General features: G+C 33.9%; 3 protein-coding genes and 1 pseudogene across 4 annotated transcripts; 2 read left to right on the forward strand and 2 right to left on the reverse strand.

The window, feature by feature from the left end:
- Positions 1–24,635: 24,635 nt before the first annotated feature.
- Positions 24,636–26,534, reverse strand: LOC146883574 (uncharacterized; annotated as a pseudogene).
- A 2,022-nt stretch (positions 26,535–28,556) lies between these two features.
- Positions 28,557–33,140, forward strand: LOC114162777 (C2 calcium/lipid-binding and GRAM domain containing protein). 2 transcript variants are annotated; one of them, XM_028046752.2, is made up of 9 exons: positions 28,557–29,261; positions 29,419–30,606; positions 30,705–30,887; positions 30,988–31,271; positions 31,433–31,549; positions 31,668–31,930; positions 32,010–32,178; positions 32,292–32,564; positions 32,655–33,140. In XM_028046752.2, exons 1-9 carry the CDS (start codon positions 28,847–28,849, stop codon positions 32,862–32,864), a joined length of 3,102 nt encoding a protein of 1,033 aa, XP_027902553.1. In that variant the 5' UTR covers positions 28,557–28,846; the 3' UTR covers positions 32,865–33,140. The 2 variants fall into 2 exon arrangements, with proteins under 2 accessions (XP_027902553.1, XP_027902554.1); XM_028046753.2 differs by having other exon boundaries at positions 28,558–29,147.
- Positions 33,141–38,511: 5,371 nt separating this feature from the next.
- Positions 38,512–41,624, forward strand: LOC114163832 (plant intracellular Ras-group-related LRR protein 9-like). Its single transcript, XM_028048185.2, has 3 exons — positions 38,512–39,471; positions 40,033–40,199; positions 40,622–41,624. Exons 1-3 carry the CDS (start codon positions 38,755–38,757, stop codon positions 41,274–41,276), a joined length of 1,539 nt encoding a protein of 512 aa, XP_027903986.1. The 5' UTR covers positions 38,512–38,754; the 3' UTR covers positions 41,277–41,624.
- Positions 41,625–42,464: 840 nt separating this feature from the next.
- LOC114196047 (UDP-glycosyltransferase 87A1-like) lies at positions 42,465–44,501 on the reverse strand. The gene is made up of 2 exons (XM_028086544.2): positions 43,856–44,501; positions 42,465–43,476 (listed from the first exon to the last, which is right to left on the reverse strand). Exons 1-2 carry the CDS (start codon positions 44,349–44,351, stop codon positions 42,581–42,583), a joined length of 1,392 nt encoding a protein of 463 aa, XP_027942345.1. The 5' UTR covers positions 44,352–44,501; the 3' UTR covers positions 42,465–42,580.
- Between the last annotated feature and the right edge of the window lie 27,588 nt (positions 44,502–72,089).

Below are 72,089 nucleotides of genomic sequence, written 5' to 3' on the forward strand. Positions count from 1 at the left end.
ATTTTTTTGATGAGTCAAAAATTTTGTAATCTGGCTTGACCCATCACGGGTTAGTGTGTTGGATCACTTACAATTTTTTTTTAATTTATTTTATATATTTATTGCATTATAATGAGAGTGAATTAACTCAATTTATTTGTTATAATAATGGAATCAAAGTCATCATTTAATTCTCGAACTATTATTATAAAGATAGTAGTTAAAAATTAAAGTATCAACGTATATAACTTCGCAAACAAATAAATCAAACATTCAAACTATTCAAATATTATAGAACAACATTCTAATATTTAAAAATATGAAATTATGAACCTATGTAATTAGAAGTAGTAAATAATTAAAAAAATTGTAAAAATTTGTTGGTGGATTAAGTGACCCACCTTCAATCCGGCTTGAACATGTTTTCCGTGGATTAAGTGAGTCGGGTTCAGTTCAACCCACTTTCAAAAAAAGTGAAATTTTTTCAATCCAACCCAATTCGAACCTATGGTGAGTTGGGTTGGCTAACAGGTTAGAACCCATTTTCACATCTCTAATTTTTAGGAATTTTTTCTCTAGAGTAAGTTGCTTCACATTATAGAGTTATACGAAGATACCCATAGCCTTCATTAAGGATTTAGGTCTTCCTCCAACTACTACATCTCCCTCAAATCTCTTTGGGAGAAGTAAGACAACTTTTACCTTTTCCCCTCCAAAACTTATTATTAACAAGATATCATTATATGCTTTTTGAAGGGTCTCAATGAACGTTTCTTAGTGGTATACTCTTAAATCTTGCTTTTTGATTATATATTTCTTCTATGTATCTTGTTTTCTCCATATTAGTTCGACAAGAATGTTAATTTTTGTTAATCGTCGAGGGAGCCAATTCATTTGTCAATGTTGTTGTTCTTCCTTTTATGGCAAAGACCTTGATAGAGTTCTCCTTCCAAATGGAGTTTCCAAACACAACTCCAACTACAAACGCACTAGTCACATCAGTAATGCATGCTATGACAAACATGGTTAACCTATTGGGCATCCTTTCTACCTCAAAAGTCCTTACTTCAAAAACATTGATAGTTACAATGACATGGTACTTCCTTTTGTTAATAATGTTGTCCAATAAGCATCTTTTGAGAATTCACATGTAACAATAGAGGCGGACCCAAATGAATCATGGTTTATGTAATATCCTAGTTGGATATTATTAATTAAAATGAAATAAAATAGAAATAAACACATTATAACTTATCTTCCCAAAACACGGGAAAATTTAAAACCTTTATTAACTCGTTCAGATATAAAATTCAAATTCCAATACCAATACTACAATTCAAAAACCAATAAAACATTGTTCTCAAATACATAAGAGTAAAAATCAGTAAATGCTATAAAAATAATTCTCCCAAGTTAGCCCATCTCCGGCTTTATGCCTCACCAGCACCACTTGTAACATCATCTGCTACGTTGTAATGCATTACACGATCATTGCCAAACACAAGCAGATAGGGTGAGCTAACGGATAAACACATAGACAATTCAAAATATAAATATGAATACACTTATCAAAGGAACTCCATCCTTTGATTCCATACCACATGGCCACCACCATGTTATCTATGTTCTACGGCTTTAGATGAATACCTCAAGATGTCCTTGCTGCAACACCTACAAGCCACAACTTGTAGAAGACGTGCGGGAAACCTGCTACAGACCACACTCCATAATGCCAAGTGGAGTTCTGAATACGAAGTATAGTTCGTAATATCCCTAGACTACCAAACTTGTCGGTTAAATACCGAGGAGGACAATCTTTCTGGAGCCATCCGTACAAGCCACAACTGGCACACTTACACCGGCAACACTTGCCAATTCGAGCCACAACTAAAGGATTTTTCGTGTTCATCCGCCATCTTGAGCCATAACTCAAGAGATGTCATTCTGAGCCACAACTCAAGGAATACCACGTGTTTACCCTCTATCCCGAGCCACAACTCAAGGGATACCATTCCGAGCCATAACTCAAAAAACACTCCAGGAAGTCGATCTTTAAGGTATCACCAAAGCATTGTAGACATATATATCCAAAGCAAAAAGGCATGTTGCCTCAGATTCGCCAGACAAAAATGAGATGAAAACCGCCTGGCAGAAGCGTCATGTCGCCAAGCGCCCCTAGAGTCGTTGTCCTTGCAAGTATCGCCTGATGGAATGTACCCATCACCAAGCGTTGAGCGCTCCAAAACCCTTCTACTTTGTAGCTCTCGCCTAGCGGTTCAACCTCACCCCCAGGTGTTACACCAGTACAGTGAATTTACTGGTTTCAGTCCCTGTAGAACGCTTCCACCCATTACTCCATTATGGCAATCACATCTTACTCTCTAAGTTGGTTGATACTACCATATACTATGGTCCATACTTTAAAATCAACAACCTCATTACCTAAATAGTGACAATGCTCTCATAGTTTTTCCATTAAGAGTTATTCTCACACTTTGACCTTTTCACAAGTAAAACCCAACCATAGAAACACCTCATCCATTGATAACATGTATCTCAAGCACAGTTTCCATCTCAATACACAAATTACAATCAGTACTTTTTATGAATCAACCTACTGCATTTCTAGCCTCAACCATCCATAATTCACCAAAAATCCAACCATACATTTCATAAGGTATCCACAGAGAGAATACCCAATTCTTATATCCCAACTGCAATTAAATTATGCACCATGACTGGTATCTCAACCTCTAATAAAATATTTCTCACATCATAACTCTCCATATTCCAATTTACTTCTAAAATTAGAACTTATGTATAATTTATGTATTTTCCTTCCTCAACACCAAGGTACTCGTGATCTATCATTGTCCTATTCTCTCTAGAACACGCCATTGATTTCCCCCTATGCCTCTAACGTCTAGAAACAAAACTACCACTCTGACATGCAGTGTCGCCTGGCGGCAGATTACGTCCTGCCAGGCGGCACATCAGTTTTTGGGAAACCCAAATTCTGTTGCACCTGTTACAGAAACCCCAAAATCCCAGAATGCCTTCTTCTGCCTAATTCCGCAATCCAATCATGTAATCATACATTTAGAAGCTCTAATTATCAAATGAAAGGTAAGCTTAACAATTCTTTCCGAAATTCATACATTAATTAATTTCATAACATAAAACCCCCAAATTTCCAAACCTTAAAACGACGTTCCTATAATTTTCTCAAAACAACCTCCATTAACAGTGTAATTCACAATTTCTAGTATCCATCAATCAACCCATGAATAAAACTCGATTCTTTCTCGATCAGAATCAACCCAAAAACCCCAAAACATCAAAATTGAGTCGAATAACTCGCGTCGCTTGGCGGGTGTTCATCACCCCTGGGCGGTTATACAGAAACCCAAAAACTAGGTTGGAAAGCTTGTGTCGCCTGGCGACCTGTTCCTACCGCCAGGCGGTTCCTCTCAAAAACCCATAATTTACACAACAAAGGCATGAGTCGCTTGGCGGCTTTGAAGGTCCCCCAGACAGTTTCTGGAAATTTTCAAAAACATGAACTCACGCATATTGGCACAATTTAACATATTAAAATATACATGCAATGATATAAAAAAGCAATACAAATAAAAAAAATGCAAGGTCCAGCTCCCCTAACATGAATTCCTTGCTTAAAATTGAGTATGTGATATTTCCTCCTTGATAAACAATGGTTTCCCTTATCTCTCCCACAGTTTAGCTCTTTCATTTCACTCACTAAACACTATTTTTCTCTAGAATTTCACTCCTCACAATGCTCTCCAATGTCCAGTCTCAAAAACTTTTCTTCTCTCCCTCAATTGGCCTCTTAAACGCGTCTTAATTAAGTTTAATGGCCATAAAACGAAAATTCCCATTAACTAAGTATAATTATCATTCAATGGTTGTTTTAGGGTAATTCTTCCAACCTTCTTGGCTACCCTCTTATGGCTAGGGTTTGTCTGACCATTCGCATTCATGCCAAAAAGAATTTTGGCAAGAAGGAACCTTAATTCATGTCTACTAAGGTTCAAACACACAACCACACAAATGTCAAATCAATTCACAACGATTCAACCAATTCATGTTTCGTGATAATTTCTTATAAATTTTTGATCATATTATCACTCATCATGATCAATCATATTACTAAAATAATAAACAATGAAAATAATTACACAATTGACATACATAGGACTTAAAACCAAGTCCTTTCAACATGGCCAAGTACTCTCAACCACTTGAGCTAGTACTTTTCCACATCATACAATTACCATAAAGGCTCCCACTAACCGTATTTATTTATTAATTAATTTTCTCAGATCTTACCGTTTACTCTCATCCGGCCCAAGCAAGCTAACATTTTTCTAATCAAACAAAAGAACCCCTTTATGGAATTCTTAGTATTTTCTTTGTTACTTTCACCTTAACTCAAGTAAACACACTTTCTCACCGTCATCACTACTTGTTCCATGCATCATGAGTTTGGAGCAACAAATCATATTACTTTTGTAAAAATAAGGCATGTTAATATACATATATCTAATGATGTCGTTATTAAAGTTTATTTGTTGGTATTGTCAAATTCCCCCAAATTGCATTATCCATCATGTGTTCTATGTCCCAAAATTTATTATATATATATATATATATATATATATATATATATATATATATATATATATATATATATATATATATCAAAAATTAATTTCTTCTCTTAAATACCCATTTAACTTTTTTTACAATTCTTGTCAAATATAGAAAATGGAAACTATCAAATGATTAGTTGAGCTAAGTTGACAAAAGAAATTTACGATTTAGAAAACAAGAGGGAAAGATACAACTCCATTTCATCTGTCAACAACATTATTGCCTCATTTGTCTTCTCTACCAACCTATGACATTTTAGGTTAGGTCGCATTTCTAAAACAACATCTCAATGAGTTACGAAATCAATTTCCTTTTATTTCAAACATGTTAATGGAAATAACAATATTCTTCCTCTAGAAAAACAACTAAAATTGTCTTCTTCTCCCAACGTTATTAAAGCTTCTACATCCTTTTATTTGTTTAGAGTCCTTTTTCCACTATTTCTATTCACGGTTACAAATATACTTTAAACATTATTGATACTTATAGTAGACTCACTTGAGTTGTTTTATTAACATCTAAAACCAAGATCAAAACACATGTTCAAATATTCGTTGTCTTTGCTAAAAATCAATTTGACACAAAAATAAGTTCATTTATTCAAATAATGGTCTAACACTTTTACTTAAAGATTTATTATTTTCTAAATAAATTATTCATCAAACTAGTTGTTTTTACAATCCCTAACAAAATGGTAGAGTTGAACAAAAAACATTTAACATATTTTTAATGTTATTTGTACACTTAGTTTTAATCTAATATCCCTAAACATTTTCGATCACATGCTATTAAACATGTTGTCTATTCAATTAACTATGTTCCTCTCCTATTATTCCAAACATGTGCCTTTATGAACTTTGTAACATCCCGACTGGATATTACGGATTTAAATAATAAAATAATGAAGTAAATAATAAAAATTCATTTATTATAACTGATATTCCCAAAACACGGGAAAATTAAAAACTTTTATTACTTTCACAATAAACCAAAATTCATAAGTATAAATAAGATTGTAATTATCCAAAAGTCCAGAATATTCATAATTACAAATTATTTGAAAGCATAAAAACTTCATAAAAGTTCTGATAAAATCTTCTCCCAAAACTAGCCCCGCTCCGTCTCTAGGCCTCATCAGATCCACCTGCAATAACATCTGCTCCCGTGTACCGCGTACACAATCATCGCCAAACACAATAAGCAGATAGGGTGAGCTAACAAATTACACATATATATAAATATTGCACAGTTATATATTGATGAAGGATTCTCTTGTTCCTTTTTAAGATTATTGAATATGGTGTGAGTTGATTAAGAAAGCTAAGTGAAATCCCCACTGGACATTAAGATAGCACGTTATCTAGATGTGAAGGTTCCTTTCACAAAGCTCAAAAGAAGAAGATGATGGATTGATTCAAAACAAAAAGGAAATGGAAAGCACATAAACCATAGAAAACCAAGAATAATTCAAAGGAAGAAGAAAATATAAAATGGAAAGGAAAGAAATGGTAAAAAATGTGAGAAACACGCCACTACAAGGCTAGGCTAGAAGCCATGGCAACCTTGAAGATGAGTGGATGTGTGCCGCCACTTGCTATGCAAGATAAGGCTTAAAAGTATTCACTCCCTAGGGAGGAAATTCTCACAAATGGTTGAGACACAAGAGTGTTTTTACTTCAAAATGTTCAACCCTTTTACATGTCTAGGAGCACCCCTTATATAGAAGAGTTTAGGGGTCTCTAAGCAAATAAAAGATACCTAAGGATGTCTTTACAAAAACCTAACCCTAGCTTCTAGAAACTAGGTCAAATAAGGTTACAAAAATGAGAGACAAAAGACCTAACTATGGTGTGTGCAAGGCTAATTTCATTCTAGCACAAAAGGAGACAAAGAATGTGTCTCACATGTCTCCAAAAAGTAGCCAAAGTGTGCTAAAAACAAAGGAGACAAAAGGTACATAGGTACACTTGCTTCATGCCTTTTACTTTATGCTTTATGTCTTTGCTTTACTCTCTCCTCCACATCATTTATGCTCCTCAATCACCATACGCCACCTAGCATTGCTTTTCTACTCTTAATTAACCTACAAAGCAAATAAACATAGATTAGCATGTTGGCTTAAGTCAAGTCAACTATAGTCAACAAGTCAAACCTAGTCAAAGGTCAACAAGTCAACTAAAGTTGATTCAACTAAGTCAACTTTGGAAATAAAAAATAACAACACAAATGAAAGGGATGAAGGATTAGTGAACTTCCTTTCTAAACATGCTTAGTCTTCTTAAGCATGTGCCTCCATCCTTGGTTGGGGTCAATCCTTCATCAAATATATATATCACACAATCACACCAATATTGCTGCAGTAAAATCGCCTGGCGGGGGACACGTATCGCCAGGCGCTGCCCGCTTCCAAACCGCCTGGAAGGTATGATGAGTCGAACCTTGGCTCACATTCAATATTTAAATTTTGGGAATTTAATATTATTTTTGCGCTTAAAGATTGTATTTAGTTGCATACTATATTATTGGGTATTATTGAGTTTAATAATGCAACTGTAATTTAATTTAGGTCCTTAAGAGTGTAAATAATGAATATTTTAATTCATAAATTAAGTCCCAAAATAGGGATTTTAGAGAGAAATAGTTCTGGTACTAAATGTACCCCCAATTCTCATTTTTACACCCCCTTTTTCCAATTGGATTATCTATTTCTGAAAAAAAAAATATTTCTGGAGCTAACTGCACCCCCTGTTTTCAGGTTTACACCCCTTTCTGTAATTTAATTTTTAATTTCTGCTTTGCACCCCTCCCTTTTACTAAGTTGCACCCCTAATGTCACTTAAACTCCAGTCCACCAGATTGCGCCACGTGGCAATCCTCCACTTATTAAATTAACCAATTAAAGCTTTCCACATCCTCAATCTCCCACTCTCTAAAATAACCACTCATAGTTTGCCACATCATCAATCCCCCACTAACTCAAATCACCAATCAAAACCTGCCACCTCATCACTCTCTCTCCTTCACACAACCAAAACCCTTACCCTAATCTCCTTCTCTCTCTCTTCCGCACCAACACCATTCCGTAGCTGTCACCTCTGACCACCGTCGTAGCTTATCGGAACTGCAGCCACTGCCTTCTCCGACGCGTCCTACTGCCACTAAGCTGCACCATTCTCAGCGCCGGTCATTGCGTTAACCACGTTCACCCCCTGCGCCGTCGTCGATGGCATCGCTTCCACAACAGCCAACACGTCGCACTTGTCTTCTCCAATCGCCACGCTGCCGGAACCTCCATTGGTGCACCACTCGAGCTCGTCGGAATAACCTCCAGAAACTCCGACAGCACCTGCATCCGTCGTACCTCCTTCTTCCTCCATTATCACAAAGCCATCACGAGTTCTGCTGAGTTGTGTTCTTCGTTCATCCCCCTGCCACCACCATGGCAGCACCACCCGCTCTCGCGAGCCTGCCTATGTCGAGCCCGCAACTTGCCGAAACCGCGACCAGAACCATCGACAACACCTGCGCCACCATGAACCACCGTTGCGTCTTCTTCCTCACAAACTCACCACCAGCGCGCGCACACCAGAACCGCAGCCCCTCCATCTTCGCATCACGTCGACATCACCATGCCTGCACCATTCTCGCACACGTCCAGACCCACCACTACTGCACCAGGTCTGCTCTCGGAACCACCATTACAACGGCACTCGCGGAATCTGCAGCAGCCACGACCACTCACAGAACCACCACCAAACCCTAATTGCGGAAAGGAAATCTGATTTGGGAGAGAGACTGCTCTGACACATGGCAGCCTCTCGTTGGACAGTCAACGAGTCAGCAGTGGTCAACCAGTCAACTCTGGGCAAAGATTTGGTCAACCATGGTTCAACAGGATATTTTACACTATTTCTAGCAGGTGGTTCCTCAATAAGAACCCTAAATTGCCTAAAAAAGGAAAGAATCGTCTGACGGCAGTTCTTCGCCGACCAAACAATTTCTGGAAATTTTCCAGAATCACCACTTTAATTGGAATACAACAATTCATACAAAATCATACCAAATTCAGCATACCAATCAGAATTAAATTAATCGATGCATAAAATTACCCTATTTAGCATGCCAATCAAATTAAGATTAAAGTTAGCGCGTAAAGCTCCCCTAACCTGAATTCCTTTGCCAAATTTGAAAATTGCAAGCTCTTCCCTTGATCACTAAAAACTTTCCTTGGTTCTTCTCAATTCAACTCCAAAAACCTCGTTTAAACCTTGCTACTAACAAAATTCTCGTTTAAACCTTGCTACTCTAACAAAATTCGTGTCCTATTTTCTGAGTGCAATTTCAGCTTTGCAAAACCCTTCTCCTAACCTAATTTCTTGCCTTTTAAAGGTGCCTTACCAATAGGTAAGTGCAATTTCAGCTTTGCAAAACCCTTCTCCTAACCTAATTTCTTGCCTTTTAAAGGTGCCTTACCAATAGGTAAGTGCAATTTCAGCTTTGCAAAACCCTTCTCCTAACCTAATTTCTTGCCTTTTAAAGGTGCCTTACCAATAGGTAATTACCAAAAACGAAATTTAAGTTTTTAATAAATTGGCATACATAGAACTTGAACCCAAGTCCTCTCACACAATTAAAGTACTCTTAACCACTTAAGCTAATACTTTTTCACATCATTAATTAATGCCTTAAAGGCTCCCACTACCCGCATTTATTAATTAATTATTTATTTAATTATTTAATTTTCACGGGTCTTACAAACTTATCCACAATAAACATTTGATGCCCACTCTCACTAAGGAGTGTTTTTTGTTTTTCAAATGATACTAACAAACATTTCATCTTTTATTTGATTTCAAAAGCTACACTCGTATCATGATATGTTTTCTTTCATGAATTCAATTTTTCTTTTGAACCAAACTCAAGCCCAATTATCACTATTCTTCAAATCACCATTTCTCATCCTCGTGCCAATACACCATCCAATAATTACAATCCATCTTCTAATGCATCCTCCTTACAATCTCAACTACACAAAAAGCAAACTAAAACAAGCCAACACAATCCTTCTTCTTTTTTATATCCTTAATCCCCATCAATCAACTATTTGCTAACACTGTCTGATGCACAATCCCTACCACTACCTCTTTACTATTTTATAGCCTTAACAATCCACCTCTATTCCTTCATAATTTTTTATGTAATTTTTTGTCAACAGCAATAAAACAATCCTCCTCCAAGTGCCAATATCTAATTCAGTTTGTTATCAATTACTGTTGAATCTTTATGTCTCATTGTCATTATTTAATGAGTCTTTCTTCTAGGTAAGAGCCTCATATTTATCATGAAGTAGTTTCTCTACTAGATTGAGGCTATTCACTGAAATTGAAGCCTTAGTCTTAAATAAAACCTGGGACATCATGTACAAGCCTTCTAATGTCACACTCATTGGTTGCAAGTGGCTTTACCTTATCAAATGATGATCAAATAGAATCGTGGTCCACTATAAAGCATGATTGGTTTTGTGAGTTTTGCCCAAATTGAAGGACTAAATTACTTAGAAACTTGTTACCCTATGATGAAAATGGAAACCATTTTCCTTATTATTGTTCTCTCCTCAATTAATTATTGACAACTTCAACAATTAGATGGCAACATTGTGTTCCTTCAAATGGATCTCATTGAAGATGTATATATGATCATTCCCCTTAGGCTACATTCTTATGATTCCTCCAAATGTTCTAAATAGAAAAGTATTTATATGGCCTCAAGCAAGCCAATCCTAAATAATGTGAAAAGTATTTTGATAATTGGCATTATCATGTTTCTATTTTATTTATTTTTATATCTTATTGTTATTTTATTTTTTGATTTTATGTGATATTTTAGATTTTATTCAATAAAAGTATAAAAGATAAATATGTGGATTATATTTTACAAATAAGTGAAAATCTCAGAGATTTGAGAAGATTATCAACAAAATGAATGAAATATTGAATAGTCAAAGATTATCAACAATATCATATATCCACAAAGTTAGTTACTCAAATCATAAGTTAGAATAATTGAAGAATAATTCAAAGATATGGAATCTCCAAAGATTAAAAGATATATATCAAGGATTATCTCTTACAATTTATTCATGTACAAAATCAAGTCCAAATCTTAGGTCCAGTCCAATTATGAAAGTTTATAAATTGAGGGTCTAACATAAGCCAAAAACACACACTTAAAGAGAGAGAAACGTGATATCTCTACACTTGAAGGTAGGAGGGCATATTCCGAAGGCAGAAGCATCCACTTTCAACATGAGTCTTGTATTCAATATGTCTAGGAGTAGCTAACTCCCTCATTCATGGGATTGGGTGTAATGTATTATTAATTCTCTGTGAATTTCATTAATCAATATAATTCTTTCCCATCACTCTTGTGTTATATTCTTGTTTTAACTGCATGATAATTATTGATTGCATATTTATGGGTATCTAATCATTGACACGATATTAGAACCTAGATTAGAATAGACAACTAATTGATTGTGCATCTAAACATAGAGTACATCACTAGTCATTCATAACATCATAATTTTGATCATTAATACGAACTCATAATAAGGAAAGGTCTAAGACATTAGGGTTCTTATAAAAGTTTAGACTTGTCGCTAAGACATTAGGGCTTGTTACATAAGGTGTGAATGTTAGAGTAGGAATTAGAAGAATATTGTTTGGTGTTTTTGCTTTGAATTGGATCATGAAACTCAATCCCAGTGAAGTTTTAATCTGATATTCTTGTTAATCAAGTTCTTCGTTTTCATTGTGCCCATTTCTTTTAGTCTTTACAATTTAATACTGAATTTATTTTATTTTTTTATCTCAACCCAAAATGTTTTGTTATTCTCACCATTTATTAGTAACTAACTAATTAATTTAAACCACATTAGTCCCTATGAGATACGATATCTGAACTTGTCTACTTTATTACTTGTACGATTTGGTACACTTGCCAACATGTAACAGTGGCCTCAAGCAAGCCAATCCTAAATAGTGTGAAAAGATTCCCCTTTTAATTCTTTTTTCATGGTTTCAACTTCTTTTTCATGGTTTCAAGTAAGCTAAAGAGGAATATAGCCCCTTCATTAAAGTCCCTAGTTCTAATTTTACTAATATACTTATTTGTGTTGATGATATTGTGTTGACAAGAAATTCACCCACTAAAATTCCCCACATTATACATTCTCTTCAATTTTCGCATTAAAGATCTTAGACTCTTAAAATGCTTTATGGGCTTAAAAGTGCCTCATTAGTAGTTGGAATTATATCAATGTAAATATTGTCTTCATTTACTCACTATCTTGAATATACACTATCTTGAATACTATTGAGCAATCTAGACTGAGTTCCTAAATAGATCAGAAGGGAGATCTACCTATAGAATATTCTCTAATGTGTATGTTATAGTAAGAGAGTCTCAATCAATGAATAGAAAGTAAAGTGTATATATTAAATATTAAGTGAATACTTCTTGAATTCCATATATATATATATATATATATATATATATATATATATATATATATATATATATATATATATATATATATATATATTCTTATCACGCCCAATAGTCTCATTAGGAGTCGAGGTCAAAAGTAGTTTAAATATTCCTTCTTCCTTCCATCATCTGAAGTGTCTTTTAAGGATAAAACAGTGACAGAGCACAAACTCCAAAGCGAACAATACCTTGGATGCTTATTGATTGACCCTAACAATGACAATTGACGAATTTGGGATCGAAACATTAGTGTCCACCGTGTGACTGATATGAGGTCCTAAGATGAACCATCAGTGCCTTTAAGCCCTCCATTGTGGATGAACAATGTTTTGATCCTAAGTCCACTGAGTAACATCATAAGGGTCAATCACCGTGTATTTGAGGTATTGTCCGCTTTGGGTTTTGTGTTGACTTTGTTGATGGTTCGCCTTAGAACCTTGCTATTAGCCCAAAGGTGGGCGTAAATGTTTCGATGACAATATCGTTAGGATTAATCACCAAGCATTCGAGATATTTTCTGTTTTAGAACACGTGCTCCGTGTCATTTTTGTCCTTAGAAGATACCTCGAAGGGTAGAATAAGAAAGGTGTATTTAAATTGTCTTGGACCTCAACTTCTTAACAATGTGAGACTATTGGGCGTGATAGTAACATCTTGGATAATTAATTAAAGAAATCAAAAGAATCTAGTTAAGAAAAGTAATCATGTTCATAATGAGATCTCGTTAGCTCAAATTAATTGAAGAGACAAGATAAAGCGAATAGTTGCTATTTTCACCACATGATAAAAAGTTCGAAAATACTCTAATCCTCGATCAGAATGTGTGTGGAACGTTTGATAAAAAATAATTCTGGGAAAGTGTGATATTTTTAAAAAGCAAACCAAAGCTGGAAAACAATACTACCCAGTTTCAGATTTTAAAGACTACAAATATCCCATCTTCCAAATGTCCTCTAAAAGTATTATTTTTAAAAAAAATATATTTTTTGAAGTATTAAATTTTTAACATTATGGGACAAGTTAAATTTTCAACTTCAAAATAAGGGTGACAAATGACATTTAAAGGCATAACATTTCCTCTCTTTTGAATAGTTCATGCCATTAATGTTGTAGTCACACAATACTTGAGCATTAAGAAAATTAACCTTCTGAAACTACGTTTTAGAAAAAAAAAATATATTCCAGAAAAAAGAAATTAAAAAATGATGCTAAATTAGTAAGTTTGGATAAATAAAATTTGACTGTTCACCTTTTGCAAAGTGTCTTTCCTCAACAATAGTTTTAAATTATTGTTATTTATATCTCTCAATTTTATAAGTAAATTTATAGAGGTGTAAATAACAATTGTCCATTTCTTATGTGCATAAGTTGGATTCTAAAATCTTGCATAAAATTTGAGTTTACTTTCAGACAAACGGAATAAAGTTAGATTTTATATGATAAATTTATTAATTTATAATAATTATTTTAAAAATTTGGTCTATGTTTCTTAAATTCTTTGATGATATATTTTTAAATTAATATATACTTTAGGCTTTGCTTTGGTTTAGTTTAATATCTTTTGAATATAAATGTTTACTTGTTCAATTTATTTAAAAATATCATTTGTTTTGATTAATTATTTAAGGAATTTTGCATAACAAAAGCATTTTCAGACCCTTATTAAAAATAGTGAATGGACTAATTAAGAGTATAAGAATAACAAAATAGTTACGTCGTCACATATTTTATAACCAACATTAAGTGAGTTAAATATGTTTTTGTCCCTTAACTTTAAGTGAATTTTAGAATTAGTCCATTTCGAAATTTTAGACCAATTTAGTCATTCATCTTTCGAAATACATGGATTTAGTCTTTTTAATCAAATTTTGTTAGGTTTATTTGATGTTTCATATGCATTTCAGGATTGTATTTGAGTTGTTTATAATGTTTGACATATTTTTGCTTTAATGTTAAGTCAAATACTATTACGAGACACGCTTGAAATGTCAAATAAACTTAATAAAATTTAATTAAAAGGACTAAATCCACATATTTCGAAAGATGAAAGACTAAATTGGTCTGAAATACGCTAATTCCAAAATTCACTGAAAGTTAAGGGACCAAAAACATATTTAACCCTAAATAAATTTATTATCAAACTATTTTAAGATAGAAATAATATTTGCTAGACAATTTTTTACCATTGAAAAATCACCTATAAATAAAAAATATATATAATTTATTGAAAATTTATAATGGCAATTAAAGAAAAAAAATACTATTTGATTTTCCAAATAAGTTAATGTTAGACATTACTAACACTACATGAAAATTTTATTAAAAAAATGAAAAATTAAAAAATGAAAGAAAAACATGGAGGACCACACCACATCCATGATAAAATTATATCAGACACATAGTAAAAAAAAATGATGTATTATGAAAAGAAATCACAATTTCCTTCATGAAAATCATTCCATACTTTGAAAATTTTCTTAACATATTAAAAATTTTATCATTAGCCAATTCTCTCACATTCCAAAAGAAGTATTTTTTTTTCAAAGATTTTCTGCTTTAGAGGATTTAGTATTTACTTTCTTTGGTCTACTCTTACCAGGTATTCTTGTAGTTTGAACTGGTTCATCATCCTCTCAAATATTAAAATCTTCTCTATCATCACACATATTAGTCTATTTATAAGCTATTTTTAATTCCTCTAAAAAACGAGTTTCCTTATATGTCAAAGGATTAGGAACTGCCATTAAACTACTATGAGTTGAATACATATCATCCAAGAAATCAGATTCCACTTACACACTACCATCTAGATTCTTAACAAGAAAATATTCATTTACAACACAACTATTATCATGATTACCCACGAGTAGTTGTGACAAAGCAACAAGTTACATCTGCACTATCACAAGCTCCACCACAAGTTACAAATAATTTTATTTTCAATTATCAAATTAACCTTATTTATTTACTTGTTACATTAAAAAAATTAAATACTTCTAAGAAAAATGGTTAAACTATCAAACTAAACTTTTTTCTTTAATAGTTACATTAAAAAAATAAATACTTTTAAGAAAAAGTCAAACGATAGTGTATTAAACAATTGTCAAGTCAACAGTTGTTAAACAAGGTTTAAAAATTACGATAAATTATATATATATATATATATATATATATATATATATATATATATATATATATATATATATATATATATATATATATATATATATAATTAGAATGAAAAACATATGTATTACTTTTTATATTTAATGAGTAATATATAATATGAATAAAACTAATATTAAAGAAGCAATATAGTTAGATTTGCCAGAATCCAATTTTATAGTGGAATAGTGGTGTATACCACTATTTTAAATGGATAAGCAATTTATTTTAAATATTTCTTTGTTTTATTGTTTTAAAAGTAACAAAGTAATAGTTGAAAGGTTTAAAAGAGGAAAAATATGTGTATCAAATGGGAAAATTCTAGTAAATATTATTATAGATATATTACGTCATTGTATTTAAAATAAAACTTAATTTCAATATAACTTAATTTTAAAAATATTTATTTTAAAAATGATCTTTTGATTGAAAAGAAATTGAATGTACAAATTATATTTCAAATTGATATAAATTTAAATAGGAGGTTCATCCCTATTTAACATCAGTGGTTGAACTAGAAACATTCATAAATCTTATTACTAAGTGTGTTTATTACTAAATAAATTATGAATTATTTATGAAATTTATTTTTTTCTCTTTTGATGATGTTTAAATTAAGAAATTACATTAATTTTTAAAGTGTAAAAGATTATATTGTTTGCGACTGATAGTAAATATACATTTTAGGATTTGACTTAACTTGCAATTTTAGAGAAAGTGCTTCAAATTCATGAAAAATTTATAGTAATTTAGACAAGATATTTAAAAATACCTTATCAATCATGAGAGAAAAGAGAAGGGAACATGTCCTAATTCAAAGTTATTTCCACAAAATACAATGATAATGGTACGATGTAATCAATGGTGGATCTTAACCAATATTGTTAGGAGAGTCAAAATAATTCATTCAAGATTTCTATACTTAATTACTGTCAGTAATGCAATAAATTAGAATATATCATTTAGTATAAAGATAACTATTAAAGAAATCACAGTATATAAATGATTGTCATTTAATAAATTTGAATATATCATTTAATATAACGGTAACTATTAAAGAAATCACAATATATAAATGATTGTCATTTCGTCCTTGAAATCCTTGACCACCACCAATAATTGAATCATAACAAAAAATTGTAGATATTTCTATTTCAATGTAAATAATCATATTGTTGACCAAAAAAATTGTCTTCCATGACAGAAGATGATCTTTATGTTGGAAAGGTAGAAACATGTAGACTTAAAATAAGACGAATTAAACGATCAATCAAGAAAAAAATAATTGATTTTACTTTTTTCGGCAAAGATTGACATGGTTGATAAAATCGGTTATGAAAAAACACATACTACAATACTTTTTCTTCTATATTCATAAAAAATTGAATAGACTTGTGAGATAAAAAAATAATGATAATAATTAAACTAATATTTCACTATTAAGTGAGATAAAAAAAATATTGTTGAATAATGGAAGAGAACATAGGAGAAATAAGAGCAAAAATAATAAGTCTTTCTTTTTACAAACAAAAGAAAACAAATGAGAGAGAGATTAATACCATATTTAAAAACTTAAAAGACAATAAAAATAAATAAATAAATAAATATCTTAATAGTTTTTTTTATTCTTTACTATATTTTATTTTATATTTTATGATTTATTAACATTTAATATTGTGCCTTATAAAAGAAAAAAAAGATTCGTAATTTAATTTCTATCCATTTTCAATATACCATATATAATTTAAAAAGTTTTTCTAATTGTTACTGTGCATTCATGAAACTAAATTCACTCAAACATGTATTTGGCCACCACAAGGGTCTCACGCATGTTTAAAAGTAGACCCCTACACCTATAGCAATCTAGGAACAAAATGTAAAAATACAATACAAAACTATGGCACCCATTAGTATTTGTTTTGCTGTGGTGCAAAAAATTGGGGGGCCATGGCTCCCCCCTGTCCCTTCTAAGTACCGCCACTGGAGGTAATTATGTTATGACGATAGAAAATGTTCCTTTAAAAAAAATAGCATGTAAGATAAATTACAATATCCAAATGAAGTATATAGTGACCTAGAGAAAACATTATTTAGTATTCATTTTAAAGGTATATGGTATATTTTGTAATATATTTTTTTAAAAAAACCTAAATTAAATAATATATAATTTAATTACTAAAATTACAACAAAATGTATTAAACTATTCAAAAATTATTTGTATTTGATTTATTAATTTTTCATAAAGAGGACACGAAAAATGTGAAAATGTTAGGAAATTAATATAGTAGATTCAACGAGATGAAGGGAGGAATAGTAAGATTAGAAATTGAGAAGAAAGTGTGAGAGGAGAGAACCACGTATCTTAGAAGCATTCCCGACATCATCAGTGGCATTCCCAACATCATTCGTGACTGTCATATTCTTGGTGGTTCCGGTGACATTGGTGATGACTTTTTCATCTGCAACGTGGAGTCCTTGGCCAACATTATTTCTATTAGAAGAAGTGGGCGTTGAAGTCCCATTATCAAGGTTAGAAGTTTTGATTTTGGCTATGTGTAACAAGATTTGCGTAAGGAATCGAAATAAATTGTTTTGGCTACTTCTACCAGTATTTTTTGTTACGCGTTAATAGATCCTATTCATTATTACAAAGCCATAAATATTATATGTAATTATGCTTTTATTTTTTGAACATGTTTTGTGCCCCTTTGATACGAGCTTCTCATGTAGGGTTTGGATATGTCTCAAACTTTGAAACTTTGGTTGTTGTTGCTGGGAAAAGAGAAATTTTTATTGATGTGCTCTAGCCCTTTTTTTACAACTAGTTTATATAATTAAACTTTTTTCTTGAGTTTTGTTAATAGATTTGTTTAGTAGTATAGATTATGATTTTACATACCTACTTACAAATGATTTTGAAAATTTTCATGTTTCACTTGGTTCTATTTTATTTTAATTTGTTATATGAATTTAAATTGGATTTCTTGATATAATTTAAGCATTCTTATTTAGTTAACAAACTCCAGTATCAAAGGTTTAAGACAATATATTATTTATAATTAACAATGTTTCTGCTATTAATATTAATGTTAATGTTAATGTTAAAGTAAAAGTCCATTGAAAAATTGAAAGGACAATACTATCATTGATTTATGCCATAAATGGATATGAAAAGATTAATTTTTATTCTTAACTTACTTCATGTGTCATGTGTCAATATAATTTCTTAAAAAGTTACACCCACGTAGGCATGTAAAATATGCATATAGTGAGTTTACTATGGGTTAGCAAGAAAAGCCAAAATGGACTAATAAAGTTAATAAATAAACAAAAAAAGGTAGTATACCAAATAGAATTTAAAAACTATGAAATTTGGTTTTGGATATTTTCCAAGTCCTATTTTACAATGATTTAGTTCAGGGAGGTTTAATTGGACTATTAGGGATAAATAGAGAATTAAAAGCTGTAAAACACTTAATAGGTCTTAGAAGCTCTAAAATTTGGTTTGGTATTTGTTTTAAGTCTTGTTTTATTCCATTGTTGACTAGTATAAATCACATGGTGTATTCTTCCATTATGAAAAGTGTTGATTTCATATATATCTTCAATGTACTCCATTTTCCATACAAAATAAACTTAACTAAGAGTTGGTTGAGTTGTTAACTTGGGATAACATGAAGATAATGAGTATTGGATGAAACAAACAACTTATTGTTAATATTTTTCATTTCTCACAACTTAAATTTGTGAAAGAATTGAAAGATAGGAGTTGAGACAAGACATGAATCCTTGAAATTCATATTTTAAAGGGAGAAACTTTGGGAGTTGGGAAGGATGTTTCATGTTCTACTTTGTGTTCCATCAATAATGTAGTTCAGAGTTTGGTTTAAAATGAAATTCTTTTGCGTAGTAGAATGAGTGATAATCATACTAAAATTGAAAAGATACATAGGTAATTAAATTTGAAAAGTAAGTGTTTAAATGTTTAAGAAGTCAACATTTATACATAATTTATTTAAGAAGTTTTGTATATTAGAATGATAATATGTTGTATATTATGCATGAAACATTAATCATATATTTTTATATGCATAAATTGTTATAGAAATATATTAGGAAGGGTTAAATATGTTTTTAATCCCTTAATTTTTAGTGAAAATTGTAATTAGTCTATCTTCGAAACTTTGACCTAATTTAGTCAACAAACTTTAGAACTACGTGAATTTAGTCATTTTAATCAGATTTTGTTAAGTTTATTTATCATTTTAAATGAGTTTCATGATAGTTTCTTAGCTAATGTTGAAGCAAAAATGTGTTAAGCGGTGTAAACAACTTAAATGCTATCATGATATGTGTTTGAAACATTAAATAAATTTAACAAAATTTGGTTAAAATGACTAAATTCGTGCAGTTATAAAGTTAGGGAACTAAACTGAGCCAAAGTTTCAAAGATTGACTAATTCAAATTTTCGCTACAAAAGTTTCAAAGAGGGACTAATTCAAATTTTCGCTACAAGTTGAGGGACTAAAAATATATTTAACCCTATTAGGAATAATGACATATGTTTGTGTGGCAAAACATTATAAGTAAATTTGACCAAATCCATAATGTTTAAACAATTACAAGAATTAGATCTTATTTTTTGTTATACACACACAAACATGTATATTGTTCTTTATCGTATTGCAGATATGATCGAGGTATGTATATAAGGTGATATGCATTGAAAAAGTTAACAAGATGTTAACATATAAACAAAAGAGGCAATTGTGGCAAATAAAGTGTTGTTAAAGAGAAACAAAATGTTGGCAGTGAGATTAATTGTATTTGAGTTGAAAGTGATTGAACTAAATAAGCTTGTAATTATGAAAGATATTCCTTATACAAGTAATGGGGATGAAAAATTGAGGAAGACAACATGTATTGTGAAAATGTTTCAAATGATGGATATATAGAGGTGGATGACCAATCAGTAAGTCAACCATTAAACTTGTACAGTCAAATGAAAAGTTTATTGAGGAACCACATTTAAAGTGTTACAACATGAAGTCTATGAATGACATATGAGTGAAATGAAAGACATGAAGAACAAGAGACCTTGATTGCCATTATTAAGGTAGGCAAATGTGTATTGGTTTTCTAATGTTATATTAATATGTTATAATCATGTTTATGTTTTTGTGTAATTGGTCATTAGTTATGGATTCAAAGTTAGAGATATCGGTAGATATTATGTTGGTTTATGTAGGACATTTTGCATAAAATTTATGTATCATTGAACAGTGTACTAAAATTATGTTCATTGAAGTGTTTATTTTAGCATTTTGTTTGTTCATTTATTTACCGTTATGATACTTGTTAATAAGGTTGGTTTACTGATAATGATTTTCAATATACAACTATGTTACCAATTAAGTAACTTTGAAAGGTAGTTTTAACCATGAAGAAACGAATGAATTTGTATGTTTTAGTCTATGACTTTTTAAATTGTCATGGTATTGTGAGGATGGGTTGTAGGTTTAGTAGAGTGAATGAATGAAAATTTATGTTTGTGTTTTGTTTAACTTTGCATTAAGTTTATGACACTTAAATAAACAAATTTAAATTATGGCAATTAGGATTGACCCCTTCAGGGAAGATGCACAACAAAATGTTTGATCAAATTGGTTGCAAATGTGGTTAAGTGGATTTTACGATTGGTTAATTAACCTTATCAATTTGGAGTCATTATGAATGACATGAATCCCTTATTAATGCATTCATCAATGAGTCATTTAGCCTAAGATGCCCCTTCATGGTTTCTGGTGAGCATAGAAATTGCATGAATGAGGCTAAAATATGAATGTATAAGGTATTTTTGTGGTCGACACATTTGTTGGGGGAAGTTTTATTGTTGTCATGATTGATTTTGAACTTGAAAATTGATTGGTTGAAATGATTGACCAATGTTGTTAAGTATTTTGTGTGGTGGATTAAATGTGTATACTAGTTATAGAATCATTATGAATTTCATCAATTCCCAGGTCATGCCTTTCTCACTTAATAGTCTAATGGAAGACATCCACTGATTGTCTTCATTGCATAATTTGATTCTTCACAACTTTCATCGTCATTGCCAACAACAATGTTTAAACTCTCGGTAAAATGTTATTACATGTGTTTAAAAGTTGGTTAAATGTATGTTAGGTTTGAAAATCATGTTAAGTTACTTAAAAATGACAATTGTCTTAGCATGAATTCTGCTAAAGTGAATGGATAAGGTATTTGTTGTGATTGGTGCCTTGGTTTGGAGAAGGATGATGGATTTTATTAGATTTATAAATTGGTTGGTTAGAAAGATTTATGAATGTGGTTAACTTTATTGTTTAGTGGGTTAAATATGCATATTAGTTGTGAAATCCTTATGCATAACATCAATCCCTTGGTCCAACCTCTCTCACTCAATAATGCATTCTATTATGTGCTTTGATACCTTACATTGCATGATTTTGTTGTTCACATCCTTGAACTTCATTGTCAACAATAATGATTAAACTAATTCTAGAATGTGTTACATATATGGTTGGTTGTTAGTTAAATGTCTATTAGGTTTGAAAATCATGTTGACTAACTTAAGAATGAGCATGACCTTTGCATGAATTGTGTTAAAGTGAAAGGATTTTTTTTTATGGTTGAAACCTTCGTTGGTGGTAAGTCTTTTTTATTCCATGTTTGATTTTAGACCTAAAAATTGATTGGTTAAAATTGTGGCATATATGGTTAAGTATGTTGTGTGGTGGGTTAAATGTGCATATCAGTTGAGAAATCCTTATGAATGTTATCAGTCACATGTTCATGCCTTAATGACTTTCATTGCATAAGTTTTTTGTGCACACCGTTGGATTTCATTGTATGTAATAGAGGTTAAACTTTGAAAAAAATGTGGTTACATATTGTCAATAATTGGTTAAATGTATGTTAGGTTTGGAAATCATATTGATCGACCAAGGAATATTAATGAACTTTGCATGAATTAGGCTAAATTTAATGGATAAGCTATTTTTTGTGATAACACAATGGTTGGAGAAAGGGTAATTAAATCCATGACTGATTTTGGACCAACAAATTGTGGTTAACTCGGTTGTGGTGTGTTAAGTATGCATGAGTTGAAAAATCCTTATAAATTTCATCAACCATATGGTCATGCTTTGATTCGCTAATAGTCTAATAGAAGATGTCCTTTGAAAGCTTTCATTGCATAACTTTGTTGTTTACAACTTTGGACTTCATTTCCAACAATAATGATTAAACTAATGGTCAAATATGGTTACACGTAGGTAGTAGTTGGTTGAATGTGTTTTAGGTTGAGAAATACAATTCTATGGCTAAAAATGAGCATGACATTTGCATGAATTGGGCTAAATTGAAGGGTTAGTAGGGAGAAGAGTGAACTATTGAAACTCAAAGTATATATGCAAGTATCACATAAGAATGTATATGAGTCTGTCTTATTCAGATGCAAGGAATGGCTTTTATAAATCTTACAGACTGCCAGAAACAACACATTAGTGGCACTAAAATAGGAACAAATAAAGAAACTAGCTAAAGACCTATTTAGCCGTATAAAATAAGAGCTTTTATTGACACGAAAATAACTAACATTTCCCTCCCTTAAGTTTTAGCTTATTTCAGTAAATTTAACTACACCAAGCATGTGTTTGAATTTCTCAAATTGATCAAGCTTCAAAGCTTTAGCCATTACGTCAGCCACTTGTTCATTAGGGCTACAATATTTCAGTTGAACTACTTGATAATTTACCAAATCTCTGGGGAAGTGAAATCTTCAATTCAATATGCCTACTTCTTCCATGAAAAACAAGATTCTTGGATAATTGAATTGTAGAGTTGTTGTCACACAAGATATTAGTGGCTTCCTTTTCTTCTAACTCAAGATTCTCCAAAATTCTTCTAAGCCAAATGCATTGACAATCACAAAATCCTGTAGCAATATATTCATCCTCTGTAGTAGATAAACTTACTACATGCTGTTTTTTGTAAGTGCATGATATGGCTGCAGTTCCCATCATAAATATTGAACTAGAGGTGTTTTTTCTATCATTTAAGTCCCCTACATAGTTATTATCGCTATAGGCTATGAGACTCATTTTCTTTCCTTTTTTATGGAAAAGATCGTACTCAATGGTGCCTCTTATATACTTGAAAATCCATTTTGTTGTAGCCCAATGTGACTCCTTTGGATTAGCCATGTATCTGGTAATTAAACTTACTCCAAACATCAAGTCTAGTCGTGTAACTGTGAAGCTGCCAACAATTTATTTAAACTTTGAAGCATTTATTGGAGCCCCTTCATCATCCTTAGACATTATAGTCTCGGGTACAATGGGATTTCGAACAAAGTTGTTGTCCATCATGCTTAACCGAGCTAGTACCTCATGTGCATACCATCTTTGACAAATGAAAATTCCTGCATCATTTTGTATTACTTTTACTCCCAAAAAATGTCTCATTTTACCCAAGTCGGTCATATCAAACTCCAACTGCATTGAGCTTTTGAACTCTTCATATACATCTTTACCATTTCCAGTAAAGATTAAATCATCCACATAGAGACTTTTTTTTAGTATGAATCTTTTTCGTGAACAAGGTGTGTTCACTAGAGCAACATTCAAACTTTTCTTTGGCAATGTAGGCTTCTATCTTACTGCACCAGGCTCGTGAAGCCTATTTAAGCCCATATAGAGCTTTCTTAAGTTTGTATACATGGTTTTCTCTCCCTTTCTTGATGAAGCCAATAGTTGTTGAAAGCACACCTTTTCTTGAAGTTCACCATGTAAGAATGCACTTTTGACATCGGTTTGGAATACCTCCCATTCCCTTTGAGCTGCCATCGCTACCAAAATTCTTACTATGTTAAGTCTAGCAATAGGAGCAAATACTTCTATATAGCTAATTCCAATTTTTTGGGCATAGCCTTTAGCCACTAATCTGGCTTTATATTTCTCTATCTAACCACGTTCATTGAGTTTGATTTTGAATACCCATTTCACGCCAATGGGTGTACTACCGTCTAGAGGATCTACAAGTTCCCATGTGTTATTCTTTTCAATTGCTTTAATCTATCATTCATCGCTTCTTTCCATTTCTGACTTGTGCAAGCTTCTTCAAAGGATTAGGGATCTTTAGAATTAGTTTCATCATCATTGGCAGTAATCCATTTTCTTCTATAAATAGATTGGTCTCATAGTCAAACATCCATAATGGTTGTCTCTAAGTCCTGGTTGCCTTCCCTTCAGTTAGAGAATTAATAGGTGTTGAATTTGAAGTTGGCTCGAGTGTTTCGAAGTGATCATCACTAGATGTTATGTGTTGAGGTGCAGATCCTTCATTTGCAATTTCTTCAACGCCTTTGTTTCCCAAATCAAGAGCAACAGGTATACCTCTATCTTTATTCACGTCCCAATGCCAACTTTTGTCTTCTTCAAACACTACATCTTTGCTTACTATAACTTTGTTTGTAATGGGATCAAAGAGTTTGTAAGTTTTTGCCTCATCACTTACACCCAAGATAGCACATTGTTGACTCTTTGCATTTAGTTTGCTTATCTTTTGATTTGAAATATGGACATGTGCAACACATCCAAATGTTCGAAAGTAATCAACATGTGGCTTTACTCCACTCCACACCTCTTCTAGTGTTCCTTGATCTACTGTAGAGGTTGGACTTCAATTTTGTACATGAACACACCACCGTATTACCTTAGGCTAGAAGGTTTTTGGCATTTTCTTGTCATGAAGCAGTGCTCTCACTGCATTCATGATTGTGTGATTCTTGCGCTCTACAACTCCATTTTGTTGAGGTGTGTAGGCAACTTTCAATTGCCTAATGATACCATGATAGCTACTGAAGTCTAAAAACTCTTTGGAATTGAATTCACCACCTTTGTCAATTTTCAAACAAGCAATGTGTCAACGTATGCTTTGAAGCTTTTGAATGCATTAAACGTTTCATATTTTGCATGCAAAAAATAGATCCAAGTTTTACTACTATAATCATCAATAAAACTTGAAAAGTACCTTTTTCTGTTGTGTGAAGCCGGTAAAATGGGACCACATACATCAACATGAACTAATTGGAGTCTCTTTGATGTTTTCCATGAACTTTGTTTCGGTATAAAATCTCTATGTTTTTTCCCAATAGGGAAAGTGATGCATATAACCTAGGGAGTTTTCAATTTTGTATCGTTTCCAAGTTTGACAGTCTTATTGAGCCCTTCTTCATTCATTTATGTGAACCACTGCTTATTTTCAATCATATGATAACTGCATCCAGAATCTAGAAACCAATCTTCCCTCTGGACAAGTTGTGTCATCTCTTCAAATGCCACCAACAGAATCTCAATTTCTTCCTCTACTCTTTCCTCAAATATTTCATAATGAGTTTGCTTCTCCACTCTTGGACATTCGTACTAAATATGGCATAGTTTGTGACATTGAAAACATTCAATAAGTGCTTTATTGAATGCTTGTCTGCCACGTCCTCTTCCCCTTCCACGACTTCCTTTGCTATCACCACGACTTACTCCCCATCGATCTTCATGAGTGACTTTCAGCACTTCTTCATCAAGTTGAAAGCTTTGCATTCTCTACTCATCAACGATTAAGCTGCCATGAAGTTAATTGAGACCTAGGGTACTCAAGTCGTTGGACTCCTCAATTGAACATACCACATAGTTGAAATTTGGGGTTAGAGATATAAGTATCTTGCTAACCATTGTACTTAAGTCTAATGATTCACCATTCGTTTTCATTTTGTTAACTACACTGAGAGTTTGTCCTAGACAGCTATCAATCTTCTCGCCATCTTTCATGGTCAATAGTTGAAACTCTTATCACAATGCTTATAGTTGAGCACATTTGACTCTTGTTGATCTTTGTTATTTCTACTACATGGAACTCCATATTGCCTGTGATGTGCTTTTGTCTATTATTGTTTCAAGAATCTCCTGATCAATAGCCTGGAACAAGTAGTTTTTTACTTTCAAATCCTTTAGCTTGTTTCAGCGACATTCTTCCTCTATGCTTAGTGGGTGTGGCTCCAAGCGTTGGTATGCCATCTTCTACTAGTTGCCACAATTCCTTACTACGTAAAAAGGTTTCCATGGTCATGGACCAAAAATCATAGTGGCCATCAAACCTTGGGATAGCCAATCGAACAAACTTTTCTGATGTGGACATCCTTGCTTTCATTGGATCTAGGTATCCTCACTTTGTTTGCTTTCACACTCTATACCAAATTTTTCTTCACACTGAATCTGGATATTTCTTCTCCTCACATATAGCTCAATCACACACTGGATCAGGCCCCTTACGGAGATATGATACCAATTGTTGAAACTTATAGTATATATGCAAGTATCACACAAGAATGTATATAAGATTTTGTTTTATTCAGATGCAAGGAATGACTTTTATAAGCCTTACAGACTGCTAGAAACAAATTACCAGAAACAACACACTAGTGGCACTAAAATTGGAACAAATAAAGCAACTAACTAAAGACCCATTCAGTCCTATAAAATAGGAACTTTTATTGACACGAAAATAACTAACATGATCAATTATATGAATGATTTTGGACATACAAATTGATTGGTTAAAATAATTTAGAAATGTGGTTAGTTATGTTGGGGAGTGAGTTAAATGTGAATATCAAATGTGAAATCCTTATGAATGACATCAATCCCTTGGTCATGCCTTGTCTAATCAATGGTGTGCTCCAATATGTGTTTTGATGGATTTCATTGCATGATTTTGTTATTAACACCCTTGAACTTCATTGCCAACAATTGTGGCTAAAGTCATGGTACAATGTGGTTACATGTAGTCAATTCTTAGTTATATGAGTATTAGGTTTGGAAATCATATTCATTTACCTAAGAATAGCATGATCATTGCATGAAATTGTGCTAAAGTGAATGGATAAGTACCTTTTTTTAGTTGACAACTTGGTTCGAGGAAGTCTTACTAATTCCATGACTGATTTTAGACCTACAAATTAAGTGGTTAAAATTGTTGACAAATGTGGTTAGGTATGTTATGTAATGGGTTAAATTGTAAAATCCTTATGAATATCATAAATTCCTTGGTCATGCCTTGTTCGGTCATGGTCTAGGGGAAGACATCCCTTGATAGCTTCAATTGCATAATTTTGTTGTTTACACCTTTGGACTTCATTTCCAATAATAAGGGTTAAATTAACTAATTAAATGCGGTCGATAATTGAGTTTGTATTAATCTAGAAAATCAGGTTAAGAATGAATATGACCTTTGCATTGAACTAAAGTTAATAAATAAGATTTTTTATGATTGACATCTTAGAAGAAGGGTGATCGATCCATAACTAGTCGGGAACTACAAATTGATTGGTTAAAAGGGTTGAGAAATGTGATTAACTCTATTGTAAGGTGAGTTTAATGTTTATTTCAATTTAATGTGCACGAGTTTAGGAATTCTTATGCATAACATCAATAACATCAATCCCTTGGTTACACCTTGGTCAATCAATGGTGCACTTTCTTTGATGATTTCCATTGCATGATTTTGTTGTTCAAACCTTTCAACCCCGTTTTGATCGCCGATGGGTTACTACTTTCCCACCCTTTACCATCATTCCGTTCTTCCTCCGCCGTTCCACTATTGCTTAGTGGTTCTGTTGTTCTATTGTAGCCCTCGCATCCTTCACCATGCACCTTCTTCCTTTTTTTCCTCTGTTTCACTATTATTCCTTGATGGTTCTATTATTTTTTCATTGTGCACTTTCTTCCTTTTCTTTTTCTCATTTCACCATCTTTTCACAAACTTCTCACCTTTTTTTCGATAAACTACAGTCAATAACTTACTAATAACTCGCTAAATGAATCCCCCTTATTCACCTTAAAAAATTGACTTCAATAACCACGTCATGATGTGGCAAGAGTATAAATTATGAAGGTTTGTACATGAAACATTTTCCATGATGATATATTCTTCCTTTGACTACAAAATTCCATTTCCAAGTTCTTATAATATAATAAGAAAAATTATCGGAATCCCAAGCAGATGCTTATCCTATATTGCCGGCTACTGCAACCCAATTTCCCATTTCCTCTTAAACCATTATGGCACCGCTTACACAACACATCACAGACAAGAAACCCACACCAAAACTAAATTTTAAGGAAACTTGGACCCCGTAATAACTACACAACCACCAAACCTCACAAGAGACGACTTACATGAATCATGAATTCTGAGGAAACCATCATCCACAAGGAATGTCTAATAATAACCAACGAGTTTCCGTTTGCAACAAAACCCCGTGTCATTTCCCTTCAACGTCCACGTATACCTCTAACACGTGACTCTCTCTCTTCATTCCACGATCATACAGAAGAAAAAATCACTATATCCCTTTTACTGTAACACCCCTTCACACTAACATGCCACCCTACTTTTGCTTTTTATGTGTTACGAGTTGTAAAGAGCCAAGTTTCTTCCACGCTATGTTGAGGCTTCACGTGTGTGTGTTGGAGGCCAAGGACCTTCCTGTGAGGGCTACGTACGTGAAGCTTAGACTCGCCAAGTCCAAGGCCAAGACAAGGATTTTGACAAACACGTGCAACCCCGTTTGGAACCAGGAGTTTTGTTTCAAGGTGCATGATGCTGAGGACGTGCTCGTTGTGTCTGTTGTTAGTCATGTGAATGAGTGCAGAGTGAGCAATGGTTATGTCGGTTTCCTGGGTGAGGTTCGGATACCTGTAGGCTCAATTTCTTTTGAGGATAAACAGACCTTGCTCCCCACCTGGTTCTCTCTTCAAAGCCCCAAGAGTGGGAAATTTTTCAATAAATATTGTGGTTTGTTTCCCTCACTACATTACTTACATGCACTAGCATGAACATAATCATATTTATGACTTGTGAAGTTGAGACTTGATGCACAATTCTATATATAAACTTGTTATTATACTAGTGTATGACCTATTTTCTCTTACTTTATGTGTTCGTTTATCAGGGAAAATTCTCCTTACTGTTTATCTTCGTGGTAAAGGCCGTGCTTTTACCAAGCATAAGCATTCTTCAAATTCAACTGTTGCAGTTGAGAACTCAAAGGAATTGGAAGGTCTTCACAGTTCATGTCGGGCACCTTGTGATAAAATGGGTGTAGGCAAACTGTTGAGGGTTATTGCGAATAGTCTGCATAAGATTTTGAAAAAGAAAGAAGGAAACTCGAAGCCCGGGGATTCTTCAGAACTATCATCCACGTTATTATCGGATCCTGAAGATAGTGTTCAGGAAAATTCACCTTCTTGTAGCTTTGAAGAAGCCCTTGCACAAATGGAATCAAGAGACAACAAACCTGAGATGCCTGAAAATTTATCGGGCGGTGTTCTAGTAGATCAGACTTATTTATTCTCTCCAAAGGACCTTAATTTGTTTCTTTTTGCACCCAAGTCACAGTTTCGTAAAGATTTGGCTGAGCTGCAGGGAATAACAAATGTGCAAGAAGGACCTTGGACATGGAAAAATGGAGACATGTCAAGTTTGACACGAGTTGTTACTTGTACAAAAGCTGCAACAAAATTGGTGAAGGAAGTTACTTGCACTGAGGAGCAAACGTACATTAGAGTGTGTAGAAAGGAATTTGCTATACTTTGTAATATAAGTACACCTGAAGCTCCATACGGGAATACATTTAGGATTGAATTGCTTTACAAGATAATGCCTGGTGAAGAGGTACCTTCAGGAGAGGAATCCTCTCATCTTGCTGTGTCATGGGGCATTGTCTTCCTCCAAAGCACAATGATGAAAGGCATGATAGAAAGTGGGGCAAGACAGGGATTGAAGGATAGTTTTAACCAGTTCTCCCAAAAACTAGCGCAGAACTTTAAGGTGCAAGATAAGGCAAATTTTTCAGACAAGGAACATTTTTTGGCAACTTTGCAGACTGAAGACCAGTGGCATTGGTGGCAGGAAGTTGCATACTTTTGTAATTTCACTGTGGTTTCCACCATTTTCATGTGTTTGTATGTGATGGTGCATATTTTTTATTGTAGTCCAAGTCCACCTCAGGGCTTGGAATTTAGGGGGCTTGAATTGCCAGATAGTTATGGGGAATTCATTATAGGTGGAATTTTATCCATCCAGTTGCAGCGTGTTTACAATATGCTGTCTCACTTTGTTCAAGCTAGATTTCAAATGGGTAAGTAAGCATATCATTTGAACGTATTACCATGCTTTTTATCTCTGTCAATGAACTTCATCTGAGGGATCACAATCCTCTTCATTTTCCTCTAATAGGAACTGACCATGGCCTCAAAGCTAATGGTGTTGGATGGGTTCTTACTGTGGCTTTAATTGAGGGGGTTGACTTGGCCTCCTTGGCATCAGAAGGGTTGTCAGATCCCTACGTAGTGTTAACCTGTAATGCACAAACAAGATCAAGCTCTGTCAAACTTCAAACATCGAATCCTCAATGGAATGGTTCTGCCTTCTAACTTCTTGATAGTTCTCTAATATGCAATAACTTTGCTTTGATATGGATATAACTTCACCGAAATTGTCTATTTGTATTCACATGCAGAAATATTAGAGTTTGAAGCTATGGAAGAACCACCATCAGTTTTGGATGTGGAAGTGTTTGATTTTGATGGTCCATTTGACCAGGATGTTTCACTTGGACATGCTGAGATCAATTTCCTAAAGCACACATCAACTGAGTTGGCAGACATGTGGCTCTTGCTGGAAGGAAAACTTGCTCAATCTTCTCAGTCAAAGTTGCACCTGAGAATTTTCTTGGACAATAATAAAGGAGTTGAGACAATCAAGGAATATTTGGGGAAGATGGAAAAGGAAGTAGGCAAAAAGGTAAGCATTAGCATTAGGAATCTGACTTGCTCCCTTCTCCTTGCCCCATGCACATGCCTTGGTAATTGGTATCATGCAGTTCAACCAAACCTACTTTATTTTTTTCTGTCATAGAACATTTAGACCTATTTATTGTATATAACTGAATAGCTGAATGACAGTTGAATCTTAGATCACCACAAAGGAGTTCTACATTCCAGAAATTGTTTGCATTACCTCCGGAAGAATTTCTCATAAAAGATTTAACTTGTTACCTCAAGAGAAAAATGCCTTTACAGGTATGCAAGACATCAAAGTGGAAAATTGTTCAAATTATATGAAATGTTGTAAGTTATCTGGTGATGTTTGAGTGATAGACTCCATAATTAAAGCATGGATGCTGCTTTCCTGCTATAGGGTCGGCTGTTTCTTTCAGCAAGGATTCTGGGTTTTTATGCCAATTTCTTTGGACACAAAACCAAATTTTTCTTCCTTTGGGAAGACATTGAAGACATACAAGTGCTTCCTCCATCGTTGGCAACATTAGGAAGCCCTACATTGGTCATAATCCTGCGAAGTGGTCGAGGTATTGATGCAAGGCACGGTGCAAAGACTCAAGATGAAGAAGGGAGACTTAGGTTTCATTTTCAATCATTTTCTTCATTTGGTGCTGCTTGCAGGTATGAACAAGGCATGCTTATATTCCTAATCTTATAAATCGATGCCGTCCATTGACATCTTATTCTGTTTCCACCAAAGAACAATAAAGGCCTTGTGGAGAACAAGAATTCTGAACCCCTATCAGAAAGAACAAATTACAGAAGAACATGATGATCAAGAAGGCTTTGTAATTCCAGAAGACTCAGCATCTGTCTTAGAGAATGAAGAAAACATGTCCAGAATCTTCTCTGCAGAAGTACCAATCAGGGTAAGCAACCAATTAAATAAAACTAAAGACAGAATTGGCCTCTTTAAGATTATTTTATGTGTAGTAATAAGCTAATCTAGCTCTAATGAGTTATGTCACGTACTCTGGCTCAGATGATATCTGTGATGGGAATTTTTGATGGAGGAACCCTGGAGCATAAAATTATGCAGAGAACAGGATGTATGAACTATGAAACAACGGCGTGGGAGCTAGTAAAACCTGAGGTGTTCGAGAGGCGTGTTTCTTACCAATTCAATCGACAAGTATCAACTTTTGGAGGTGAAGTCACAAGCACACAGCAAAAATCTCCAAATGCAGACACTGGAGGTTGGACTGTGGTTGAAGTTATGGCTCTTCACGGTGTCCCTTTTGCTGATCACTTTCATGTATGCTAACTGCAAACTCAAACTTGTATTCAATTACTTGTGATAAATTAACTTTGTTCATCTTGTTCATATTGTTTTGTTTGGCTGCAGATTCATTTTAAGTTCGAAATTGAGCCATCACCTCTTGGTGAATGTGCTTGCAAGTGTGAAGCTTACATTAGTGTCATGTGGCTTAAGAGCTCCAAGTTTCAGCAGAGGATCAACCGCAACATAATAGCCAAGTTTAACCTTCGATTGAAGGAAATATTTGAACTGGTTCAGGAAGAGATTTTGATCATGTCTCAGAACTCAAATGGATAAGGATTATATTAGGGAGGTATAACAAATGTGCTAGACAAAAGAAAAATGAGTTTTCTCTAGAGCAATTAGCGTTCTTCTGAAACATCTTATCAGATATGATTTATTTTGTATTATTTTATAACGCTGGTTCAAACTTTATTTATAGTTTCTATCCATTAAACTATGAGAAGGTTTGAACGGAAGAAATTACAGGCAGATGGAATGACTAATTTCCTATGTACTATGTACCACAATACTCGACTCTATTTTTGAAATAAAAATTTATATTTATTTCTATTTCAGATGTATGGAATTAAATTAAGGAAAAATATCTTTATAAAGTCCCTGTTTGTTATTTGTTAAATAGGGACTTTCTGCACGTGTGTTCGTGCGTGCGTCGTCCATTAGGACGAAATCTATACATTGACTTAAGAGAAGTTGAAACAACTACATACAGGAGTTAATCTTCTATGAATTTATCAATCCTATTATGATATTTAATATAAACTAATATTATAGCAAGAGCAAAAGCATTAATAAGTTGTAAACTAACAGCTTAAAGCAATATATTTTTATTTTAATTAAATAAATTAGTAAATTAATAAAGTATCTATACATGAGTCACTTGCTAAAGTAGACACCTTTATATCTCAGTGATGATTGAACAATACAATGCCCATGATCCATAATTATCTGTGTTTCATAGCAAATTCACAAATTCCTAACAGGGTGTTTCAAATTTCTAGTGTCTTTAGACAAGGCATTTAAAAGGCTTCTTTTTTTAGAGTATTTGAAATGTTTTATAATAAAATATGTTATTTGGGTAAAGAATTTTGAAGGAAAAGAATTTCAATAGAAAAATTAGATTAGTTAAAATTAAAAGAAAAATCAAATTTTACTTAAAAATAATAATTTAAAATCTTTTATATTATTAAAATCATATTTTAGTTTTTTCTTTTTTGTTTTTAGTTTGGATTGATTAGGATTCTGACTTATCTTATATTTGGGTAGACTCGATTCTACATCATATGATGTCGATTTAACTTAGTTCGACTTGACTCATGTCTTAAATTAATTATTTTGTATAAAAGTTATATGATATTAACTTTTTCCTTGTGTTATTTTAATGTAATAGGGAAAACAATTCTTTCACACATGACTATTATGTCATGCATTGGATTAAAGCTGTCATTAGGGTAGGAGTCGTTCAAAACTAGGGTAGGAATCATTCAAAATTGGATACAAGTATGTAAACACTTATAAACTGTGTATGAATTGTATGGCTTAAGAAACTATAAACATGCTAACATTATATCATTGTTTTAGGTATTTGATGATCCATCATCCACATTAAAGAAGGAGATGATCGAAATAAGAAAAGAATGGATAAGTTATCTCTTCAACCGTTTAGTAGAGGATTGGGTTTTTTAAGTTAGATTATATATTTTATTCAACTATATATTTATTTTGACTTTGTAAAATGTACTATAAGTTGAAATATATATATATATATATATATATATATATATATATATATATATGTTGTTTTGGATATTTTCTAATTTTTAAGTTAACCAATTCAATTTAAAAAAAATCCAAAATTTACGTCTGTTAATGCACTAACATATGTAAATTTTGATGAAAAATAAAGAAAAATAGGTCAAAAATTGATGTTTGTTGTCTTTATATCAAACGTAAATTTACATCTATTATACAAGCATCAACGTAAATTTCTATTTGTTACATCTAATAATTTATCATACTCATACATTAATTTACGTCTCCTAGAATTACACGTTTAACCTTTAACCTAAGCAGATGTAAAAAGCCTAAAATATCAAATTTAAAAAGCTTTTTTCCATATTAGTGTTGATTTGGCTCTATCACTACAAGAAAATGCTTCATTAATAACCAATTTTAGTGATTAATAACCAATTTTAGTGACAAAAAATTGTTAGTCACTTTAGTGATCAATTTAGATACCAATTCACAAATAAAAAATTATTGGTTACTAAAATAATAACTATTATGAATAAAAAATTATAATTGATCACTAAGAGACTAATTTAGAAACCATTTATTTGGTAGCAAAAGGCTAGCTAACCAATGTTTATCGACTAATTTTCTTTGATAGCTAAAATTTTGGTAGTAAATTTTAAAAACCAATTTAGAGACTAATTATAATTTTTTATTCATAAGAGTAACTATTTTAGTAACCAATTTTTTTTTTTGTAAATTAGTTTATAAATTGGCCACTATAGTAACTAACAATTTTTAATTATTAAAATTGGTTATTAATGAAACATATTTTATTGTGGAGTATTAATATTGGGTTGCTACTATACTTGATGAAGATATGAATATTTTATGAATCCAAGCTTTCCAACATATATTGACATGAAGATTAAAAGCTAGATTTCTAGATGTTTAGAGAATCTCCTTTTGATTAGATAAAGTGTATCTCTCCTTTTGATTAGATATAGTTGTTTTTATTATAGTTTATCTTTGTTCAGTTTTATTTCAGTGATATTATCTTTTAAACGAGTTATAAAAACTACTTAAAACTATTTTTGAACTTGTCTTGGTTATAAGAAAGTTTTGGTTGATTAAAAATCACTTTAATCTATTAAAATATTCTTATCTATTTGGTAGATGACATTTTAATTGATTAAGTTTTCATTTTAATTGATTAAAATGACTTAGAGCCATGAATAGTTTTGGACCAAGGTTTTAATAAGTTAAAACTTGTTTTCAGTAATAGATTAAAATTTTCTATGTTTTAAGAAGTTTTAGATTACAATATGTTATAACAAAATTTTAATCCATTAATTTCTTAACTAAGTGAAATTAACATTTTAAAATGAAATTTTAATCTATTAAAGTAGAGAGTTTAAATCTATATAACTTTCCTTGACCTTTTTGAACATAACATTTGAGCGAAAACTTTCCTAAAAACGTCTAGGCTATTCTTTTAGAGTTAAGTAGAAAAAGTTCTTGAAGTGTTTTGAAGACCATAACAAATTTTGTTTTTTTTATATATCAAATTTGGTGTTAAACTTGAATTAATCTTTTGTACCAAACATTTGATCGGAAAACAAAATCTTAAATTCATTAGTCAAAATTGATTAATAATAATTTTCATTCTAAATTTTGAAGATTTTCTAAAGTTTTAAAAAGAGTTCAGCTCACACCTCTTGAATTGGACCATCCTTCTTAATAAGCTCCACTTGTGTTAATGCCAACTCAACTTAACATGGGTTCAACCCAACTTGGTTCGACTCACCTTGCTCTGACTCAATTAGATTGGGCTTGGACCAACTCAACTCGTCTTTAACTCGGAAAAGGACCAACCTAGACCAAGCCCAACTCGATTGAACATGGGCTGGTCCCACCTTTGGTGAATGTGGACTTGCCTTGACTTGACTAGATGTGGAATGTCCCAACATGACTCAACCTGAGCCTAAACTGACTTGGTTTAACCTGGACCTAGATTGACTCAAGTCGGCGTAGGTTAAGACTAAAATAACTAAACCTAGGTCTGAGCTAACTCTACTTGACCTGAGTTAGGACCAACCTGGCTCAATCGGGAATTGAACCTACTTGGCTCAAGCTAGGCTCAAATTGACTTGACTGAAGTTGGCTTGGCTTGATTCTAACCCTAACTGACTCGACTCAACCTTACATGAGTTCATCTTGATGCTATCTTACTTGGACCTAACCCATTCTAACATTTCATAACTTGAAAATAATTTTGCTTAATGTAAATTGAGAAAAACTTTTGCAAATATACAATGAAAAGAATATTGAACTTTGACCAAAAGTAACTTCAATCAAGATCTACTACTAATATTTCATTATTGCAGGTGAAATCCAAAAATGCTAAAATTCTCTAAATTTTTCAATATAGAGTACAATTTAGGTCAATTCTTAAGGTACATATGAAATTATATTCACTATTTTCGTACAAATAAAAGTTTGGGCTTTTAGGAATCAAAAAACATAAAACTAAAATTAGAAAATAGAACTAGAAATCAAAAGAAAAATCAAGAAAAATTAAAAGAGATCAAACCACAATTTCAATAATTAAGCCATTAGAAAGTCATAGTTTTTTAAAGATTCACATCCTAATTTGAACAATAAATTGATTTAATCAATATTCTAAATCAATTATACAAAATAAAATGTCAATATTATTCCATCCAAGTTGTATTTAGCTATCGATCAAGATTCAATCAATTCATAATTTGATTCTAAAATAAAAAATACAAATTGATATTATAAAGAACAAAACTGAAATTAGAGAATAGAAGAATAAACTTGAAGTGAAGAACGATCAATGCAAGAACTCAATTCATATTATTTAATTTTGATTCCATGAATTGATCATCGTAGATTTAGTTATCTGTTATTTAATAAAAAAATATGAAAACAAAGAGAAAAGAAGAAGAATTATAACCATAAATATTGTGCAATGTTTGTCTTTGTTTTAACTAGAATAATAATTTAAAAAGGACTCTAAAGCATAACTATAATCTTACAAACTCTAAAAAATAATGAACCTAATTAGCCCATAAGATTCATTCATAACAAATTTATTTCAACTTAAAAAAACATAAATAAAATAATAAAATTTTAAAAAGTTAAAAGTTGTGCGTATCATATATAACTTCCATTTAAAAATAAAATAAACAAATATACTTAAATCATTCTTCTCGACAACTTCAATTTACAAATAAAACGATCAAAGTTGTAATTGTAGATTTAAAGAAACTCATCTCTACCGCCACACACGATTTTAATATATTAACAAAAAAATTAGTCAAATTAAGATAGTTTTTAACTTGTACAACTTCTATGCGAATATAAAAGACGAAAGTAATTTTTTCATACATTACTTCTATATAATTTGAAAATTAAATTAAAGAGATAACATATGGTCACTACTTCCTCGATATGTGGTGAACATCAATTCAACTTACCCATTATTATAATTTATACTAAATCTGCAAGATAGTATGTGATTATAAATTCAAGAAGACATAAAAAGAAGTTCTAAAGTAAGGTTGATATTGATAGAGACATGGAAAGAATGGGAAGTAAAATTTGTAAATATGGTCCCCAAAATATATGGCGCTATGCATAAATAAATTCTAAACTTAAGATTATACGAACACTTTTTATAATGCGGTATGACTAAAATTACTTTTATTTTTCTCATTGCTATTCCCTCTGTTCTCCAATAAAAAAAAATATGGACACAAAATATGTTTCTTTCACCAATAATAAGACACACAAAGAATCTTTCTTTCCCAAGTTATACAAAAAAGAATGGTTTAAAAATTATAATTGTATTTGTTGAACATATTCTTACCCTTGTTTTTCTACTTCAATACTCAAATCCAACCATTCGGTTTGCTTGAAGAAACAAATTGACCATGTATTTGTTACGTCTGGGGAGGTCATGGTTTGACTAAGTTATAATCACTCTTTCTTACCTAAAAATCTTTTATTTTTGTCATTTGTTGATCCTTTTCAAACTTCAAGAGACCACTTAAATCCTTCTTTTTTTTATGTAAAAATTAATTAATTATGCATATATTTGTGATATGTACAAATAAAAAAAAATTGATATTTTGTTTGGTTTGGACCTAAAAACACAAAAGGAAGAAAGAGAGAAGAGAAAAAAAGACGAGAGTAAGCAGTAACTGAACTCAGTTGTAGCAGATTCCATTCTGAACTTTTACTTAAGTGCAGCAATGAAATCAGAAGTCACTGTCCCATTCCTAATTGTAACCAAACCAAACAAAATTCGAAGGACGATATTCTCAACGCTGCATTGAATCGATTCCAAATTATCCCAACTCATCCGAAATTCCCAAACCCCAAAATCAATCTGTCTTTCTCTCTCGCCATGGATCCCAACCCTCGAACCTTTCCCATCCTCTCCTACGTCATGTCTCGCCTCCCTTCTCTCACTCCCAGACCAGCCGCCGCCGCCGCGAACTCCGACTCCGACCAGTTCGACGTCGAGCAGCCGCGGGCCCCGGAGATCGTGGGCCAAATGCCGCACCTCGCCGACCCGGACCTCATGGCTTCCATGGGCCGGGCCGTATCCCAGGTGGTCCAGGCCCGAACGGTCCTGAACCTGATCGGGGAGCGGCCCACGCACGAGGAAGTCGACAGCGCCAGGGCCAGGCTGGCGGAGATCGAGGCCCAGCTGTCCCACGAGCTGGAGGAGATCGTGCTCCAGGCCCGGCCCGCGGAGATGGAGATTCACGGGTGGCGGGCCCACCAGGCCGAGAAGGAGAGGGAGTGCCGGGAGCGGGCGGAGACGGAGAAGCGAATCTGGAAGTCGGTGCTGCAGCTGGACGAGATGCACGAGGCGTACGAGAAGGTTCTGAAGGACGCGGAGAAGCGGTTGGTGAAAATGTACGAGTCGAAGGAAGATGGTGATGGCGATGTTGTTGGCGACGAAGTGAACGAAGAGGTTGTGGGAATTCTGCAAGAGGCCTATGGCAAGGGAATGGAACGCCTCAATCTTTCTGCTCGCCAATTGAAGCTCTTGCCTGAAGCATTTGGTCGAATTCCTGGCTTGCTCGTCTTTGATCTTTCTGCCAATCAACTCTCGGTCACTACTACTTCAACTTTTCTTATCTCACACAACTCACCCTTCTATTTTTTTTCTTTCCACATGATAAATCAATTACAATTTGTTTATATAAATTTATCTATCAGGCCCTGTGAGAAGAAAATAAAAATGTTAAATTATTTTAGTTTCTTGTATAAACTAAATTGCGTTAAACTAAATTGTAGAAATCTACATCTACCTGCCAGAAATATTTATAGTTAATGTTACCTCTTATTGTGAATGTGAGTGTGTATGTTTCGTGGTTTACCATTAGTATGTTTAAAACGTGCCGCGGTACTGGTTTGTTTCAATAATTTAGAACCTTAGGAGAAAATAAGAAGTTAACATAAGCTTAATACTTCAATTTTTATAATAGCTCTTTTTAACTTCTCCAAAGTTAATTTTAGCGTTTGCATAAGTTGTCTTGTTATAAGAAAAAACTTAATTTATTTTCTGTTTTTAATTTTTAATTTTATTTTATAAGCACTTATTTAGAAGTTTCTCCAAACAAGTGTTTTTACTGCTTAGCATACATACTAATAATATTCTGTGCATCAATAGGCTATTCCTGATTCAATAGCTGGACTGCAAAACCTTGAGGAGCTTAATCTGTCTTCAAATCTTTTGGAGTCTCTGCCAGATTCAATTGGGTTATTACAAAAGTTGAAGTTGCTCAATGTCTCTGGAAACAAGCTGACTGCGCTTCCTGATACCATCTGTCACTGCAGGTAAGTTAGAAATTCATTGGAGTAACACTATGTTATGGCCACCAATTTTTCTATGCCTTGTGGTTTGGTATCTATGCAAACCTTAGAGCTGCATATGATTATTTTGTAAGCCATAATAGACCACCAGTCTGACAAGAATAGTGAACTAGGACCAGTTATGATCAAAATCTGTTTTTTTTTTTTTTTTTTTTTTTAAATTCAAATTTGTTTGAGTGTCTTATATTATATCAAGGTTATATGGATTGACATTTTATTTCTGCGTCTTTCGCCGTTTTAAAATCTACGTTCAAACACTGTAAAGTACCTCGCTGTGTTTTTGTTTCTGCGAATATCATCTCAATTTTGAAAACTGGTACCGGAGTCGTTGAGTTTAAACTATAAAGAATATGATTGATTGATCTCCTATTGTATTGAATGATCAGGTCATTGGTTGAGTTGGATGTAAGCTTTAACAGTCTATCATATTTGCCAACAAACATTGGATATGAATTACCGAACTTGCAGAAACTCATGATTCAGTTGAACAAGATTCGATCTCTTCCCTCATCTATCTGTGAGTTGAAGTCCTTGCGCTATTTAGATGCTCATTTTAATGAGCTACATGGGCTTCCCATTGCAATTGGGAGAATGACCAATCTTGAGGTTCTCAACCTGAGCAGTAACTTCAGTGACCTGAAAGAACTACCAGAGACATTTGGTGATTTGACTAACCTCAGGGAATTGGATCTCAGCAATAATCAGATTCATGCGCTTCCTGATACATTTGGGCGCCTTGATAATTTGACCAAGCTAAACCTGGAGCAGAATCCTCTTGAATTGCCACCAATGGAGATTGTAAATCAAGGGGTTGAAGCCGTAAAGGGGTTTATGGCCAAGAGGTGGCTTGATATATTGTTGGAGGAGGAGAGGAGAAACAGCCAAGAAATGCAAGAACAAGAACAGGGTGGTTGGTTAACACGAAGCACCTCCTGGTTGAAGAATGTTTCTGGAAATGTAATTGGGTATATTGGAACTGCCGTTGGAACTCCTATGACGCCCAAATCTCCCAGAGATGCATATCTTGATCAGCAGTTATGAGGTGAAGATCCAACACATTGGAACGCTCATACTTGTATTCTGGAGAAATAATGTAACATACTATGTGCTGCTAAGCAACAATGCTACTCCTTCCTTTTCTTCTCTGCCCCACCAAAAATAGCGTGGGTTGCTTTGCTTACAGGTATTTTTGTTTTTCTGAGGCAAATATCTGGATGACAAATGCCAGTGATTAACTTTCTTTCCCAAACATTTTTGTATTAGGTGAAAAATCCATGTAGATTTAACTGAATATGTGACTCCCATTGGGGAATTATATGAATTTCTATCGTGCTCGAAATGATAGGAAGAAATGAAATAAAGTAGAATGAAATGCTGTTAATTGTTTTACATTCAAAGTCGCAATTTGCGGTTAAGACTATCTTTTGGTTGCAAATTGCAATCATCCATGTTTTGTGAGAGTTTTTAGTCAAATATGGGTTAGTTATCCAAGTTTCTAGGCATGCTTTTAAGGTTGTTCCGGATTGTATACATGATTTAAAACAGCTTAAAAACAGGATGTCGGAATTCGGTTTTTTTTTTTTTTTTTTCACTAATGAGATTAATTTCATCTTATTGAAGTCGTCCTTTAAGACATTTTTTATTTTCCTTTTCTAAAGAAAGTTATGTTTAGAAGTTCCATTGATTTTAATTTCGCTTTGAAACGTGTTTAATATTTTTTTGATTCTTTTAACAATGTCGTTTTTTTTTTTCATATTTTAAAAATTGGTTTTCAAGGACATTTTTTATTTTTTTAAATCATGTTTTTTAACATTTTTTTGTTTGTTTTTTATTGTTTTTCAAAAAACAAAAATCAGCTTATGAAGTTTAGTTTTAAATTAATATTTGTATTTAATTTCTAAATCTAAATGCATATGATATATTTTTGCAAATATCATTTATTAATTAAATTAATTATGTCAATTCAATGAAATTTTAGAAAACAACTACATACACCTTCAAGGCAAACTTGGTCAAAACCACTGTATGCCAAATAAAAATCATATAAATTACATTATAAATACAGAGACAATGTTCAACACCTGTAGGTATTCTCTTTTTGCATGCATTTTTTTTATCATTCGTATCAAGAAAAAAATACAAAATGAGTATGCTTTTAGTTAAAATACAAATGAGTTTCACTATCATTATTCTTCACTCTCACATGAACCAAAAAAACAAATGACAAGATTATTTAACCTATGAAATTTCTCATTTCTAGTTTTTATTAGCGTATTTTAAACAAAACAAAGTAATGTAACATATCACATTTTATTTGCCTATTTTATAGTTGTCACACTGAGGAACTAGCACTCCTCTGAAGCTGAATGACCACCTTGAATACACAAAACATCTTTTATAAGGGCATTCAGGTTCATATTGGAGGATCCACCTTCAGCGACTGCTTGCTCACATATACCCTTAAGTTCTAGGACCCTCTCTCGAAGTTCTTTACCCTTTTCAACATCCATAAACTCTCCAATCACTTCCAATATTTCCTTCTCTGTTACCAATTCTTCACTTCCTAACTCTGATCTTTTTAACTCCCACCCATTCTTCCACACTTCCAAAATTTGCCTACTATTTGGGACTTGGTCAAAGAATAGAGGGAATGTCAGCATTGGAATACCAGCAAAAACAGCTTCAAGAGTGGAATTCCACCCACAATGGCTCCAAAATCCACCCACAGAAGGATGCGACAAAACCTTCAATTGGTCACACCAAGGCACCACTAAACCCTTATCCCCACATTTGTCTTTTAGCCAGGAAACTTCTCCACGAACCACCCACAAATAACGAACACCACTCGTTTTTAAAGCAGAAACAGTCTCATTCATTTGGGCACAAGACACAGACAGGAAACTACCCAGAGAAATGTACAATACTGACATAGCTGGCTGAGAGTCTAACCAATTTAAGTAGTCAAAGTTGTAATCACTGTTGGAAACTGAATGACTTGCTTGGGGTTTGAAGTAAGGGAAGGCAATGGGATAAATTGGAAGGTGGAACATGGCCCTCAAAGAACCAATTGCCTCAGCTTCCAACCCTTGAACACTATTAACTATAACACAATCTGCTTTCGGCACTTCTGAAATGCATTCCAACTCAAGTTGCAGAAACCTCAAGTCATTCTCACGAAGCACTGTTCGAAGATCAGACAATTGTGCCGGAGAAATTCCTGGTATATGCTCTTCACAATCATCTACGTCATTGAAAGCCACACAATTCAAACACCAAACAATTATAGTGTATTCAAGTGAAACTTGCTTAATTGATATTCAGTAATTATAAAAAAAACAAATTAAAACTTGTATTAAACATGAAAACCTGGAATCCCCAAATTCACACTGTTCCATTAATCTTCCTTGTATCTTGAAACAAAAAACAACACTTACAAGTACCTGGGTTACCTTCAGAATTGAGTTATTAGAATCATGGACAGATTCTACTATCTTGTTTTGAAGATTACAGTGTACAAAATTCAAAACGGCCATTAATATAAACAGAAACGGATGGGTCTTTGGGGATTTCACCGAGGAGATAAACAGCAAATGAGGCATCACTTCAAACAGAAATGTTACCTAAAAGATCAGCCTTCAAAGCTCCGTTTGGAACCAAGTTTCGTAGTTGATGTAAGCTGAGGAAAAAGGAAGCCGACATGGTCCAAAGCAGCGCGACCGGAATATTCATGCGGCGTGCGACGGCGACTGGGAATTGGAGCTCTACGTCGGCGAGGAGGGCGGTGACGGTGGGGTGAAGGCGGTGGAGGAGGCGGCGGAAGGGAGGTTGGAGGTTGGTGACGGCAGCTTGGAAGAAAGCAGTGATATCGGAGGCAATCTGAGATTGGAGAGGGATAACGTTGGGGATGGTGGCGAAGTGAATGTTGGTGGGCTTAGGGTTGGAGGCGATTAAGCCAAGCCATTCTTGTGTGACGACAATGGTGATGAGAATGGAAGTTTGAAGTGAAGCAAGTTGGTTGCAGAGGTTGATCATGGAGTTTACGTGTCCCTGGCTAGGGTAAGGCATGGCCACCACGTGTCCTCTTAATCCAACATTTTCTGCAACTGCAAATTCCATCTCTCAGACACGCAGATTCAATGGTTGAAGCAAAGGATTCATTCGACGTTTGCTTCTTCTGTTCTACTGTTTTTCACTTCTCATCGGTCAAACCTCTTCCTTCTCTATCCTTCTTGTTCCTACTTCAATAAATACTCACATCTACTATACTCAAAAAGTCATACAAACTTCCATTTTGATATAACTATGGGAATATATTTTGGACACTTTCTAAATAAAAATATTATTAAAACACAAGTTGAAAAATAATTAAAGATAAAATATAATAGTTTGATTTTTTTTTTTATATTTTATATTTGATTTTTTATTGTAGTAATGCTATAAAATTTAATATAATTATGTTAAATTAGAGATTAAGTTAGATACAATTTTTGTTTATATTTAAAAATTTGATATTTAATATTAAAGTCGACTTAGATTTTAATTCATAAATTAATTAAACTTTTTAAATTATAGTAAAAGTTATTTTAGATATAATAATGTTTAATTTATAAAATAAAATAAAATTAGTTACGTGAATAATTATTTTTTTCTAAAATTAGTTATTATTTAATTTTTTTTATACTATAGTATGAAATTTAATATGATGATATAATAAATTTTTAAGAGACCAAAACTTTTATATCAGCATGTACAATTTGTTTATGGTTAAGGTTGATTTGAAGTTATTATTATGATAATTAATGATCGTATACCGATAAGTTGTTACAAGTTAAAATCTGTAGAGTAAAATTTAAAATATGTTTGGAACGAATTAGAATTTCAAAATGAATAGTTCGAATATAACGGTTTAAAATGGCCGAATTTAAACTATTAATCTTATGTTTGGATGAATATTTTAACAATGTTAAAAAATTAAAATGTATTGTATTTGAATTGTTTGTAATTAAATTCTCTTCATTTTTTAAATAAAGTGTTTGGATAATGAAATTAAAATATCTTACATCTCAATTTTTTGTTTAAATAAAATAATTGAATTTCTTGTGAGATAAAATTTCATTTTGACCATATTTATTTTAGATTTAATTATGTTTTGAGTTTATGATAAATTTGGAAACGAGTTCAACGACCTAGATGGTCGGACCAACAAGACGACCTAGATGGGTTGGTTCAACCCAACGACCCAAACGAGTCGGGCCAACCGAAAAACCCAAACAGGCTGGGCTGGGCCGGCCCGACGATCTAGACAGGCCTAACTGGCTTGACAGCCCATAAGGGTCGATCATGCCCATCAAGTTCGTCGACCAAGGAGGGCCTGACTCGTGTGGGTTGTTGGCCCAGCTTAGCCCCACTAGATCGTCGAGCCCGCCCGACCCATTTGGGTTGTCAGGCCCGTTTGTGTCATCGGGCACACCCAACCAGTTAGTGTCATTAGGTTGGCCCGACACGACTAGGTCGTCGGACTTGTCAGTACCGCCTAGGTTGTCAGGCTTGTCTAGGTCGTTGGGCTGGTCAAGCTTGTCGGGTTAATGGGCTGGTTCGGGTAGGTCGGACCTGTCTGGGTTGTCAGGCTTTATCGACCTGTTTGGGTCGTCTGACCTATAAGTGTCGTCAGGCCACCCCGGTCTGTTAGGGTCGTCTAGTCCGCCCGAACCGTTTCGATCGTCGAGCTTGTCTGGGTCGTCGGTTTGCCCGATCTGTTTGTGTTGGCAAGCCGACTCGATCCATCTAGATCGTTTGGTCGGCCTAGTCCTTCATGGATGTCGGGCTTGCCGGGTCTGTTTGGGGTTGAGTCCAGAATGTGAGGTTGAGTGAGAAGAATTTCAAATTCCACCTATTTTGAGGTATTTGAATTTCTACTAATTTAGCTAATTGAAATACTTCAAAACAATGTCTGCATTTTAAGTGCTTTGTAATTTCTATATCCAAACAAAGCATTTCATTACAAAGAAATCTAAATTCTTCAAAAAAATGAATTGCTTAATTAAATTACCCTATCCAAACACACCATAAAGGTAAGAAGTTGAAGTGAATTAGGAGCATTTATAAGTTCTAGCATCTTTTAATGAAGACAAAAATATGAATAATTTTTTTAATTTAAGGTGAAGTAAAGACCTAAAATAAAGTAAAGAGTATTTGGTTTAAAATAGTTTTGTTCCTTGATGACGTGAACCCAATTTGTACAAGGGTTGTTTTAGAACCTTGTAAGAAACTTAAAAAATTAGTTAAAATGTGGAATAGAAAAAGGTTGAAATTCCAATTTGGACAATATGGTGGAAATGTCAATATCTCATGCTATAGAAATCTAATTGATGTGATTCTAAAACGAAATTAAAGTTCACGTTCTGAACTATAATTTAGGCTTAAGAAACACTAATTTTGGGCGAGTAGAATAAAAGTTATGGCCACCAAATAAATCTACACATAATTGGATTTTTTTTCCTGGAATTTAGGTGAAGAAGAAAGAACAAAAGGTAAATATGAAAGGTGGAAGAAAATAATCACTCTTTCCAAAGGAGGCAACATACAAAGGATGACAAAGTTCTTTGATACAACCAAGGGTTCTTGTATCACTCAATAACTTAAGAGAATCACTCTCACTAAGATAGAAGAGATGAACTCTAATATTTCTAAATAAAACTCAACTTGTCTTTCATTGATAAATACTATTCAACTTATATAGAAGTTTTAACCATTATAATTACAAAAGACCCATTCATTGCAATTACATCCCACTTAAGCTAATAATGATTCCACTACTTAATGGTTGATTGTAATTGAAATTTTGGCAACCTAAAAGTCACCAAAAGCATTCAGCTATGCATCATCTTGACCTCCCAAAGGCTGATGACTAAGTTGCCAATTGGACCATTATTACAACTTGAAATAGAACCAAACTAGAGCCCATTAATTGATACCCAAAACATAATTTGATCAGCCAGTTTTACAAAAGATTGGGCCATTATTTAAACAAACTAATAACCTAAAAAAATTGTTGCAAAGTGGTGCATTAGTCCTTGTCCATCTAGGTTCATCCCTAATAGACTAGAACCTAAGGACTCCAAACCTAGTGTGATTTCTCAACTCCTGGTAGAATGAGTCCTTGCTTTAATGTGCAAGACTCTCTCCTCCAACATCCCTCTAGCTACTGAATCAATACCAGTATAGGTATGATGATTGATTTTGGACCTTAGTTTGAGATCAGTCTTTTAACTCAATCTCAACTAGTTAATAATGATGAGCCGTCAATTCATACACACAAGTTGAGACCAATTTTCCAACTCAAATCAAACCCGTGAAATAAGATGAGTGATCAAATCATCATTAAGCATAAATCAAATCACAGACAATTGAATGAAAGCAAAGATAAATACCCAAAAAGTAGAAGTGAATAGAATCATAATAGATTACATCAATCCTGAACACGAGGGAGTTCAACTACTCATAGAATATTACAATGCAATTACAATAACATCTACACATAAGATCTACACTAAGAGCATTTCCCTCGTGCCTCACAAACCCTATTCTATCCTACTACTACATTGTGGACCCTCCACTCAATGCCCAGAATGAAGACCCAAGGTCTTTATTTATAGGAATTTTTTGGCGGTGCTCAACTATAAGGGTTACTTCACAAGTGGGTTTCCTTCTCAGCTCAGCCTCTTGTCCTGGTGCTTAGCACGTGATCTTTCCTTCTTGGAAGAGTTTTCCTAGTTGCTCAGCCTTATGAATTTGGGCTCTAGGTTTCCTTGTAACGAGGATTTCCTCATGAGGCTTAGCTCCATTTCTTGTGCTCAGCCAGAAAGCCAAATATGTTGTCCTATATTTTCTACTTCCATGGTGTCACAACCAGAATCGTGACAGGACGATGAACCAAAAAAAGAAACAGGCTTAAAAATAGATTTTGGAGTTGCCACCATAGTTATTTTTAGGAAACTATGGAAAACCATGAAAATAAAACAAGTTTGTGAAAAACCAGATTATTGGGTTCGAGAGTCGATTACGCGTAGGGAAGGTGTTAGCACACTACAACGTCCGCTTGAGGGCGGTACCTTTAAGCATGCAAAGTTGGTGTGGTCTTTAAAATGTTAATTTTCACCAAAAGTAAGAAAATAATACTTAAAAGAAACAAAATATATTTTTTAGTTTTTTGGGCCAGACAATGATTGACCTTGGTCCTACATATTCTCATTCAAAATGAGAAATCATGGCTATGTAGTTCCTTAAAAGATATTTGGAAAGCAATTGAGAAAATGATTTGATTTTTTAAAGGTGAACCTGACAAGGACTAGCCTTGCTCCTACGTATTTCGCAATGGAGAATCAAATATCACGTAGTTCTTAAGAAAGACTTTTTGTTTGAAAATGTTGCTATTTTTCTATTTTTCTATTTTATATTTTTTGGTATTTTTGAATTATTTGAAAAATAATGTCACACGAAGCAAGCGGTCGAACAAACACCAAAGGAAAAAGAAAACATTTTTCATTTCTTAGATTTTAGATTTTAGATTTTTTTCATATTTTTATGAATTTTCATGATTTTCAAATATTTTGGGGTTTTTAGAAAATATTAAAAAGGTGGAAAAGAAGGATAAAAGTGGGAAACAAAAATATGATATGAATGCAAAAGTGATGAGTGAGGTGCATGAAGTAAATGAGGTGTGTAAAGTGAAAGTGGGAGTGCAACAAGTAAAATATAAAACAAGCCCAAAACAAAACAAAAAAAAGTGAGGTTAATATGTGAGGGGTGTGTAGTGTAAATCAAATGCAGGAATGAATAAACGGGGGTGCAGAGGGAACATGGAAGCATGCCCAATTGAAATACAAAGAAAGGGTGCAAGATTAATAAGAGGGGGGGGGTGCACAAAGTCGATGTAACTGGCCCAATACAGTGAACCCGTGGGAGGGTAAAAATCAAAACTCGGGTGCAGAGGGCAGAAATGATCTGAAGCATAGTCTAAGCCCTAAATGAAACCCAATTAATCTAACCCTAATTGCTCATTAATCAAGAGGCAAGCCCTTTCCCTCTCGATGCCAAGGACCTCCTCACGCATCATTGTCCACCATCACACCACTTTCATCTTTGCTTCACCACGCCATCACGCCACCACGCGGCTCGACTGAAGGCCATCACCGATAACTTCAGTCTTCGTCGGCGTCCACACATGCGTTAAATCCTCCTCGATCCTAGATAACGTTGTCATTGATGTGATCAAATTAATACTACTTATCTATAACAACTTCAATATTGTTAAGAAAGTAGTCAACAAAATAGAAAGGGTAAAGTAACCCAAAGTCATCTCTCAACGAACACAGAATTGATTTTTAACAACTTAGTTCTTATAAAACTATACAAAAGAGTTTGTCAAATAAAATAATAAAAATATGAGAGATAAAGATAAAAAGATAAAATAAGATAGAAACAATAGTAAAGAAAATAGATTGATTCCATTGTTTTTTCAAAATAGGATTCATCATTGGTTTCCTAAAGATTATTGTTATTGATTTCTCATTTAAGACTTCAAATTAATCAATGTAACCTCTCAATTAATTTGTTGGCGTCTTTACTTTTAACCAAAGTAACTTCTCAATCAAAAGCAAGAACTTTGTAGATTAATCTTAGTAAATTTAACCAAAGTAAGTTCTCAATTAAATATTACTAATCCTAATTATGTCCATTCTTTTACCTTTTATATCTAGTAAAAAGCTAATTAACCAAAGTAACTTCTTGATTAATTCTAATATAAGTTTTCACCTTTAATCAAAGTAACTTTTCAATTATTAGCAAAAACTCATTCAATCATATGAAAGTTTCTAAAATTAATCAAAGTAACTTCTCAATTAAAATTTAAAAACCCTTGGACTCATACAATTGTTATGTTATGTAGATTTAACACTATGCTAACTTGCTACAATGTAAAAATCATTACTTTTACTAAATTAAGAACCAAAAGACATAAATGAAAATAAATCTCAACAAGAATCAAAAGAACAAACAAATTAATTGATCTAACCTCATAATCCAATTAAGAAATTACAATGGAATCAACCCAAGAAGTTTAACCTTCCATGGAATGCAAAATAAAATAAAAATAATAGAAGAATGGAGAGAGAAAAAGGAAACAAAATTAGGCCTCCCTAAGGGTTCCAAATCTCCGAAGTCCCAACTTTTCCTTCTTCTCCTCCCTTGGTCTCTTTATATAGGACTTAGGCTAGGCTTTTCGGTTGCTAAAACCTCTCAAATATCTTTTAAAATAAATATAAAGATAAATATTCAAAGATATTTGGAGAGATATAAACTATTTGACAAATATAGTTGGTTAATAATTTATGATATAATTAAATAAATTAATTATTTAAAGATATCTGATAAATTATCACCAAATAATATTTGCATTAATTTTCTTAATAAGCCATTTTTAATCCTGTAGTCCAAATTTGCAGATACATCCAAAAATATCAATATTTCCAATTCAACCCCTCTTATTTGACCATTTGACCCGCATTGACCAGAATATGCAATGTTTGATCGGTCTTTGAATGATTAACCAGAGTTGACTCGTTAACTGTGTAATAACAAACTAACACGTGACATATCTTTTCTCTCATTAATCCAATTCTCTCTCCTCCCTTAGGGTTTCTTCCTCCTTTGGCTGCGTGAAGATGATGACGAAACTATAGTGGCTAAACGTTGTTGTGGTGGTCGTAACTGGTGCAGGTGCTATCAGCAGCGGGCCTGATGGAGGCTCCATGGTGCAAGAGGAGAAATTAGGGTTTCTCATTTGTGGGAGAGATGGAAGATGATGACGTGGCACCATTTGATTGGCTGAATTTTGAGTTGCTGGATCATGACACGTGTCATTCTCTAATTGGTTAGTTTAATAAGTGGAGGATTGCCACATGGCATGATCTGGTTGAGTGGAGTTTAAGTGGTAGGAGGGGTGCAACTTAGTAGAAACTAGGGGTGTAAAACAAGTTTATTTTTTAAGTGGTCCACTTGCAAGAGGAGTGTGTAAAATAAAAACTGAGGGTGCAGAAGTGATTTTTCCAGAACTGCTGATTTTAGCCTTATTTAAAGGTGGTTTGTAACTTCAATCAATTTATTTTTCCACCTTAGATGAGCTTAATCTTAACTTCAACTGCATCAACAAACGTTAAAATATCCAAAAATAATTTATGCAGCTAAAAATAACTTTTTAAGACATTTTTATCACAAAGCTCAAACAACCTAATTATCAGAATTGTTAATTAAATCACACTTTAAGCACACAAATTCAATTAAATACCCAGAACTAAACATTAAATGAGGGCAAAAATGTGCACTCATCAATCCTCGACCATCTTCTTTTGCGAGAGGAAAAAGCGCCATGACTCCTACAACTCGCCCCCACCACACCAGCCACCGCGACTGGGTCACGCGAGCACCACGGAAACCAAACCTTGGTCATCGCAACCAAGACCACCTTTGTAGCCTCATCGTCGTTCAACGAGAGGGCCTTCGTGACCAAGTCCACTTCTTCTTCTTCCCGTCTCAACGTGACGCAACCAAACACCAAACCCTGCGACTGTTGCGACCAAGACCGCCATCGTTCGAGACTTTGACTCACCGACAACATTGGTTCTCCTCTACCCTTTATTTAACATTCATCCATACATTTCAAGAATTTAGTTGTGCTTACCTCTTGTAGTCTCCTTGTGCTTGTGTTGCTTGCAACTGGATTTTTGTTGCTCTCTCCCAATATTTCCTTCTCTCTTTTTTTCAGAGGTGCGTCCTCCTTCTATTTTTCTTTTGTTCTCCTCCCTAGAGATTTGTATTCTGTTGTTATCCAAATCTCTTCCTCTCTGTTAAAGATCTAGGGCAGGATTCAAAAACTGAAGCACTCTATGCCTCCAACATCAAGATATAGGGTTAGGCCAAGGGAATGGTTGTTGCTTCTTGGCTATAATTTTTCTTTTGATATTGGTCATCTTCCCCTTTAATCACTTCCAATAGATGGAGTCAGCCACCCTATCCCCCCTTCCATCACTTCCCCCTGGTGCAATCTTTCCATTTTTTTATATGAATAGTAAGAATGGTAATAGAGTAGGACCTTAGCCAACTGATTACTCCCCAAATAAAGAAAAAGCTAACCGTGAACCTGACCATCACAATAAATAAATAAATAAATAAAATAAAAGTTAAAAAAGAAAAGAAAAGAAAAATGGAATAAAACAAAAGGGTAAAATAAATTAGAGAAGAAAAGAAAAGAAAAATATACATATACACGTAATATAAAACTAAAAATAAAAAATAAAAATAAAAAGAGATAATAATAATAATAAATAAATAAAATTGTAAAATAAGAATAAAAAGAATAAAAATAAAATCAAAATAATAATAAAGTCAAAAATAAAATAAGATAAAATAAAGAGATTCAAATTAAATAAGGTAAAAATATAATATAAGTATATATATTATTTCTTAAATAATAAAAGTATATTTTATTTTCCATTTTGTGTTCTTTTTTTATATTCTCTATATATTATTTTCACCTTTTATTTCTTATCATTATCATCCGGACGAAATTAGGGGTTGACATCTGCCTCTCTTTACTTAGATTTTACCAGATAATTTGAAAATTGACTTTTCATAATATCATAGTAAAAGATAAGTAAAGATAGAGACACTAATTTCGTTCGGGTTTCAAAGAGGAAAAAGGTGAATAAAAACTTATTTAAAGGGATGCGATGACCAATTCCATGAAGAGGGTCAGGATTTGGAAAGATGTGGTGACTATTACCAAGTAGAGAGTCACGACCTAAAAGAAAGATTTGGCCAATCCCAAGGACAGGGTCGAGATGAAAAGAAATTGATGACCATTCCTAGGGAGAGGGACTCGATGTAACAAAGGAACCATGACCATTGCCTCGAAGAGGGCCATGATGTAAAGAAAGGAAATCAATGACCATTCCAAAGGAGAGGGTCTTGATGTGACAAAGAAATCAATGACCATTGCCTTGTAGAGTGCCTTGATCAGAAAGAAAGATTTGGCTAATCCCAAGGAGAGAGCCCATATGTGAGAAACTTGATGACCATTCCCATGGAGAAGGTCTCGATGCAACAACGTGGATCCAACACTCTCAAGCGGAGGGTCCATATCTAAAAGAAGGACCTCGACTTGACCATTCCGATGGAAAGGATTATTTGTCACAAAAGATAACTTGGACCTAACCATTCCCAAGGAGAGGGTCATTGTAAAAAGGAGAACCTGAAGTTTGACTTTGATGTGTTAGTATACATACATACATATATATATATATATATATATATATATATATATATATATATATATATATATATATATATATATATATATATATATATATATATATATATAAAGACGTTGAAAGGGTGAGAGAATGTGGAATTTGCCTTCTTTCATCATGAGCATAAGCTTTTGAAATCGTGTGATGATGCAAGGAATCTCCTTTGCAAGTGCCTGGTACTCCTGTTCGATCTGAACGATGGCCTTCCAGGAGAGGTGACAAAAGAAAATGCACTTGAAGGGGTGCTCAAAGATTTCGAGGATGGGTAGGAAACTTGAGGACGAAAGTACCAACTCCACAGAGCGTGAAGTCGAAGCGACTTGTAAGGGTTCTGAGATGTGAGATCAATAGTATTTGGTTGGGCTCGTAGAGGATGATGCTCTGAAATTTAAGGTCCTTGCACATTTTTCTTCTTCACTTCCACATAATTGTTGTTGTTGTGGGGATTACGATGGATTGTTTGAATTCTCCAATCAAGATGAAATTAGGGTTATACTAAAAATTATTAGATTGCGCTTGAAGAAACTAGAGGATCGACAAGCAAAGACTCACATTTTGGGGTTTAGGATTGTGGTGGTGGTTCAACAATGGAGAATGAAAGATGAAGCAATGAGTTTTTTAGTGAGTATGGTTAAGATCGAGTTTTACTAAACTCCATGGTGGGCGCCAATTGTTCCGATTTCAAGTCTGATGATAAATTAATTGTCAATCACCATAAATTTGAGGCATTAAGGGTATTTAAACTGTCTTTAACCTTGACTTCTAAGCGATGTGAGACTTTTCGACGCAGTAAGAACATTAACCCCAGTCGAGGTCTAAAGGGAATGATAGATCATTTTCAATGGAGGGCTTAAGGGACATATGGTTTCTTTATCGGCCCATGATGGACACCCATTATTTTGGTAAAATATTAAGCATCGTTTACCGAAGCCAAAATATGAATAACTCTCTTTACCTAAGGTGAAGTAATGGGTACTCGAGTCAAAATAGTTTCATCCCTTGACCAAAGGAGTTAACATTTAATTTATAGGCAAAGTAGTTACAAAAATATTAACTAACTAATAAAATATCTAATTTCTCTTATACGATGATATATCTTAATAAAATATCAACTAGTCACAAGATGGACTTAGGCCCAATTCTTGAGCCCAGAAACTTTAGGTCAGTTTTGGGATATCTCACGCATCTTTGAGAATCAGATCAGGCCCCGGACAACCGACATAGTACATATTCTATAGGGAAGAACTTGGTATTTCCAAACAACTAAATTGAAGAAGAAAAATAATTGTCAGCAAACAGGCTTAAGGTCTAAGTCTAAGCATGTAAAGTCCTTATTTTAGGTTTCTCTAAAACCAAAGGTTTCCAATTTTATTTTAAGTACTAATACACCTCTATTAATTTAATTATAAAATTATGTTTTTGACTACATATCAGTCGTTCCCTAAAGCTCACACCAACTATTTAACAAAATTAACAAAGACAACAACAAAGACTCATGTCAACATATTGACATGTGAACGACTCTTTTCCCCTTCTCTCCCAACAGAACTTAGAAGAATTCACTAAAGACCTAACAAACTTCCTAGAAAAATTAGGTCTCTAGTATCAAGCCCACGCAACCCCTAACTAAAGGCCCTAAGGCTGAAACTAACAACCAAACCACAACACATGTAAGATGGTAAGTTAAACAAGTATTAACTCTTAAGGAATTTTAGTATAAATACAGGTGGACCAGGTAATTAGGGACATTTTTTTCATTAATCACTAAATTCAAAGATTATACCTTGGGAGAAAAAGCTTTGTATTGACTTGAACGTTGAAACACTTTTTGCAGGTACAACCTCATCTTTGCTAGGAGAAGGACAAGTACTTGACTGATGACAATTGCAAGTGGTAGAGAAGTCCATTCAAAAGTCTAAATATCTTTACGATGTATTATATCAACTCTATAAGAACATCTTTGAGTCTTTCTTTCGTGAAGGTTTTACTCAAATTATGTTCAAAACAGATATGACTTTGCATTGCTCAATTAATTGTGATAAATCAAAAGCAATAAGTGTGCAGTCTGAACAAATTGTTGGAACATATTTGATAAACTGAAACAAATTTGTAAAATTTCAATTGGAAAAGCTATTACTATGAACTTAATTATGATCTAGTATCAAGCATGAATCATTAAAGAAAAATTAAAACCCTTCAAAGCTAAACCAATCAGTGAAAGTGGCTTACAAATGCATCAAGAACAAATTGCATTATAGAAAACAATGATTCTTCTAGCATTTTTCATTGGTTCTAACATTCAATCTATAAAAGCAAACTTTAAATGGTAAAACTCATGAGATTTGACATGTAAATGAAACACATGACTTAATACAACAAGTATATGATGCTCAAATAAAAATTCAATTAAAAAAAACTGCAGTGCTGGAAATTAGATTGGAGTTCCTAGTTGATTGCACCAAATGATTCAACAAGAAAGTGAGATTGAATCATCATATTGTTAGCATAAGAAACCTTGGTTCAAAGATTTGATAAAGCAAAGTGCATGAGATCACATGTGGTTGATGAAGATTGATGAAAATCCATTTGATGATAATGTTAAATTTGGAAATAAATTGTAGAATATGATGCTTACATGTTGTACTGTTGACATGAGAAGCCAAGATGGTTTGCTTCTTGAAGATTTGATGAAGATTGAATGAAGCTCTTTTGAACTATCTTGAAGCCATTACCATTGGAATGAAGCCTACATTGATGAAGGAAAGGAGATTTGATGATATCCATGGTGATCAAGGCTGGAACATGTGCTCTCCATGTAGTTACATCATTATGAAAGTGTATTTGTAGTTTGTAATTCATGTTGTAGACCTTATAGCATTAATTAGATGTAGTTTGGTCTTTATTGTGTTTTTAATCTGTTGAGTGGTTTTTCAACAGGTTAAAATGTCTCTTTTAGTCTGTTGAATAGTTTCTCAACAGGTTAAAAGGTTGGCTGCAGTAGTCTTAAATTGCAACAAATTCAATCAGTTGATTTAGTTTTTAATCGACTGATTTCACTTAAGTTAAGTGAAATCAACCGATTGATTTGAAAATCAACCTGTTGAATTTCGTAACAGTTTGACTATAAAAGTTGTGATTTTCGAAAGAGAAGTTTGTTGATCATTTTAGAGCACGGATTTGTTCTGGAAACTTGTGGAAACTCTCTCCTTTGTGATCATAGGTGTTGCAGCTGTTGAAGATTGATCTTGGATCAATTCTTGGAGCTTTTGGCTTGGTTTGAAGCTTGGAGAAAGTGGTTTATGGTACGCTAAACTGTGCTACCACTGAGGTTTGATCTTTCTCAAGCCTTGTGTGTGTTCCTGGTGGTTTTCCAAGTCTGCAAGAGGGTTATTGCTGTATTGGTGTGATTCTTGTGTGATTCAAGAGTCTTTTGTGGTGTTTTTGCATATTTTGGAAGTGTAAAGGTGGATACTTGTTAACACCCAATTTTGTCCGGGTTATAATATTTTTTTTTCTTTTCATCTTATTTTACTTTTATTTTATTTTATTTTATTTTTATTATTATTCTATTTTTATTTTATTTTTATTTTTTGTTTTATATTTTTATTTTTTCTTTTATTTTATGTTATTTTATTTTATTATATTATATTTTATTTTATTTTATTTTGTTTTGTTTTAATCATATTATTTATTTTTATTTTATTTACAATTTTCTTTATTTTCCTTTTTTACTTTTTATTATTTAAGAAAAAAATAAAATGAAAAAAAAAAGAGAAGACCAAGAGGTTAACGTAAGGTCTCTGATGGTTATGGGTGGTAGCTAGCTGGCCATGGTCATGATGGCTGAAGAAGGAAGGAGCAGGAAGCAACATCTGCTTTCAGCCTTATCCCACGTCTCAAGGTGGGAAAGGAACAGAGCAGATGCACAACAAATATCATCAGAGATCCCTTCATTCATGAGGATGGAACTTCTTCACTCATGGAGGCTTTCCCGAATTCATTTCTCTAAAAAACAAAAACAGCACCTTCATCCTCACATTCTCAACACCACATAACCCAGCCCAAAACCACCGTGAATCATCATCACCTTCATAGCCTGTCAATACCACTGTGCATTATCACCACCTCTATTAACCATCATCACCGTCCCTACTCTTCTCCATTATCATCTTCCATCACCTTCAACCTGCAATCAGAAAAATCAAGCAAACCCGCTTCACCGCCACTCTTCATCTTCTGTTAAAAACTGAACAACAGCAAGCTCTCGCTTTTCTTTCGATCACATACATCAAATCAGAAATGGAGAAACAGGAAAAAAGAAAAACGTCGGCGGCATCGCGTGGGACTTAGTCTTCCATCGAGTCGGAGCTCTGAACGGTGGAGTGTGATCACATTATGTTTGCGGACCTAGTCACAATGGGACTGGCGCGGTGGTGGCGAGTGGCAGAGGCTAGGACGCCTTTCTCTCTCATGGGAAGAAGAAACAAGAAAACTGGTGATTCGGGAAGCTTGGCAGCACCAGCGACATCAACATTCACGGCGGTGGTCACAGACGCTTCGTCAGCGGCATCTTGAAGGAGAAACAACCTCTGTCTCGCGCGCGGGAGGAAAAAAAATGAGAAAGGGACGATTTAGGGAGTTGGGTTCTCCCCTGCGATGCTTCCGGTGGTGACTGGCGTCGACGGTGGCGTGTCTCGCCGGCCGTGGGACTTGCGGCAGTTACACCTGCTGCTGGAGTCTTGGTGGCTCGGTGGCTCGAGGAATTGGAGAGGGGGGCTGACGTTGGTGAAGTGAAGAGAGATTTAGCTAATTAGGGTTAGAGAAAAAATTGGGTCTGTGTGTTTTTTCTCGCGCACCCCCAATATTAAGTTTCGCCACGCACGACTTTCGTAGGTTGGATGTTTATTCTTCGTGCACCTCCACTTTTTACGATCTTGCACTCCCGCCTTGTTTTTTTGCTTGTTGGGCTGTCGCTGCATCATTTCACTTCCTCGCGCACCTCCACAATTACTAATCATACACCCTTGCACACAGTTTTTACTCCTATTTTGGGCTTGTTTATATTTTACTCGTTGCACCCCACCTTTTAGTACACACACCTCATTTACTGCGTGCACCTCCCAAATCTGATAACTCGCACCCCATATATTTTTGTTTCTCATTTTTGGGGCTTGTGTTTATGCATTACTTTCTACACCTCCCACACTACTCATGCACCCTACTATTGTTGTTGTTTTTTTTTTTTACTATCTTTTTTGTTATTATTATTTTTTTTCTTTTCTTAAAAAAGAGAAAATGAAAATATTTTAAATTATATAAAATTACAAAAAAATAGAAAAATATAAAAAACGAAAATATTTTCTTTTGCTTTATTGTGTTTGTCTGGTCGCCCGCACCGTGTGACACTCATTTTCAAAAATATCAAAAATAGTTTTCTTTCCCTCTTGGTGTTTGTCCGACCGCTCGCGTCGTGTGACACATGTTTTCAAGTAATTCAAAAACACCAAAAAAAATATATAAGATTTCAAAATATAAAAACATCAACGTTTTAAAACAAGATATCTTTTTAAGAACTACGTGATCCTTGATTCTCCACTGTGAGATACGTAGGAGCAAGGCCAGTCCTTGTCAGGTTCACCTCTAAAAAAATCAAATCTTTTTCTCAATTGTTTTGCAAATATCTTTTAAAGAACTACGTAACCCTGATTTCTCACTTTAAATGAAAATACGTAGGACCAAGGTCAATCCTTGTCGGGCCCAAAATAAAAAGAAAAATATTTTTGTTTCTTTTTAGTATTATTTGTGTCATTATTTTTGGGAAAATTAATATTTTGAAAATCACATCAACTTTGCATTTTTAATTAAAGGTACCGCCCTCGGGCGGGCGCGGTAGGGTGCTAACACCTTCCCTACGCGTAACCAACTTCCGGATCCAAAATCTGGTTTTTCGTAGACTTGTTTTATTTTTAGGTTTTCCATAGTTTTCCAGAATAACTATGGTGGCGACTCCAAATCTCTTTTTAAACCCGTTTTTCTTTTCGGTTCGCCTTCTCGTCGCGATTCTGGTTGCGACAATACTTTGTAAAACTTTTGAAATAGTGCAAAGTCAAGCTAAGGTTTCCTTGACAAACTGGATGTAGCTCAGGTTTGAGTGAACCAGTATAAAAATCTTGTGGTGTCCTCTCTTCTCTAACCTTTCTCTCTTGCATTTTCATTTTAAGGTTTCAAGAACTTGTGCTTTAATCATCTTTTTCATGTTCTTGCATGTTTTCATGGCATCTGCAGCATTGAGCATGTTTGTATAATCATTTGGAACTGGTCTTGATCATTCCTTAGCATTGTTTCTGGTTTAAAATTCAAATTCGCATTTCTGCATTTTTCCCAGTATTTTAGTCAACTGTTTTTTAGTTTCAATCGATTGATTATACCAGAACAAAATCTATTTAGTAAAATCAATCTATTAACTCTGTTTTTGATCGATTGAAAGTGTACAGTTCAGTACTGTTTGCATCCTAATTTGATGATCTATTTGATTTAATTAAAGGTGGTTTTTAGCTTGCAAAGATAGCCTAAATTTTTAACTAGCCAATTCAACCCCCCCTTTTCTTGGCTTTTCAACCATTTCAAAACTAACAATTGGTATCTAGAGCAAGGTACTTGAAATTTGATCAAGTAAGGTCCTAAATCTGTTTTGAACTACTTGAAATGGCTGAAAACAAGTTACCCTTTGGTGAAGGTGCCTCAATTCATAGACCCCCTATGTTTAGTGGCATTAATTACCAAATTTGGAAAATTAGGATGAAAATCTTTATTGAGTCAATAGATCAAGGGATATAGGATGCAATCATAAATGGACCATATACTCCTAAGCATATTGTTGATGATGTGTAGGTTAATAAGCCATGGACTCAATGGAATGAGGAAGAAAGGAGGAGAGCTCAATATGATTGCAATGCAAAGAATATCCTCACTTCATCTCTCAACATGGATGAGTTTTTTCGTGTTTCACAATGCAAGAGTGCCAAGGAAATGTGGGAGGTTTTTGAAGTAACTCATGAAGGAACCAATGATGTTAAGAGAGCAAGAAAACATGCCTTGATTCAAGACTATGAGCTATTCAAGATGAAACAAGGAGAATCCATAGCGGATGTGCAAAAGAGATTCACTCACATAGTCAACCATCTCATAGGTTTGGGTAAGGAATTTGACAAGGAAGAGTTAAACATCAAGGTGCTAAAGTGTCTTGATAGATCTTGGCAACCAAAGGTCACGACCATCTTAGAAACAAGAGATCTATCCACTTTGACTGCAGCTGCATTGTTTGGTAAGCTTAGGGAGCATGAGATTGAGATGTAAAGGCTTAATGAGCTTGAGTCAAGTGAGAAAAAGGTTAAGAACATAACCTTGAAGACTAGCACCAAGAAGAATGAAGAACTCGAGGATGAGGTGGCTGAATCAAGTGAAAGTGAGAACTTGAATCTCCTTGTCAAGAGGTTTGGTAAGTATCTCAAAAGGAAAGGTATAAAAGGTAATCCCAAGAGGTATACTTCCAAACACAATGATTCAAACTCTTCTAATTTTACATGTTATAACTGTGGAAAAAAAGGACATATCAAAATTGAATGTCCAAATGCTAACAAAGAAAAGGAGAAGAGTGTTGATAGGAAAAAGGAGAAGAAGTCAAAGGAGAAACGTGCATACATTGCATGGGAGGATAATGATGATTCAACAACAAGTAGCTCCTCACAAGATGAGAGTGAAGAAGCCAACTTGTGTCTCATGGCTGGTTAGGAGTCATCTTCCTTAAGCCAAGTAATTTCTCTAGACTTAAATGACTATAATCAATTGTTGCATGATTTTGAAGAGTTGCATAATGAAGCAAACAAGATTTCTGCATTAAACAATCGGTTGAAAGGCTTAAACAACTGGCTGGAAAACAAAGTTAGCCAACTGGAAAAAGAAATAGCTGATTTAAAAACTAATTTTGAGCATTTAGAAATGATTTACAGTAATTCAACCGACTGTTTTACAAATCAATCGGCTAAAAAACCCTGTGAAAACTACACAGTTTTGAAAAATCAAGTGAAATACCTTATAACGACCTGTGCAAGGTTCATAAGAGGGGAAGCAAACTTAGAGGTTGTTCTTGGTTCTCAAAACTGTGTGTTTGGCAAAGCTGGACTTGGGTTTAATCTTTCTTTTCAAAAGAAAACCAAGAAGTTCTCTAGTTTCTTTTCAAAAAATATGCCAAGTGACATGCCATTCATTTCATGCAACTATTCTATGCAAAAAGGTCATGTCATTAAGAACTGTTATGCTAGAAAATATGATGTTCCTAAAGGGATTATGAAATGGATCCCAAAAGGATCAAGAAAGGCTTAACCATGTTGGACCCAACCTATAAAAGGGCACCATGTAATGTATATTTGTTTTGCAGGTTATCAAAAGTGAAAAGAAAGACTTGTGGTACCTTGACCAACTTAGTGACAAAGGTTTTAAAGTTGTGTTTGAACCAAATCATTGTCTTATCTATGATGCATGTAGTAGTATTGTATTGATAGGAAAAAGAGTCAACAAATATACTTGATTGATCTGCATCATGCATCATATAGTATACATTGCTTTCTTATAAATGAAGGTGTTTTTCTAGGCTATGCTACACAAAGTCATGCATATAGAGTCTATAATAAGAGATTGATGACTGTTGAAGAGTATATGCATGTTGTATTTGATGAAACTAACCCAAAGTTGCAAGATCAAGTGCCAATGAATGCAGATGAAGAAGATCTACTGCAGAAACAGATTTCTGTTGCAGAAAAGTCTACTGTCACAGGAAATCAATCAACTGAAAAGACAAAACAGTCGAATGAAAAAGCTGCAGACAACAACTTGCCCAAGGATTGGATCCAGCCTAGAGGTTTATCAAAGGACAACATCATAGGTGATATCAAATAGGGAGTATCTACTAGACGTAGGATTGTATTTTGTGAACATGTTGCTTTTGTATCTCAAATTGAACCTAAGAATGTGAATGATGCTTTGAATGATAGTAATTGGACTGTGGCTATGCAAGATGAACTCAATCAATTCACAAGAAATGATGTGTGGTTTCTAGTGCCTAAAACTAATGATATGAATATAATTGGAACCAAATGGGTTTTTAGAAACAAAATGGATGAAGATGGTAATATTGTAAGAAACAAAGCTAAACTAGTTGCTAAAGGTTATAATCAAGAAGAATGTATTGATTTTGATGAAACTTATGCACTTGTAGCTAGGCTAGAAGCTGTGAGATTACTCTTAGCATATGCTTGCATGTGTAACTTTAAATTGCATCAAATGGATGTGAAAAGTGCATTCTTGAATGATTTCCTAAATGAAGAAGTGTATGTATCACAACCTCATGGATTTGAGGATCATCTCTATCCTAACCATGTTTTCAAATTAAAAAAGGCCTTATATGGTTTGAAACAAGCACCAAGACAATGGTATGAAAGGCTAAGCAATTTTCTCTTATCAAAAGGTTATGCTAGAGGTGCAATGGATAAAACACTCTTAATTAGAAAATGTGATAATGATGTTATGCTTGTTCAAGTGTATGTTGATGATATCATCTTTTGTTTAAATAACAATACAATGTGTGAAGAGTTTGTTGTAATTATACAGGGAGAATTTGAGATGTCCATGATGGGTGAGCTTACCTACTTTCTAGGGCTGCAAGTCAAGCAACTCAAGCATGGAACATTTTTAAATCAATCAAAATATTGTTTTGACTTGTTGAAAAAGTTCAAAATGGAGGATTGCAAGGAAGCTGCCAGTCTAATTGCAACAAATTGTCTTATGGATGCAGATGAGGTTGGCCAACCATTGGATTCAACCAAATATAGAGGGTTGATTGAGTCTTTGCTCTATCTTACAGCAAGTAGGCCAGATATTCAGTTTGGAGTATGCTTATGTGCTAGATTTCAAGCAAATCCAAAGGAATCACACTTTAAGGCTGCAAAAAGGATTCTAAAGTACCTTAAAGGAACAACCAATGTTGGTTTATGGTATCCATGTGATTCTAACATAAATCTTAGTGGCTTTTCAGATTCGGACTATGCAGGGTGCAAATTGGATAGGAAAAGCACAAGTGGTACTTGCCATTTGCTTGGATCAAGTTTAATCTCATGGAATAGAAAAAAGCAAGCTTGTGTGGCACTTTCCAAGCTGAAGCTGACTATATTGCTACTGGACATGGTTGTGCACAAATCATATGGTTGAAGCATCAACTTTTGGACTATGATGTAAGGTTAAGCAAGGTACCTTTATATTGTGATAATACTAGTGCAATCAACTTAACCAAGAATCCAATACAACATTCTAAAACCAAGCATATAGAGATTAGGCATCATTTCATTTGTGATCATGTTCAAAAGGGAGATTGTGAAATCAAATTTGTTAAAACTAAAAATCAATTGGCGGATTTGTTTACAAAACCATTGGCTAAAGATAGGTTTAACAAGCTAAGAATTGAACTAGGCATTTTAGACATCAAGAATGTGGTCTGATGTGTTTGTAGCATGTTAATCTTATGTAATCATGCATTGGTTTCATAAAAATCTGCTGTTGTATGCAAAAGTTAAAAAGTGTCATAGTCAACCTGTTGATTTTGCATTTCAACGTGTTGATTTCACTTAAATCTGCCTCTGTTTGCACAATTCATAATTTGTCAACCTGTTGATTCTGTATTTTAACATGTTTATTTCACTTAAACTGCCATTGAATGCTGAAAAATTGATTTGCTATGATTTTTAATCTGCTATTTTCACAATTCAGTATGTTGATTTCATTAAAACTGAATTAGAAAAAATAAAGTTCAATTTCACAGTTTTCAATTGATTGATTTTCAAAATCAGTTAGTTGATTTCACTTAACCAGATTCTGTTTTTAATCTTTGATGCTCTAAAGTTGTTTTAGTCGACTGATTCTGTTTTTCAACGTGTTGATTTTACTTAAACTGTACATTTATTCATGAATTGAATTGTTAAGCTGACCCAGTCAAAAAAAGTATCTTTTTGTTAGGTACTATCTGCTCCTAACTGCCTATTTCATCAGCCATGTGTTACTTTTACAGAATTGTTTGACCAAAAAGCATTCTAGTGTACAATTCCAATGTGCATGCAGCTCACATGATCGAACTGATTGATTCACTCATAAAAACACATTGAAAACATCATGAATGCATGAGATATTGTTTTGCACTGCATTAAATTGATTTGGGTAACCTAAAATGAATTAATTAGAAAAATCTGCACCATTTAATCATCTGTTTCTGAAAATCAGCTTGTTGAATTATAAATACAGCACTTGTATTGCTGCATTTTCATTATACATCACATGCTCAAGGCCAAGAGGCTCACGGATTTTAGGCTTCCATATGTGGTTTTGGTGTCTAAATTCATTGAATACTTTGGTATTGATGTAGAGGATGAGCTAGAGGAGTCAACTGGACTATTGAACCATACCTCCAACCAAAATCTACACAAAATGGGCTTTATCAAGGTGGGAAATGGATGGACAACTGTTGTAGCTGTTGTTGGTGGTGCACATGACCATGAAGCCGGTCCAAGTGGTGCAAATCAAGAGGAAGAACCCACTGCTGGACCTATGGACTTGATTCCCTACAACCCTCTAGAGGATAGAGGTCCTGTGTACTCACATTTTGAGAGGATGGTGCTGAACCAGCTGCATGAGCTCAATGTGTCTCAACATGAACATCACAACTATTGCAATGAGAGGTTCAATGCATTGGATGGCCAAATCCATGACATCCATGATATGCTCCACTTATTCCAGACCAGAAATGATCCTCAGGATAACTAAGTATGGTGGTGGTTTAGGATCATGCATTGCATCGTTGTGTTTGTGATTTTTCAATTTGAGTTTTGTCTGTTTTAGTTGGTTGTTTTTCAATTTCTGTTGGTTGTATTCCCTTCCAGTATTAATGAAAGGAAATGCAATGCTTGTTATCTTTATGCATTTGTTCTGTTTGATGAATCCAAAGGGGGAGAAAAGTTGGAAAAATTGGAAATTGGATAATTGATCACATTAAACTAAGCATTAAAATTGGAAGCAATAATCAAATATGAATTTGAACTCATATTATTGATAGGGGGAGCATGATCACACTTGTATACTTGCTAGCTTGTGTGTATTGTTGTTGTAAATGTTTTTCAGGTTCACAAGCTTCAAGCTAAGGTTTTACTTCATCAATTGGTATCCAACAAATGGAAGCATTTTGCAATGGAAGGTAGAAGAAAATAGATGAAAGGAAATTGAGGTTGGCTTCATCAAATCAGGGGGAGATTATTGACATGAGAAGGCAAGGTGGTTTGCTTCTTGAAGATTTGATGAAGATTGAATGAAGCTCTTTTGAACTATCTTGAAGCCATTACCATTGGAATGAAGCCTACATTGATGAAGGAAAGGAGATTTGATGATATCCATGGTGATCAAGGCTGGAACATGTGCTCTCCATGTAGTTACATCATTATGAAAGTGTATTTGTAGTTTGTAATTCATGTTGTAGACCTTATAGCATTAATTAGATGTAGTTTGGTCTTTATTGTGTTTTTAATCTGTTGAATGGTTTTTCAACATGTTAAAATGTCTCTTTTAGTATGTTGAATAGTTTTTCAACAGGTTAAAAGGTTGGCTGCAGTAGTCTTAAATTGCAACAAATTCAATCAGTTGATTTAGTTTTTAATCGACTGATTTCACTTAAGTTAAGTGAAATCAACCGATTGATTTGAAAATCAACCTGTTGAATTTTGTAACAGTTTGACTATAAAATTTGTGATTTTCGAAAGAGAAGTTTGTTGATCATTTTAAAGCACGATTTTGTTCTGGAAACTTGTGGAAACTCTCTCCTTTGTGATCATAGGTGTTGCAGCTGTTGAAGATTGATCATGGATCAATTCTTGGAGCTTTTGGCTTGGTTTGAAGCTTGGAGAAAGTGGTTTGTGGTACGCTAGACTGTGCTACCACTGAGGTTTGATCTTTCTCAAGCTTTGTGTGTGTGCCTGGTGGTTTCCAGGTTTGCAAGAGGGTTCTTGCTGTGTTGGTGTGATTCTTATGTGATTCAAGAGTCTTTTGTGGTGTTTTTGCATATTTTGGAAGTGTAAGGGTGGATACTTTGTAAAACTTTTGAAATAGTGCAAAGTTAAGCTAAGGTTTCCTTGACAAACTGGATGTAGCTCAGGTTTGAGTGAACCAGTATAAAAATCTTGTGGTGTCCTCTCCTCTCTAACCTTTCTCTCTTGCATTTTCATTTTAAAGTTTCAAGAACTTGTGCTTTAATAATCTTTTTCATGTTCTTACATGTTTTCATGGCATCTGTAGCATTGAGCATGTTTGTATAATCATTTGGAACTGGTCTTGATCATTCTTGAGCATTATTTCTGGTTTAAAATTCAAATTCACATTTCTGCATTTTTCCCAGTATTTCAGTCGACTGTTTTTCAGTTTCAATCGATTGATTATACTAGAACAAAATCTATTTAGTAAAATCAATTTGTTAACTTTGTTTTTGATCGATTGAAAGTGTACAGTTTAGTACTGTTTGCATCCTAATTTTATGATCTATTTAATTCAATTAAAGGTGGTTTTTATCTTGCAAAGATAGCCTAAATTTTTAACTAGCCAATTCAACCCCCCCCCTTCTTGGCTTTTCAACCATTTCAAAACTAACAGTACCTGTAAGATCCGCTAAATTAATTAATTAATAAATAAATGCAGGCGTTGGGAGCCTTTATGACATTAAATGTTGATTGTTATGACGTTTAATTATACTAGTTCAAATGGTTGAGAGTACTTGATTGTGTAAGAGGACTTGGGTTCAAGTCCTATATATGCTATTTATGTGTTATTTAATTGATTATTATTTTAATAGTATGTTTGATCATGATGAGTGATAATAAAATTCTAGAATTATAGGAATTATCACGAAACATGAATTGGTTGAATGGGTGTGCATTGATTTGGCATTGGCATGGTTATGGGTTTGAACCTTGGTAGACCCAAATTAAATTTTCTTTTTGCCAATTTTCTTTTTGGCGTGAATGTGAAAGGGCATAGATAACCCAAGCTGTCAGAAGGGGCAGCTAAGAGCGGTTGGAAAAAAACCAACTAGTAATGGTTCTGTGAGAGTGGAGAAAGAGTCTTGAAGGAGGAATCACGAGCTAAGGTGAATCGAGATCAAGACTCAAGAACTGTGCACATTTGCGCAAGGAATCTAGGTTAGGAGAGCTGAACCTATAATTTAATGTGTTGAGATATATTGCATTGGTGTATGTATAAAATTTCATGTTTCCCTCTGAATTAACTTGTAATTCTAGGTTTCTGGAAATTTTCTAGAAACCACCTGGCGGGCCTTCAAAGCCGCTAGGCGACTCATGCTGTTTTTGTGTGTTTTCTAGGTTTCCGATAAGGAATCGCCTAGCGGTGAGCGTTGTGCCTCTAGACGACGCAAGCTGATCAACCTAGTTTTCTAGGTTTTGATGAATGGTCTAACGATGATGAACACCCGCCAGATGATGCGATCCAATTTTGTCTCGATTTTGATGTTTTGGTGAGTTTTGGGTTATACTGATCGGGGAGAAAGGGATTCTTACTTGAAAATGGAATGATGGTTGCAAATAATTGACGAATTTACATATGGTTTGGATTAATTAAGGGAAATTCGTATGAATAGGTTTTACAGTTGGGAAAATTGGGGATATGGATGTTACGCGATTAAAATGATGTAGGAATCTCATGAAGAATTGTTATGTTTGCTTGTGAATTGATAATTAGACCTTTTAGGAGTATAAATGCAAGATTTGATGGTGAAGTTAGACCGAAAGGGCATTCTGGGATTGGGGAAGGGTTTGAGCAAGTACTCCAGAATCTGGATTTCTAGAATTTGGATTTCTAGAAACTGAAGTGTTGCCTGGCAGGATGTAATCTACCGTTAGGCGACATTGTGTAACTCAGAGCAATGTGGCTTTGTGCGGAATGGGCACGAGTGGAACAGTTGTAGGGTTGGATGATATAGATGTGAAATTTGGGAAAATGTGTTATTATGGATACCTCAGATGTTGGAGAGAAAGTATAATTAAAGGAATTGAAGAGGAATTTCAAATTGAGTGTAAATTAGTCTTATAATTAAGGTTGGAATTAAGTTATAAAATGGTGCAGTGGCTGGTTTAGGGTGATCATAAGTAGGATGATAATGTTCACAATTTTACCTTGTAAGCTTGATCTTATGTGTGTATAAAGGAGTTTATGGAATGATAATGGGTAATATAGTGAGTTATAATAGATATTGTAAATTTAAAGTGTTATCAGGACAATAACAAAAAATATTTATGTACTGGTTTTGGGGAAACACATGATGTTACCTAATTGTATTAGAGTCTCTTGGAATGGAATAACCTTGTGGCTAATTGCTGAAATGACATGGTTTAGAGTTGTAAATATCCCTACATGTATATGAATATAGTACATTGGTACATAGGATTGTTATGAGTAATAGAGGTTGAAACCTTGTTGTGGTACTTACACTTGTGGAAAAAATCAGGCTACAGTGGAATAGCTAGTATAACTCGATGTACTGGTGTAGCACCTGGCGGAGGGTTGGGAGCCGCCAGGCAGTAGCTACAAAACTAATGGCTACTGGATTGTGTGGCGCCTGACGGTGAGGGTCGTCCCGCCAAGCGATACTTGCAAGTTAGAGGCATCAGATGTGCTTGGCAGGCTTGTGTTTTGCTTGCTTTAGATGTGCATGGTCTACAAGGCTTTGGTGATATCTCGAAGGTCGTCTTCCTGGTGTTCCTTGAGTTGTGGCTCGAAACGTATCCCTTGAGTTGTTGCTCGGGATAGGGGTTAAGCACGTGGCATTCCTATGAAAGAGAGAGAATGTAAGGTTATGAGAATATAAATCTGGCAGAGCCGGTTAGATATTCTCTCAATGAAAGAGAGAAAATGTAAGGTTATGAGAATATAAATCTGGCAGAGCCGATTAGATATTCTCTCATAAATTTACATCTCAGGTTAACAAAGAAGTAAAAACAGAAAGATAATGAAAGAGAGAAAATGTAAGGTTATTAGAATATAAATCTGGCAGAGCCGGTTAGATATTCTCTCATAAATTTACGTCTCAGGTTAACAAAGAAGTGAAAACAGAAAGATAAAATTTTGTACATAAAATGTAGAGAGAAGGCAGAGGTAGAGAGAGAGAGGGGTTAAGAGAGAGAGAGGGGTTCAGAGTTCTTGCCCAACATAAGGGACTTAAAGACTCTTTTATAGAAAAACTTTGAAACCTGTAACTTGTTGAACCGGTTTTCAAGTGACCAGTTACCTAGAGTCTAAGTCATCTGGTGACGTGGTCTGTATTTGAACGTTGTGTGTTTTTACCCTTCAGTCTATTACCCAGTTATGAGTAAAATTACTATGTCACAGGTAAGAACACTTTACTGTCCTCTTTTGGAGACTACCGTAGAAATCAAGTCTTCGGGATCTTCCTCAAGTATTTGGTCTGAGTCTTCATTGTCAGAAGGGAAAGAAGATCCAGGAGTTCCTTGTCCGTGGCTTCCTGTTTCTTCATAAATTTCTCTATATATCCTTTCTTTTTCAAATCTTTTAACCAGTATTGGACTGGCTTCTATAGGGAAAGGATGAAATTTGTTTCCCATAAACTTTTTCCAGTATATTTTGGTGTTTATGGTTTCTTTTAAAAGGATATATTCGATATTATCCTTTTTGGAGAAATTCCAATTTGACCCTTCAACGTAAGCTTTCCAAAGTTGGTACTAGTATAGCTTTTCTTTGTTGAGTGATAAACCTTTCAAGAGACCGTGTTCTAGATGGACATGGGCCTCTGGATTTGATTCTGTGAATAGTTTTATGACATGTGTTGCCACACTATCAGGGGTTGTGGCGCTTTTTGGGGAAGAGGTGATTTGTAAACAGATATTGGTCATATATTCTGCTTGTATTTCATTTACTACCGAGTTTATCTCCTGGGTTAGAGAGTTGAATTTTTCGGTAGGTGGGATAAGAAGCGTTTGGAGACATCCTGCCTCTAATAATAGTGAAGGACATATTACTATGTCTCTATATAATTGATTTTTAAAGGTTTTTAAATCAATTTGAGCCTTTCTAAAAATGAATTTTATTTGGCATGTGCATTTTGTGGTTACTGTTTTGCAATAGTCCGAAGACTCTTGGCATGGTGTTTTTGTGTCAAAATAAGTTTGGGGTTTTACAAATAATCCATTGTAATTTTGTATTTCTGCATGAACTTCAAACAAGAACTCTTGTATGACTTCGAATTTTGCAAGGAAAATGTTTGGGTTCATTTGTGATGAGAAGCTACAAGAGGCAGCATAGGTATGTGTTTGAGTTCTTGGTTCAAATGTCAACCCTGTTTTTATTTTTTCTTCATCAATAGTTCCCAGCTTTAAAGGCATTTGGGCTTCTTCTAAAGAATTAAAGCCTTTGTAAGTAGACCAAAATTGGTCTTATTTTGCCTCAGAAAGGTCTTTGAAGGAAGTATAAACTCCTTTATTTGGCCCTGTAATTAGGGCATAATGTGTAAATCCTTTCCTAGAGGGAGAGGCTGGTGAAGTTAACAGAACTCCTTTGTTATCTGTATTGCAGAAATTGTATAGTGCGCTAATGATGCTTTGTTTCACCTTAGTGACTTGGTGTTCATTTCGAACTGTGTATTTTGGAATATTCCATATGTTGTCAATTAAAACATTTAATTTGACATTTGTGTTGTCTCTACCAGGAAAATGGTAAGTAGTTATGAGTATTGGCAATTCTTGTTTGCCATACTTTGTGTATTGTTCCACCACAAAGGGGGACTTGACTGGTTTAGGACCTGAAAATCCTTTCTTTGTGTTTTGTATAAATTCCATTTTGGGATATTTGTACCTGCAATATAGAAGCAAATGGGTTAAGCAATAAAATGTCTGAGCATTTGTAGCTGATACTCCAAAACTCTGATGTTAGCTTTGTAGGAGGTAAGTGTAGAATAATATTGGAAGGGATTTTGTTGGCATAATTCTGTTTTTCGTAGCCTTAGGCAGGATATCCTTCTTTTAAACCTTTTTATTTGTTTAGTGATTTTAATGGAGGGATTAGGGCTAAAGACAGGACTAATCCCTAGTGGTTGTATTTGTATTCTGACCCGAAATTCAAGAAGGATTTCAGGATCTTGAATTTGAATACGCAAGATATTCATATATTATGACTGTATAGTCTCACTTTTGTATGATGTACCTGGAAAGGATATCAGCAAACATATTGTCAGATCCTTTGATATGTTCAAAATTTATCATTTTTCTAGAATTTATGTAGTCTCTAAAAAGTAACCATCGTCTGTGAGGTTTTTTGTCATTATTTATTTGGTTTTTTCCATAGGAAACGATTGCTTCACAATCAGTTCTAATGGTTATTTCTG

This window comes from Vigna unguiculata, chromosome 9 (assembly GCF_037176805.1).
Source record: "Vigna unguiculata cultivar grain cowpea cultivar isolate G323 ecotype 2 chromosome 9, ASM3717680v1, whole genome shotgun sequence".
Taxonomy (NCBI): Eukaryota; Viridiplantae; Streptophyta; class Magnoliopsida; order Fabales; family Fabaceae; genus Vigna; species Vigna unguiculata.

Bases quoted from the DNA above. Each gene is read 5' to 3' on its own strand.
- LOC114162777 (XM_028046752.2), top strand. From the start codon at position 28,847: ATGCCACCCTACTTTTGCTTTTTATGTGTTACGAGTTGTAAAGAGCCA. The intron at 29,262-29,418 runs GTTTGTTTCCCT...TTCGTTTATCAG, and splicing joins ATTTTTCAATAAATATTGTG to GGAAAATTCTCCTTACTGTT. The intron at 32,179-32,291 runs GTAAGCAACCAA...ACTCTGGCTCAG, and splicing joins CTGCAGAAGTACCAATCAGG to ATGATATCTGTGATGGGAAT.
- LOC114163832 (XM_028048185.2), top strand. From the start codon at position 38,755: ATGGATCCCAACCCTCGAACCTTTCCCATCCTCTCCTACGTCATGTCT. The intron at 39,472-40,032 runs GTCACTACTACT...GTGCATCAATAG, and splicing joins TTTCTGCCAATCAACTCTCG to GCTATTCCTGATTCAATAGC. The intron at 40,200-40,621 runs GTAAGTTAGAAA...TTGAATGATCAG, and splicing joins GATACCATCTGTCACTGCAG to GTCATTGGTTGAGTTGGATG.
- LOC114196047 (XM_028086544.2), bottom strand. From the start codon at position 44,351: ATGGAATTTGCAGTTGCAGAAAATGTTGGATTAAGAGGACACGTGGTG. The intron at 43,477-43,855 runs GTAACATTTCTG...TCAATGACGTAG, and splicing joins TTTGAAGGCTGATCTTTTAG to ATGATTGTGAAGAGCATATA.